This window comes from Magallana gigas, chromosome 1 (assembly GCF_963853765.1).
Source record: "Magallana gigas chromosome 1, xbMagGiga1.1, whole genome shotgun sequence".
NCBI classification, from domain to species: Eukaryota; Metazoa; Mollusca; class Bivalvia; order Ostreida; family Ostreidae; genus Magallana; species Magallana gigas.
Window position 1 is genome coordinate 61,834,332 of NC_088853.1, and position 72,089 is coordinate 61,906,420.

The following is a 72,089-nucleotide window of genomic DNA, read 5'->3' on the forward strand; positions in this document are numbered from 1 at the left end:
CGGAGATTATCAAAACTGGAGCTTTTTAAGAAAAATGTTCACCCGTCAAGGAAGACAATGCATGCAGGTGATAAAGCAGATCGACCACATAAAGATCACAGCCATGGAATATGCCTATATGAAACTAAAAGCACTGAATTATCAGGGCACAAGCGTGTGAAGTTTGACATGAATTTGACTGTGCATGAAATACCTTATGAAGACCGCGTAAGTGAATGGGTGACCCTGAGCCTTGATCGTCATCGATTTGAAAGACGAATTCAACAGACTGGTTTAATTATTGAACCTGTATTGAAACGACGTTTAAATTTGAAATAATTGGTTTTTTTGAAATAAAATGTTAATATAAATAAATTATAACGCGGGGGTGTTAAGGAAGCATATGGATTCTGAGTTACATGTAATTTTGTGAAATCACAAATCTTAGTTATTATGTACATATTCAATTATCTAAGCAACGAAACGTAGACAAAAAGCAAATAAAAATACTGAAGTCAATTTTTTTTTCAGAAATTAGTTTGTATTACGTAGATTTACACATTGATGACGTCATGACAAAAAATTGAATGTCATGTGAATTTGATCGGAAAGCATTGTAAACATATTCAAAATATAACTAATCTAAGAACTCTAATAAAATATTGTGGTGTGATTTATTGAGAATGGAACATAAGAATACTGGGAGAGATGATAGTTTTATCAATCATTCGCTAAAAGGTATGTAAATTTGCTTTTATTTCTCGGCCAGGCTTTCCTCTGTCGTTGTTTACGATATAAAAATCCGACTAGAACAACACTACCCCGCATATATTGAACTTGGAATTTTATATGTATCGTTAGTTTGATCAATGCTTAAATTGAAAAGTGCTGCTAGAATCCCATGTTGTGTGTTGTTTTGATGCAACTTGCCGTTTTCCGTACAAACTTTATAAAAGTTGGGAAGGTTTTACGAGAACCGGGTGAATAACTATTGAATTAAGAAAAACATAGGATTCTAGCAGCAGTTTTGATTAAACTGAGATGTTTTGCCTCCACTTAGTATGTTTATTTTATTTTGGAAACCACGGGGTAGTGTTGTTCTATCTCATTTTATGTTAAGGAATATACGTAAGCTATTTATAGTTGTCACGTGATAATGCACCAATGTGGCAGTAATGTACTACCCGATTTTATTGCACTGACATCTATTTCAAAGGATAATACTAAGTTTTTGAACGTATTCAAAATAGTTATTTAATTTCACGAATTTGAATATAACAGTCAAAATAAGACGCTAAATTGCCGATATGCTTCCTTAACACCCCCGCGAAGTTTTTTTATGTCTTACTGTCTTGCGGTCAATATTAGATTTATTATATTTTGGTAAATATCAATTGTAGATGTGCGGGAATAGTATCATTCGATAGAATACAATCTCTACTTTTTAAAAATATCTTATTTGTAAAAATATTCCTTTTGGAATGATTAGAAATAATTTTTTGACAGTGGTGTGAAACTCAGAATCGGGTTCGTTTCGACCTTTGTTTTCCTTATAAATAAATAATCTGATGTACCATCGCCATAAAATAAGTAGTAAATGATAGATTGAAAGTGGACAAATCAATCTCAATTAATCTTTTTTAAATATAATTAATCGTTTTTTAAAAAAAGATAGAAATATCAACTGGTAAAAGCACAAATTTAGCCATTTTACGCTCCGCCATGATATTTCTATCGAGGCGACATCCGGGTATTTAGGGTGCTTTCTTTTACGTCCGCTCTATTAGCATAAATAGTAGCGCGTTCTCAGTTGACTCTTCACTTGTCGGATAGATCTCTTATGATCGCAAGGAGACAAGTTTATTAGTAATGGAGAGTCAAAGAAGTAATTTAGAGAATTGGATCTACCAATGGAATGAAGACCAGCAGAGGTTTGTTAGAGCCCAGCGGAGGGATCCTCACCCAACAGAGGGGCCACAGCAGCAGTCCGCCGCTACCCAGACGGTGACGGAAATTGAATGGGTGCCTCAGCACCAGACTTCGACCACTCCAACCGTGAGTTTTGCAGGGACCAATTTCCGGTTGAGGCCCACCGTGCTCTTCCCCAGACGACCCATTGGAGTGACTAGCCCTAGCAGCGCTCCCGCTAGACCACCAGCTCCCGCGGTCACATCGCCAGTGATCGTGAGACCCAATACCAGCCTGGGTCAGGTGTACCACACAGATGGTACTGTGTCTGCTCCTGAGAGTTTAAGTGGACAGGGGGTCAACCGGAGCCAGAAGAGGACCAGGGACGGTGGAGAGGACGACGAGACAGAGGAGTCCCCCCGCAGCCGAGCCAGGTGGGTGTCACCATCCCGCCCCTCCAGGCCGCCATTGCCAGATGCCCCCGACAGCCCGGATCCCTCCCCGCCGGCCAGTCCGAGGAACTCCCCCACTCCCATCGTGATCCCGGATACGCCACCACCATCGCCACCACCATCGCCGCCACTTGGCAACATCCGGAGACGACTTGGTGCCAGACCCGCTCCGGACCGCCCCGCCCCTCCGGTGCCCACTAGACCCGCTCCGGACCGGACCGCTCCACCCCCTCCAGAGAGACCCCCACCTGTGAGGCCCGCACCCGATCGCCCAGCCCCTCCTCCTCCCATCAGACCAAGATCGCCCCAGGTGCCACCCCCCCTCCTCGCCCATGACGATAACCCTGATCAACGGAGAGAATCAGAGGACTTTTAGGGCCGAAAGGAATGCGGATGATACGGAGGTGCGTTGGACAAGGGTGAGGGATCCCTCCACAGTTTCCGTTCCCGAAAATCACACTACTATTATCAGAAATGGAGGTGCCAGCGGCAGCAGCAGGAGCAGCACCAGCAGCAGAGTGTTCCTGAATCCGAGCGTAGAGGCCAATCATAGTGAGACCGTTCGGCTGCTGGACAGACTGGAGAGGAGCATAAGAAGAGTGGTGACCAGAAACCACCAGAACCATCAACCCCTCCAGAACCAACACCCCTTCGAGTATTCTCACACCAGAAGGCCAGACAACCCCAGGGAGCACTACACCATTGTACCTTCCTGGGCCGTGAAAGCGGAGGACAAGAGGGGACCCTGCAACATTTGCCTGGAAGAAAATACTCACTTGCAAATAAAATGCATCAGGTGCAACAATCAGTGTGTTTGTTGCAAGTGTGTGATTGGGGTGTACAGACACATCAACCCCTGTCCAATGTGCCGTCATCGAGGGGAGCGTTAGAGAGGAGGTGGGGAAGAAATAGACCCAACGGCCCTTTTAAGGGCCACCCATATTTTACGAAAAGATGCTTTCAATTACATGCAGTAGAAAAAATAAAAAATGACTAACACCAGCATTTACATAAAAATGAATCATTTTTTATTTTCATGTCATAATTCGTCATGTATTCCTACGAGTCACTGTCCCCTTTTCAATTGAAACATGAATTTACCATGGTGGTAGCTGGCCCTTCTAAATCGGGGAAAACAGAATTTGTTAAAAAGTTAATACAAAATACCCAATGGATAAGTCCTCCCCCCTGAAAAAATAATATGGTGTTACCGTGAATGGCAACCTGCCTACGAATCTTTGCAAGATCGGGTTAAGTTTATTCAGAATATTCCTGAAGACGATGAAAAATTAGTTGCTGATACTACCAGCCGTCACCTGTTAGTATTTGACGATATGATGGGAGGGAAAGCAATTGAGTCTATTGTAGATTGGTTTACTCGCAAAGCTCACCATCGGAATACGAGTGTGATTTACATCACTCAGAATGTTTTTGATAGAGCTAATCAACATCGCACTATTAGTTTAAATGCTCATTATTTAGTTTTGTTTAAAAATCCTAGAGATAAATCTCAAATTGTAGTGTTGAGTCGGCAATTAGGGATGCCTCATTTATTGTCTGCTTATTCAGATGCTACTAGCATTCCTCATGGTTATCTACTTGTAGATCTCAGTCCACAAACTCCAGATGAACTGAGGTTAAGGAGTCAAATGTTTGATACCCTGAGTGTCTATATGCCTCGAGAATATAAATAATGAATACACTAAGAGTTACCTTCATTTGAGTTAAAATCATCATGGCAGGACAAAACAAAATTTTGAGACTGTTGAAACTGTTATATGGAGAGAAAAATCCAGAGAAAAGGCAGGAAATCATCGAATTAAGTCGTAAAACCTTAATGAAATGGTTTCTGATCGGGGCTAACAATTTACTGAAAGGATCCATTCCTGTCGACAAGCAGACTCAACGGTTTATTGAAAAACACCGGGAGGATTTGAAAGTGATTGCTGACAAAAAAGTCAACGAAGATAACAGATTGAAGGCCGTATTGAAAAGAGGTGGAGCTGGTTTTTTAGGAGGGGTCATCATTCGTAATTTATTGAAATGGAATATGAAGAAAGAAAAAATCGCAAAGCCTAGAAAGAGTAAATCCAAGAAAGCCATCACAAAGAAGTTAAGCAAGAAAGATTTCGTGAAGACCCCTTCCCTTAGAAAAGATTTGCCTGATTGGGTTCAGGAGCAAGTAGACTTGTATCGTCAAGATCGAAATCAGAAAAATCAAGGAGATTTAGATGCCACTCTTCCCTATGCTGAGGAAGATGCCCCAACCTTTCCCATACTCAGCGCTAAGGCTATCCAGAAGATGGATAGAGCCATGCAGGGCCCCATAGGAGCCGCCCGAACTTCAGATAATGTCATGACTTCTACTCCCATCAAAGCCACTCATCCTCCCCCTTTGTTTGATGATGTTATTGAGATTGATGATTCCCCTATTCAGTCACCCTCTACCCCCAGACTACCCTTGAAGTTAAAGAAACAGTCTAAAAAGTCTCCCATGGATTCACCAAATCTGAAATATTTCTGTCCTCATGATGGAGTTGGCTTTAGACTAAAAGAGAATTACGACCGTCACATGGCTACGGCTCATAACCCAGCTTGGATTGAAAGTCAATCCAAAAGTCTCACTAAAAGAAAAATAGTTCCTGTACCTGACATTTCCAACTTTACTTTAGGTTTCAAGAAACCTAAGTTAAACTATTATTGCCCCGACTGTCACATGGCTTTTAGACTTAAAAGTGAATTCGAAAAACATACACGAAGATATCACCCAGTAGCTGTACCGTGGGTCCAAAATAAGTGATAGAGTGAGGTTTTTTGATGGTCCTATAAAAGACAATCATCGATGGATTTTTTATCAGTTTTTGAGGATGGCTTCTGATATAAAGAATAGAAAGGAGATGAAAGGAAAGAAGGGGGTGAAAAAGGAGAAAAAGGAGAGAAAAAAGAATAATTCTTGTGAATGTAGACTGAAGCCCCACATGCCCGTATTAAAGCTGTTACTCTCTCCTGAAACTACTCCCGTATTGAAAAATCAAGTATTGAAACACTGCAGTAACAATTGTATTCACACCATTTGTGAAATTGTGTACAATCTATTAAAAGGAAACATTCCTCTATCCCCCTCTCAGAAGCAACAACTAGCTCCTAAGAAACACATCTTGAGAAAGCTAGTGAAGCCTCAGTCTACTAAGAAAAGAAGAGCTGCATTAGTGAAACAGAAGGGAGGATCTGTTCTTAAAATTGTATTAAATCAGCTCTTAGGAAAATGAGTCGTAAAATGGTGTTAGTTCCCGAGACAATGTTAATAGAATTGAAAGGTAAACTACCTAAGTTTCCTGAATTTCAATCGACCCTGGGATTAGGATATGACTTAGATAAAATTCAGACTCGAGAAGAAAAAGCTGCTCTTTATGCTCATCAATTATTCCGCTACAGAAAATTTCTGGGCCAAGCTCGTAATGAAGGTAAAACAATTTCTGCGCCTCCTTCCTCTATTGAACAAACTGCCGAATCAGAAACAGTACCAGATGCAAGTGAAACCTCTGAAGTAGAAGAAAATGTCGTAAAAAGTGTGAGTAACCGAATGCAAAAGAAAGCAGGTCTTATCCTAGACCATCTTAAGAAATCTAAAGTCATAAAATGGAATAAGGATGGAGAAATCAGTTACCGTGGAAAACCCATTCCTGAGTCTAACATTGTGGATCTAGTCTCTAATACTTTAAAAACTAAATCTCGTAAAGGCTTCCCCACACCTGCTGGAACAAACGAATTTGCCCAAGCCTTAAAAGAAACGAATGTTCCCAAAGATTATGTGCAGAATCCAAACATTATAAAAGCTATGGAAAAGCCAGGAAAAATCAGTACTCCCAGACCGATGTTGACTGAATATGATGATGACGACGATACCGGGTTTCAGGATGCCTCAAGTTTTAACACACCTCAAGGTTCTTCTTTTGCTTTAACTCCAAAGACAACCAAAAGGGCTAAAAACGCTATTCTAGATTGGTCTATATTAAAGAGATGAAGAAAAAGGTGTTACCAGAGATTTTAGCAGAATTTTATTACAATCCTAAAACTGGATATGGAGGAGTCCAGTCTTTATATCGTCAATTACGTGCAAAGGGACATTCCGTTTCACTATCTCAAATTAGAAATTGGCTGAAGGAACAAGACACTTATACTCTGCATAAACCCATTCAAATGAAATTTAAACGAGAAGGAACCAGAGTTACCGATATAGACGAGCAATGGCAATTAGATTTGGCAGATGTGTCCCCATTGAAAAAAGAGAATGATGGAAATACCTTTTTATTGTGTGCTATCGATGTTCTTTCTAAATATGCCTGGGTGGTGCCCTTAAAACAGAAAACAGGGAAGGAAATGATTAGAGGTCTGAAAGGGATTATCAAACTGGATGGTCGGCAACCCGTTCGGATTCAGTCCGACCAGGGAAAGGAATTTACAAATAAAGAATTTTTAGGGGCGTTCAAGCACATTCATTTCTTTACTACTCGAAATGCAGAAACCAAAGCTAGTATTGTGGAACGATTTCAACGTACTTTGAAAGCAAGAATGTGGAGATATTTCACTAAAAATAAAACCAGACGTTACGTGGACATTTTACCCGATTTAGTCTACGCCTACAATCACAGCTATCATCGCAGTATCAAACGAACCCCTGCAGAAGTGAATCCTTCTAATGTTTTAGAAGTGTGGAAGACTCTTTATCAAAAAAAGACGAATCTCATCAGTCCTAAATTTAAGGAAGGGGATAGAGTGAGGATTAGTAAAGCAAAACGTACTTTTGAAAAAGGCTATTTACCTAACTGGACAAGGGAGTTATTTACCATATCCCACTTAGTAAAAGGCTCTTCACCTTACCGATATAAGGTCGAGGATTATAACGGAGAAGAATTAGAAGGAACTTTTTACGAGTCTGAATTACAAAAAGTGATTAAAAGAGATGACGTCTATGAAGTGGAAGAAATTTTGGGATATAAAAAAAGACGTGTGGGGAAAAAGATCATTCAGGAGGTGAAAGTTTCCTGGAAAGGTTACCCTTCTACTTTCGATTCATGGATTCCCCGCTCGGATCTCATCATTCCTCCCACAAAATAGAACATTGGAATCTATGTGGGGAACGATTACCTAGAGCAGAAATTATTTTTTTTGCTCAATTACTCGTTTCTATTACTTTATTTATTGCTTCTATTGTCATGTTGTCTATTCACGATAATAATCGTGATTTTTGGATGGTCATTCTCAGCTCAATTGTGGGTTATATCATGCCTAGTCCCAGTCTTCCAAAATCCAAATCAGAGGGTGGATAAAAAAAATTTCCAAGTACACTGGGAAAACCCATGACGTCATAGGGATTTTCCAAAAGGGGGATTTTTTGGGGGGATTTTTTTCTGAAAATTACCAGTGACGTCATATTCTTTATAAAAAAGGAGATCATCAGGGGATGGACATTCAATTCTGACAATGGTAGAAAGCTGTGAATATCGTTGGAAGCTCGTAGATCCAAACTGCGATAAAAATCCAGGCCCTCCTTCACCAAAGGGGAATTGGATGACTTCTAGAAAAGCATGACTTAAACACTTCATGTACAAATATGAAAAAGACTTCAAATATGAAAAGGGAGATAACCCACCAACACCTTACCTCTACAAGAGAATCGAGGTACCAAAACGGTTTCTGATTTTGGGAAAATGCGGTTATGACGAATATAAATATAAAGTCAAAGCCTGTTTCTACCGGGATGAACATTTGTGGACCATGCATGAATCGAAATGGGGGAAAAGTCTGAGGAAGACCTTGACGAATTTTAGAGATTTTGAAAGGAAAGGGTACGACTATGTGGACTGTTGTTGCCCCATCAAATATCTCTACATGAGGAAGCGCATCGACATGAAAAAATTACCTCCTTTTGAGCTTAATGATTTCCTTGAAGGATTGAACCGAGATCATGACACATGGGAAATTGAAGAGGAGATGGAAAGACCGAGCAGCTCTAAGAAACCAATAATACGCACCGAGTTAGACGATGAATATCTTGAAGAGAGCAATCCTGAAAGCAAACAATCCAAGCTCATTCCAAAAGGAAATTGAAGATGAGGAAAAAATGCCACTGCTAAATTGATTACCTTTGTTGAATCGTAAAAAATTTGACTTTTTTCATTGAACTTGATGTATTTTGCACCTGTTTTTATTGTTCATTTTTTTGTTTCAAAAATAAAAATTGTTCACTTTATAAAAGCTCATGTCTTTTTTCGAAAGATTCATTTAAAGTCACGATGGCGCGGAGTGAAGGTTTTTACATGACTTTACCTAGTGATGGCTCAATCCAGTTTTTTCCTGACAATAAGTTGTCCGATTATAAAACCCTATTACCCAATCAGTTGAACTTAGACGATGGAGAATGGGAAGTGGCTCTTACTGAAATGATGTATGGAACGGATGTTCAAAACATTTCAGATGAGGAAGCCTATTTTGACATTTTAATCACTAAAGAATATAGCGATCATTTAGGTGATCCTAATCTTTTTAAAACCAATCGTTTTCAAAAGACTAAATTAGAAAGCACATTTCTTGCGGATTGTGAAACTTTGGTGTCCTGGAACTATTCCTACTATGCTTATAATTATAGACAAACAGAAGAGAACAAAGAAGTCCCGCCTACTTTAGAAATGGATATTTGGAGAATTCAGTTTCAACCGGGTCCTTACGTTCATCCCAAGGCCCTAATCTCTGAAATCAACGAGGGTCTCCGATTAACACTTGGGGCCCTCTGGACAGTCTTGAGTAAAAGCCCCAACGAGAAAAATAACATGCAATTAGTGTACCATGATAAATTCGATCGAATCGAATATCAATACAACGGAAATGTATTGCGTCGAAACCACCCCTTTTGCATCCGTTTTCCCATACCCCTAGCCTTAAAAATGGGGTTTGGGGAAAAAGCTTTTTTTTTACTAAAGGAGGAGGATATGACTAAATGGCTCTTAACCAAGGGCCTCCAATCGCTTGGGACAAAAGCTTCTTTTCAAGTCGACCAAAACATGACCAAATATATCAATGTTAATTATCTTGCTCCCAATAACATTGATTTGTTCGAGAATTTGAAACAGATGTACGTGTACTGTGACATCATAGAACCTCAGATGGTAGGTTCTAATGCTTTGAAATTGTTGAGAGTCGTCCCCGTGACTTCTGGCAGTCAGGATCAAACGCAGGCAAAATGGGAACCTGTGAGAGCCGAATATTTGAAATTGAGCAAAAAGCATTTTGACACGATTGGGATCCATATCAGAAATAATTTAGGAGAGTTGTATCCATTTTTAAGGGGAAAAACAGTGGCAAAACTTCATTTCCGAAAAGCCTACTAAAATGGAAATCTGGGTCATTATTTGCCTGAGTGTACTAGCAGCCGTTCTGATTTTCTCTTGGTGTATGGAATGTTTCAAGAAAATTTAGAACAAGCTATAAATACCCTACAAGTTACATTCTTTTTATCATTATTGACAATCATGGCCTACGGTCACATTCGACGACGACGACGCCGCAGGGGACAGAAAGGAGGAATTTTTCCTTTGCTTCCCTTAGCAGCAGCAGCTCTCGGACCCATCGTAGGCGGAATAGCCTCTCAGTTGGGAAGAGGAAGGAGAATTAGAGCAAGAAGGACTAGGAGATATAGAAGCAGACCTTAAAACATATAAAAACAAGATTCACTAAAACTTTTTGTCAGTTAGTCATGGCTTATCATCAGGGATTATTACGACAAAGGGGATTCGGGGGAGGTTACCATCAGGGGGTATTACGCCAAAAAGGATTTGGGATACCCGTCGGAGCCCTTCTAAAAATAGGGGGTCCCTTACTTAGCGGTGTTTTGGCCCCCGTTGTTGGAGATTTAGTGGGAGGATTAATCAAAAAACAAAGAGGAAGAGGGATACCCGTCGGAGCCCTTCTAAAAATAGGGGGTCCCTTACTTAGCGGTGCCTTAGGTCCCGTTTTTGGAGATTTATTAGGAGGATTAATCAATAAACAGAGAGGAAGAGGCATATTTACCGATGTAATGAAAGGAGGGTACGATGTGGTGAAAAAGGCTGCCCTAGATAGATATCATAATAGATTAGGCTTTATGGATTCATTGAGAAGAGGAACTAGTCAAAAACTTAAAGCCTTTGCAATTCCTCAAGTAGAAAGACAATTAATGAGAAACGTTCCGGCTTTCAGAGCCCCTATTGTTGGCGATATACTCAGAGGCAAAGTATTACCCATGATTAAGAATAAAGTAGCTACCGCTATTGATGCTAACGTGAACAAATATTTGGGAGCGCAAAGAGGAAGAGGAAGGAAAAGAAGGAAAAAACAAAGAGGAAGAGGGGTGGCCACTGACTTAATTAAATTGGGGGCTAAACAAGTCGTTGGTCCATTATTGAGAAGGGGGGGACGAGTTTTACTTAGAAGAGGAATTAAACAAGGACTTAAAAGAGGAGCTGAAGAATTAGTCAAAGAAGGAACAAGGCAGGCCATTCACAGTGCCACCAAAGTGGGTATAGATGCACTAAAGGGAAAATCCCTAAAAGAATCCGTAGTGAAGAGAGGTCAGGAAGGATTGCAGAAAACAGGAATGTCCATGGAAGAGAAACTTTTAGGAACCCCAACGGTGGCTAAAAGGACCCCCAAAAGGACCCCCCAAATTTTGGCTAGAGGAGGCCCCAAAACAGGGGGTATTAGTGGTAGTAGTAGTAGTAATATTAGAAAAAGAAAAAGAACTATTAAGTTGGGGACAGGTAAAAAAGCAAGGACCATTGACATCTTTGACTGATCCCTATAAAAAGCCAGTCAGTTCTCTCTTTCTTCTCAGTTTGATTTATTAATTCAAAAGCTACACATCAAAACAACATCAAAAATGATGCACCGAGAGTCATGCATGTGTGGGATGGAGAATTTGGAATTGTTTCAAGTTCCCCCCACCAATATAGCCCTAGAAGAATCCAAATGGATGGAATACTATCCCATCTCCAGTACTCTCCAATCGGAAACAGCACCCATTGAATTCGACATACAAGGACAAGGAGATGAATACATTGATCTTTCTCAGACTTATGTTCAGATTGTCTGCAAATTCACTAAAGATGATGGCACTGCCTTGACAGGAGCTAACACTAGTGTCACTCCGGTCAATAACATTATACACTCTTTATTCTCGAAAATCGATGTCACTCTGAATGGTAAAATCATCAGTCCAGGAACGGATACTTATCCTTACAAAGCTTACCTGGAGAAATTACTCTCCTATCGACCCAAAACTTTAGAAACTCAAATGAAAGCATGTAGTTTGTGGGAAAAAGACACAGCAGGTCATATGGATGATGCCTTAACCATTGCACCCACCCAGACCAAAACTCAATTTAATGTGGTAGATGACAAAGTAACAATAAATGCCGCTCAGCTGGGGTTTCCCCTACCCGCCGATGGCGAGAATGAAGGTCTGAGAAAACGCCGCGATGCGATAGAAAACAGTAAAAAGATTACTTTAATTGACCGACTTTACGTAGATCTCTTTGAACAGGACAGATTTATTCCCAATGGAGTAGACATTCGATTGAGATTCAATCGAGCCAAACCTGCCTTTCACCTGATGGCTCATGCAGGAAACACAGGGAAAATCAGCATTCTGAGCATGTTACTGTGGGTGAGAAAAGTCAAACCTACGGCTACGGTACTCAATGCCATCAACGAAAGATTAAATTCCGAAACGGCTAAATTTCCCTTGAGACGAGTGGAGGTCAAAACCTTTACCATTCCACAAGGAACTCAATCCAAAATCACCGATCACCTGTTTCAGGGTCAGATGCCGAAAAGAATCGTTTTGGGATTTGTAGAAAATGCTGCTTTCAATGGCGATCTCACTAAAAATCCCTTCAATTTCAAGAATGCCAATGTCAAAAAGTTAGACGTGAGCATTAACGGGGAAACCATAACTACCAGACCCTTCGAACCGGATTTCGCTAACGATTTGTATCTCCGATCCTATCTGAGTTTATATCAAGCTTTAGGTAAATTTGGAGAAGATTGGGCTCCTGACATCAGTTTCGAAGAATATAAAGACGGTTACACCCTGTGGTGCGTAGACTTCACCAAAGATCAGGAGGCGCAGCTGGACAAATTTCATCTCATTGAAACGGGAAATTTGAGAATCGAAGTTCAATTTTCACAAAACACGGCAACAACCCTCAATTGTTTGGTGTATGCTGAATTTGATAACTTGTTGGAAATCAACAAACAGAGAGAAGTCAGTGTTGACTATTAAAAAAAACAATGGACACAGATCAATTGAAAAACGTTTTATCCAGAGATTTAGGCTCCTCTTTTGGGGGTGTCTACCCTGTTGATCTAATACCAGATCATTTAATTTCTAACCAAAAAGCCATTGTGATCAATTTAGATCCCCACTATAAACCGGGATCTCATTGGGTTTGTCTGTATTTAAGTGGCAATAGGGTAGAATATTTCGATTCTTATGGGTTACCCCCCTTTTCTAAAAACATCAAAGTCTTTCTTGACAAGAACAGTAACGACATACATTATAATCAAAGACAATATCAGGATTTCAATACCGATGTGTGCGGACAATACTGTGTTTATTTTCTACATGAGAGACATAGGCGAGGGAGTGTGGCGTTAGACCGTTTATTTCCTGAAAATTGGAAACCCAAACAAACAGATCGTATTGTCTTTAATTGGTTTAATCAAACCTATCGTAAACCTAAAACCCGTAAGGGACAGTGCTGTAAGAAAATTGTATTTGCTGGGAAAAAAACCCAGAATTGAGTTAGGGTAAAAAACTTGGCAAGGGTTCAAAATTGATGACGTGATTGGAAAAACCCAGAGCTCTAGTGGAAAAACCCATGACGTCATTGGAAATACCCACAGAGGCTTTATAACAGAGGTCTCCTTGACAATTCATCATCACTTTTTTTTGACCGCTGATGGGAAACATATTTTCCAAACCAGTAAAGAAAATGAACACCTATGAAATGACTGAAGAGGATGAGTATGAATCGATGATGAATGCTAAAGAAGGAGGCAAAGACATCATTCCTGACGTTCGGAAATTCCCGCCACCCTTGTATGAGCCCCCGGAGGAGGTCGATGACGGTGGTGCTGATGATGAAATGAGCTCGGATATAACCTCTGACATAACCGCTGAGGAAGAGGATCAATTGGAAGAGGAAAGAGAAAAAAAGAGAAGGAAGGAGATGAGAGAAAAAGAGGAGGAGGAAGAGGAGGAGGAGGAGGAGGAAAAGAAAGAAGAAATGGAGGAATTGCAGGAGATGGGAACAACAGTCCAGGAGATGGGAGCAACAGCAATGGAGCCCCCAGTTGACAAACTAAGTTTAGTGTACAACGAGTGCAGAGTCTACAGAGAACAGGAAAAAAAGAGAAAAAGGGCTGAGAAATGGGAACTAGACCAAGAAAAAAGAAAAGCCCTTAGAGAACTAAAATTTAAACTGCTGAATGAAAGTTACAGAAAATTGACGAAAATCGAGGGAAATGACCTGGAACTTTTGAAGATGCTTCAAATCTGTCAGGTGATTGAAAAACTTAAGAAACTATGAACTGTCTTTTTTTGTAAAAGAATATTCATTGATGTTATTCATTGTAAATATTCATTGTAAATATCGTTTTTTGTAAAAAGAAAAAAGATGGTGCTAAGGACGACGACGAATATTACTGGGAATTAAAAGTATCAGTTGAAAGATCTGAAATGGTTGGAAGAAGTTTTCATTTCCTTGGAGGTCAATTAGTGAAAAAGAGACACTGTTCAATCTAAAAAAACATGTTCATTATATCTGTGATTGTTATTTGTTCTTATCATTCATTGTTTGAATAAAAAATGTTACTGTTCAATTATGGAAGTTATTCTTTTTTTTCAAAAAAGGACCCTGGTCCAAAAAAATAACAACTCTTAAAATTTTTTTAAAATACATTTTTATTTCAATCAATAACCAAATGGAAGTGTGTTAAAATGTTCAATGATCTGGCGTTTATCATAAACAATTTGATATTTCTTAGTGAATGGCTTTGTCAATAATTCATGTCTCTTGGTCCTCTGAATCTTATGAGGATAGTTCACGGTAACATCAGGTAATTGATTAAAAATCATTTTCTCAAGAGCATCCATTGTTACAATTTGAGAAGCTCGATGATTTAAAGTCAGTCCTTTCACTTTTTGTACGGTCTTTCCAGTATCGGTTTCGAAGGCATAGTTTTTGGGTCCTCCGGACATGAATTTGGTAATGTGTCCTCCTTCCAATTCATCGGTCCACCCTCCTAAGCTATTGACAATGGTGGGGTTGTAGAGTCCATCGACGTGTTGATAAATGATACTGTCTGTATCGAAATAAAGAACACGCTCTCCTAATTTTTCTAAAGTGTCATACAAATGTAGTCGAGCATGAGCGGTAGTAAAAGCAGCCAAGACCACATTCCCAAAAGGACAGTCTTCGATGAAATCTTTTTTTTCCACGTAATTAATTAATATCATATCAGAATCAGGTTTTTTCAAGTTATTCAACAATTCAATTCCTTTGACTTCCAAAGTAGTGTCCTGCAACATTTTAGTAAGTTGTTCTTGTTGAGTCAAATATTCAATCTTAGGCAACTGCAAACGCTGAGCAAATTTTCCCCACAAACAATTTAGAAATAACTTTGCAATAGTTCGTCTTACTGGATTTTTTTCAATTTCTATGGGGTTCAAGACTAATTTCTCCCGCTGATAAATTTCATTCCGATAGATCCGTTGTTGTTCTTCGGTCTCGCATTCAGGGGGATACCCCGAGGCCTCCTGCTTGATTTTTAAACATAGGTAATCACAGATTACAAAGCTCACCGAGACGAGGCATCACCCCTATGAGACCACTTTTATCATATTGTATGCAAATCATACTTTATGATCTTGGATATTCATGGATTCTATTTTGACACAAAATCATATATCATCTGTTAAAAAATTGTATGATAATCATATGTTCATATATTAATCAATATAATAATATAAAATTAAATATTGCATCCTATCATACTAACAATATATATCATATAATACAATAAAATACTGCAATAAACAAAGATGATATTGTAAATATGAAATGACATTGTATTGTGTTAAACCTTATTGTATTTGATCACATAATACAAAATTATTATATATAATACAATATTGTATTATATGATACAATATCATATTACATAATACATCATAACATTGAAACATATGATATTATATTGTATAATATAGTATGATATATTGTATTGTATGATATTTATATAATATGTATAATATTTGATACATAATATGATATTGTATTATATGATACAATATAATTTGATATAACATTGTATCATATCAAATGATACAATATTATGTGATAAAGTAAAATATTATATAATACAATATTATATAATACAATATCATACATACATATTGTATCATATGATACAATAATATATCATATAAACTAATATCATATTATACAATATCGTATGATACGATATAATATATAATATTACAATATGATATAATACAGTTTCGTGTGATATAATTGTAAATTACAGAATCCAATATCATATTATACAATATCGTATGATACAATATAATATTGTATCATAATATACAATACTATACAAAACAGTATCATGATACAATATCATATCATAAAATATCAAAAAAATTGATACAATATCATATCGCATTATATAAGTTTTTACAATATAACATATGATATTATATTGTATCATATTAAACAAAAGTGTTTCATATCATACAATACCCTATCATAGGAATCATGTTATATCATTTAACAACAACCTCATCTTTCTATCAAGCAGGTTTAAGTGAGGTAGGAGATTTCTTTAGCATCCTTGATAATGGAGATCAGGCTCTGCATCTGAAGCAACCTCTGCGTTTCATTTATAATATAGTTAAATCAACTATGCAAGCTATCATCTATAAAACATGTGACCTGTTCAAAAAAATCTAAACCTCATCCAGCATCCGAAACCTTTAACTCAGATTCAGCATTCAAGCCTGTCAGGTGCATCAGTATACATAAGACGCATCTCCATGCAAGTTTGGTGAAGTTCAGACCAGTAATAACTAAGATATCATCATCAGAGGGCACTAGCAATTAAAACTTAACCTGCTCCAGCATCCGCAACCTATGGCTTAGATTCAACATCCATGCCTGTCAGGTGCATCTGTATCATAAGACACACCATCCATTCAAGTTTGGTGAAGTTAGGACCTGTAATAACTAAGATATATTTTTTAGCATCCTTGATAATGGAGATCAAGCTCTGCATCTGAAGCTTCCTCTGTGATTCATTCATATTACAGTTTAGTCAACTATGCAAGTTGAAATAGTACTATCATCTATTAAACATGTGACATGTTCCAAAAAACTTAACCATATCCAGCATCTGAAACCTATGGCTCAGACTCAGCATTCAAGCCTGTCAGGTGCATCAGTATCATAAGACGCACCATCCATTGAAGTCTGGTGAAGTTAGGACAAGCAATAACTAAGATATAATCATCAGAGGGCACCTGTTTCAAAAACTTTAAGCAGCTCTAAAAACCTTAACCTCCTCCAGCATCCGAAACCTATGGCTCAGATTCAGCATTCAAGCCTGTCTGGTGCATCAGTATCATAAGACGCACCATCCATAGCAGTCTGGTGAAGTTAGGACCAGTAGTAACTAAGATATCATCATCAGAGGGCACCTGCAACAAAAACTTTAACCAGCTCTAAAAACCTTAACCTCCTTCAGCATCTGTAACCTATAGCTCAGATTCAGCACCCAAGCCTGCCTGGTGCATCAGTATCATAAGACACACCATCCATGCAAGTTTGGTGAAGTACGGACAAGCAGTAACTTAGATATTGCTATCAAAGGGTACCTGCAACAAAAACTTTAACCTGCTCCAAAAACCTTAACCTCCTCCAGCATCCGAAACCTATAGCTCAGATTCAGCACTCAAGCCTGTCTGGTGCATCAGTATCATAAGACACACCATCCATGCAAGTTTGGTGAAGTACGGACCTGCAGTAACTTAGATATTGCTATCAAAGGGCACCTGCAACAAAAACTTTAACCTGGTCCAACAACCTAAACCTCCTCCAGCATCTGAAATTTAGGACTCAGATTCAGCATCCTAGTCTTTCAAGTCCATAAGTAGGTCCAGATGCATCATCCATGCAAGTTTGGTGAAGATAGGACAAGTAATAGCTTAGATACAGGACATGCAACAAAAACTTTAACCAGGTCCGGACGCCGACGCCGAGGGTATAGCATAAGCTCCCCCTGACTTCGTCTCGGTGAGCTAAAAAGGTGTCGATATAAGTTCTAAATAAATCCTGACTTTTTTGAGGAAAATGCCACACTTCGTAGATTTTTTGAATCTCATATCCACATTCCAAGGCTTTTTGAAGTTCCGTAGTCACCCAGGTTCCAATCAATGAGCGTTCACAAGCAGAATGCTGGCAGCGATAAGAAGGATCTTGAAAACCCTCTTGAGCACAGGTACGACATAATGGAAAGAGCAGCTTTCCACCAGTACGATAAGGCAACACAGGATGATACAATCCTCGAGGGGGTAATACCTGGCATTGAATCAGTCCGAAATAACTATGAACGTCCTGAAAATCCTTCGTGATGATTTCTGGATGCCCCATGGGAAAGGGTCTATACTTTAAAACAAAGGGATATAAAGAACAGACATCCACGTATCTCATATGGCCCTCAGTACAATACAATCGCGTAGCATTTGTTCGCCCTCCGTACAAAGCTTGACGAGGATTCAAGGGGTCTTGAAAGTCCAAATTTTCCATAAAGCGCTGCATGTCAATGTTGTTTTTCATTTCCTTATCGAAATCATGCTCCCATATGCTCACTACGTGATATCCTTTTTCCTTTAGAAAATGTTCTCGCCTTAGGGTCTCTTCGTACAGCCCGCCGTAGGTGCAATCCACCCGATGGGGATGATAATTAGCTTCAAGTTCAGGATGGCATATGGGGCACCCATGCCAATAGCACCCGTAAAATTCGTACACGGTGTTAGTATTATCATCGTAACCGTCTACGGTATAGGAACCCACTTGAATCTCTCCCCCATTCTTTGCATGCTGAATAAATTTACCCTCTCGACTCATCCAGGCTACCCATCGACAGGCTTTCATGGAAAATTGTCGAGCCGGATCGTACCCCATGTTAGGAATAATGGCAATACTGTCTTGGGGCATAAAGCCTCTACGGTAGGCCAAATTTGCAGTGCTAGCAAATGTAATGGCTTCCTGAAAGGGGTTCACCTGTACCAAATTTTCTATAGTCTTTCTAAAATGAGCACAACATCGCTGTAAAATATCAACATCGGATATGCAATAGGCCAAAAATTCCTTTTGAAAATCAAACAGTTTCCCTTCCTTTTGCTGGTACCATTGATAAAATGCTTTACGCCCAGAAGAGCTCATGTCGTCAGGATTATAGAAGGAAGCAGAAGGGTAGGGACCCACATAATTTTCATTCCGTTCAGTATTGAAAAAATGAGGAAAATATCCTTTTTTAAGTTCTTCAAATCCAAAGGCAGAGGGCATTTTAGATAAGGCAAAAGGTAAATAGTTGTAAGAATCTATAAACTTTAATCCCAAAACTTGCATGGATAAAATCTTAGTTCCATTCATGATCACCGTGGGAGTGACACAAGAAGTGTGTACCAAGTAATTCAAAATGAACTGTCCGTCGTATCCCTTAAAATTGTGAGCAATCACGATAGCATCCTTATGCAAAAGCAGACATTGGTTTTTTTGAGTGGGGTGAGTTTGAGACTGAAAAAGCCATTCCATAAACTGAGTTAAGGTGTCAGAACCCCTAAACAGATGTCTTCGACCCCCCAAGAAATCACAATGAGAACAAGTTTGGTCCACAGGTAGGTGATCGCAATGTTGACAGACTCGATGAGCCACACAGAGATTAGGAACATGGATTCCATTTTCTTGAGTACACTCGAAATCGAAATAAATATACAGCTGAAGTTGCTTTCTTTCTTTAGGAACAGATTTCACTTGAACAAAACATTGATGTTCTCTGTCTACCATTTTCCTACAAATCCTGCACCATTTATTTTGCCCACATTTATGATGTGCTAACAATTTTTTACTCATCCAAGTCTGACAATCAGGGCATCGATCCATTAAGCTACATACATTCGCATCTGTTTTATTACTGTAGGGTTGCAAATGTCTCTGATAACAATTCCTACTTTTAAAATATCCATTACATTGAGAACAATGTATGCTACTACCATCAGCAGGACAAGGACAATCGGCCAAACAAAAAGAACAAAGGTGGGGACATTTCACTCTATGATCTTCGATGTGAGCATATCCAACATCGCAATAGTTGCAATAATAAGGGTTTTCAGTCAAGCCGGGCATGGACAAGATGGTGTCGTAATGATCTTTATCCAGCAAAATGTTCAAACAAACTCCATCTCCCTTTCCTCTGTACATGACCTCCAACTTCAATCCAGAACATGCTTTAAATTGAAATATTTTAAGGCGATATTCAGGAGCTAGTATATTTTGTAACTTGTCCCATTCTGCGGGTCCACAAGGTAAATCAGGATCACAGTTGGCTAATTTCATCAATTCCAAAGCTTCCTTTTTCTGCTGAGGAGAAAGTACATCAATTCGTTTAATGCGATCCCACTTTTTTTTCCATTCTCCCAACTTCATATTATCCTGAGGTTTTTGACTGTGTAACCGAGCTACGACAATAGCTCTTGGGAGACAAAGAGAATCATTTCCATTTTCAATTTTTAATAAAGATCTCTTCCTTCTTTTGAACATGACTTTGTTGGAATGTAAATGTTTTGCAGATTGCCCACCACTCCCTTGAGGATATTTCACATGAAACAATTCAAATTCAGCAGACCCATCCGTAATGGTAAATTCTTTCTTAGACTGTTGAACACCTTCAATCTTAGTTAAAATTGTACTTTCATTTAAATTCTTGGACTGGGTAAATTCGTACCAAACATCAGAATCGAGAGAGGGGTGTCGAATATTCAACCGCAAATAATCGTTAGGATTACACTGCATCCTTTCTTTTACTTCTTTCAACATTTGACTTAATAATCTCCGAACAAAATTACTGTCTGAAGGCAAAGCACGAAAATTAACAGTGTAAACATTTTGTTTTACTTTAAATTTTCTAGACTTGCGTCCCCTATCTAACCTGATCTTATAAAAATCAGATACAACTTTTCTTTTGCCATTTTTAACAACTTCTTTTTTATTAGGTTTTAATTCTTTTCTACTTCTTTTCTCTTTCAATTCTTTTAATTGTTGTTGAATTCTTCTTCTTTTGTGCCTTAAAAGAAGCAATTGATTTTTTAAAATACTTTCTTTTACATTCATCCCACTCATCTCCTTTTCTCCTGATAAACAGAAATGATCAATTCTTAGAAAGCCTATGGTATATATCTTCTATAACAGATTAATTGGTAAAAAGGAAAAACCAATGACGTCATTGGAAAAACCAAAACTCTATTCCCCATTTGACGTCATTGGAAAAACCCAAAGCTCTTACTCCCTAGTGGAAATCCCCATGACGTCATTGGAATTTCCAGAAATAAGGTCATAAAAGAGAGCATCTACCAACGGTCAGGCATTCACAATCGAAATGGCTTCAGGCGATGAAGACACAAAAATGGACGTCACAGAAGAAAAAGCAGAGAGCATTCCGCCAAAAGAGGTTAGCAACGATTTAAAAAATTTTGAAAATACCTGCTGGGAGAACTACCGATTAAAACAAAACGACCTATGGGATCAGTACGTAGAAGCAGCATGGAAAGTGTACCAAGAAAAATACGCAGAAAAAGCAAAACAAACGCACGAAGAATTGCAGGAAAAACTAAAGGATGAATACAGAAAAAAGGGATACAATGTCAGAAGTGTGGGACCCCCAATACCATTTGAGGACTACAAAAAAGACATGAGAAAACTCGGATACAAATTGGTACACACCTGCAAACATGACAAAAATAGATGGCAGAGAATTGAATTGAGTCCAGAAGAAAGAGAAGCAGACAAAAAAGAAGAAGAAATGGAGGCAGCTCAAAAAGCAGAGGAAATAGAAGAAGCTCTAAAAGCAGAAGAAATGGAAATAGCTAGAAAAGCAGAAGAAATCAAAGCTGCTAGATTTCCAACTCGCCCATGTTCAAACCCTCCCAAGCCAATAGGATTCTCCAAGCCATTAGGATTCACTACACTAATGCCTCAAAACGACAGTGGATTCTTTCCCTTCAAAATCGGAGAATTACCTAAACGTCCGAAATACTCCATTCCCACTCCATGGGGAGAATGGGAAACAGGAAAAGAAAGAGTGGAACGTCTAAAAAAGGAAAAAAAGGAAGACGAAAATTTCAATAAACAACTGAATATCCAATTTCGTAGAAGAGTAAGAGACAACCCTCATATCAATTTCTCAACCGACAACTTTGGAAGTGGGAAACACATCAAATCCATAGATGAAAAAGTAAAAGACCTGCTTGAGGATCCACATTATCCAGAGGCCAAATTCAACAGTCTGAAATGCGAGACACTCTTAGTATCCAATGAACTAGACGATACGAGAAAAGAACTGGAAGACACCAAAAAAGAACTGGAGGACAGCAAAAAGAAACTGACTGAATTGTCTGAATTTAAAGAACAAGGTAAAATGATACTTGAAGGATACAAAAAAGAACTAGAAGACATCAGTAAAGAACTAGAGGACATCAAAAAAGAAATTCAGAAAGCCAAAGAAGAGGAAGAAAAAAAAAGAAGAAAAAGAAAACCTGAAATCAAAAATGAAAGAATTTCTGTCAAATATCAAACTAGATCCAGCAGAATACATCGTTCCATTATTTGAAAAACCACCGGGAAACAGAATGGATTGGATGAAATCAGATGCCAGTAGAGCAACATGGAGCTTCTACATCAAACCAGAAAAGGCCAAAAATGACAAATTCAAGGCCATGAGACTTCTGCTATCAGAATACTGTCACAAATTCTGCTTAGTGGAAAACGGAGTAACTCATAACATCAACGGAGAATTCCAATTAAAAAAACCAATGAACATCAAGGGACTAACAGACCTACTTGGGCCCAACATCTATATCAACGGGGGCCCTAAAGAACTAGACACTGAAAATTGGTCTATGGCTGCAAAATTCGACCAGAAAGACTACTTCAACATCTCTTTCACAGATGAAACAAAAGGAACCATTTCAAAATTCAACATTGGTAATAAACCCAAACCTGTGGTGTGTAGACTGAAGCAAAGATCAAAAGCCACAGCTGGAGAAATGTCATCTGATAAACCCAAAAAAGAGGAAGAAAAACCCCAAACAGAGGAAGAAAAACCCCAAACAGAGGAAGAAAAACCCCAAACAGAGGTAAAAATGGAAGAAGATGAAGCTGAAATTCACATGGAAGAAAATGAAGAGGAAGTGATATCTGAATTTCATATCAAATGACTAGTTATTATCATCAAATTCCTGTATTTTCTTGTCATAGGACTCCTAGTATTCATTCATATCATTTGTGCTTTACCATTCTTGTTATTTATCATTGTTCATCTTCTCTTCACCAATTTCACATTGTTTTTCTTTTCTTCTCCATGATTTTCCTCATTAGGCTCAAACAATCAGGGATGTTCAATAGTTCTTGATATTTGTTGTTTGTTGTTTGTCATTTTGAATTTCAAGTAAGATTCCCATTGCTGTTGTTTGTTTGTTGTTGTTTATCCTCAATAAAACTATTTTTAACCTTTATGACGTCATTTTTCGATTTGACCTTTGACCCCCCTATATAGACGGATGTAAAGTGCACTCATTTGACCCCCCTATCTAGACGCCTTATACTACTGATATTATCGAAAAAGTATCAATAACTGATATTGGGAAAAAAACCTTCCCATTACCAAGAATACTGGAATGGTTATGAGCGGTATTTTTTCTGATGTTGAAAAAGTGATTTAGAAAGAGTTATCTCGCTTTGCTCAATGAACGTAGCGCATTAATAATCTAGGCATACCACGTTTTCTATTTCAGAGAGGAATACTTACTTTTTTGTGATTTTTTTTTAAATATTGTTTTAGAAATTAAAAGTTTATTTACTTTTAAAGATGTGAAGTTATCTTTCTTTGACATTGCATTATTTTTAACGTTTTATTTCTAATAGGCAACTGATTATACCAAGGCGTTTAAAGAATTTTTAAATACAAAATAGATACGATTTTACCCGACATTTTCAATCAAAAAAGGGAAATGGGATGTCTAAAAGCCCTTACTTTTTGTTAAAGACAAAAAAAGTTCTAGTTTTTATTGCTATTCCTATGAAACCATAAAAGTTTTCAAATATCAAAATATATTTACATTTAACTTTTTAGCTCTGTTTTTTTACATTTATAATGGAAGATATCAAGAAGTCACTTAATTACTTAGAGACAATTAAGCTTCAGATACTTGGGGGGGGGGGCTTCACAAACTAGAACAAGGCAATAAAAATGAAGGGAAACATGATATAAAAAAAAAGTTGCTAGAAAATACAAGGCAAACTGCAAATCAATGCAAATTAAATTAGAATCTGTATAAAAATAGATGAAGTCTTAAAATATGAGAATGAAAAATTCAAGGAGGAAAATCAACAAGTCTGAAAAAAATTAAACTAGAAGAATTACTAACACTGAAAGAGGGAAAAACATAAAAAAAAGTTGACTTTAACAAGGTCCAGACTATTATGACATCTTTCTTTTCAAATTGTTTGGAGGATGAACACTTTGCCAAAGATCTATCTATCACAGTGCAGATGAATCTGATGCTTGTGAGGCAAACGGCGGCGAAGATATTTTTCAAACCCCATCAAAGAAAGTCAGAAAAAAATTAAAATTAGCTATATGCAGTTCAATACACCTTTGACATAAGCTTACCACAGTATATTTTCTCTTTCTTTTATTAAAAAAAAAATTCAAAAACATTTTTTAAGAGAATAAATTTATAACAAAGCTATCTTATTGTCTATATTGAGTAGGTAGAATATATTTTAAACATTTGAAAATATACATTAGAATATTGTTCATATTGGATCTCTACAATTTATTTGTTCACTCACGTGTCTCAAAAGCTGGAGTGAGCATTTAAATAACCTTAATATAGAATTTCAATATTTTCTTGCTTACAAATTAATTTAAGTAAAAGTTACAATTGCTTTTTCATTTTTTTTTATGGAGGGGGGGGGGGTGTTATATTGCCAGAATTACACATGTTCAAAATACACGTATATTAGTTAATTGTTTACAGAGCGAACCTCACTTCAGACACAATTTATTCATTGCATGATATCATATTTATTTTTGTTTATAATACATGAAGTTCCACTGCTGTATTGATCAATCACATTTTTTCTTCCTTACTTTTTTAATATATATGTACATCAAGTACTTAGGAACATAATCATTATCAAATGTCTAAACACATCCTCACTCAAGAAATTTTATTATATTGTTCATTCACGTGTCTCAAAAGAGGTGGAGTGAACATTTAAATTTTTACAATTAAAAAAAAAAATTTTTACAGCCAATCTATTTTTAAATAAGCTGTAAATAATTAAACATACCAATATAGAATGGATATCTTATTTTTTGCTACTTAAAAGTAAAATTAAATGTTATTTATATAATATATACATTATCATCACATATAAAATGTACAATGTCATAATATTAAGGAAAAAACAACATAAAAACCCCCAAAAAACATTCGCTTGGTGAACCACATTCTATGTGTGTTAGAGGTTCAATTCCTCTCGAATGTATATTTTCTAACAACATAAAGAAATGTCCGGTAAGTGATAGAGAGATAATAGCAAACTACTGTAGGAGAGCCAATGACCATAATCAGTGTAGTACATGTACCTAAAAGGCTGCTATTGGCAAATAATGGGGTCTCTGTTTCTATTCAAACATTATACGGGTATTAGCTTAAAAAAGATGGTCAAAAAAGTTACTATTCTCTTTGCACAGTGAGCATAATGCTCATTTATTCAAATATTTCAGCTGTTAGTAATGTAGTTGACAACCTCCAGTGATGAACAAGAAGTTCACCGTACTGTAACCTACAGAAAACTATTACAAAAACAAAGAATTTGTATCAAAGTTACGCTGATTTATTTTCCACGATTTGGAAATCGTCGCGAACAAAGTAGAAATTGGATACACGCGGACAAAACCTGATCTACGGTATACCAGAAGCAAAATAAAATCTTTGTTTATTCATTGAAAGAATTGTATTCAATCTACCTGTACAAAGGTCACCATCAATTGTGAACTGTTCATGTGAAACTTAAAAAGATAGCTAAATGAAAGGACCACTCTATATAGCAATCAATTAGACCAAAAAATGTCTCATGAAATTAAAAAAAACCACCAAGATAACAAAAGTGGACAATAGCTGGATTTTTCATTGTAAAGATGAAAATGAAGTTTTCATTGTAAAGATAAAAATGAAGAACTATTGAAATGAATATTTAAAGACGCATCCGAGTGGGGATCATCAGCAGAATCTGATGATGAAGTTAGCGGTAGAAGGTTGCCAAGTCCCCAAACAGTTGGAAGGTCTCCAAGGATACCCCAGGGACGAGAACAATCTCCTTTTTAATAACGTCACAAAAAGCAAACAAAATCAAATGAATTAATAGCAAGTTATTATTTTTTGTGCATTTTTAGTTATTCTATAAATATGTTTGATATAAATCGTTTTCATACATCCCACTTTGAACATATCCAGAAAGAATAGCAACAAGATTTGAGTCTGAAGAAGGAGGATGACAGCACTTCTCTGGAGTTTGATGATACAGTTGATGGGAAAAGTCACAGCACAGCAACTGTTTCTGACTATCCAATGCCAACTGAAAGTGGATTTTAGTAGTAAAGTTATTGATTTGTTTCTGCTGATGATAAACGATGATACCAACACGTTTGTTAACCTAGTGGTTTGAATCAAACTTCATCAAATAATTGTTTTAAAATATTAAGGATATCATTAGAGTTATACCGCTGTTGGTTGAAATAAGAGACAACCTAAGGAATGGAATCCATGGACGGAAGGTGGAAAGAGGGTCAAGGAGAGAGGACATGCCCGCTGGGAGGATCGTGCCCCGGTTTTTTTTCCATTAGTTTAATTTTCCAGTAAAAGTTATTTTTCAAGCTGATATTTTTCTGTTCTATTTCGTTTGAAGTATACAAAAATAATTTCTTGTGGTAATCACCTTTGAGGTCTAAAATTGAAATTTCTATTTCATCACTCAAAACGTAAAAGCAGCTTTGTTTAAATGACATTAATTGTGAGCTCCCTATTTTGCCTATAACACGACCACCGACACTCATATTTTGGTTGACCAGGTTTATGCAGGTGTGCTTGTAACACATGTACTGTTTCTGAAACGTTTAAAAGTTTTTTCGTTGTATATCGTGGGTAGCACATGACCTATATATGGATGTATAAAATGGAACCAAAGTTTCGTGATACTTAGGATGACTTCGGTATTTCCATTTTGAGTTTTGCGCCTTGCCACCAAGAATGTGTGGAACAAAGAAAATTACACCTAAAGAAAAGGCCAACATTTGTTTCTTCTTTCAAAACGTTTTACCAGTGAAAACAATTCTGACGAACATCAACTATATTATTGCGCGTGTCCAATTAAAACAAGATATGATTCGCACGGTTGCTTGATTTGATGTAGGAAAACTCTCGTCGTTAATGGAGCCGGCAACGCAAGAACCCATTCTTAAACGCGGACGTGCAGATAGTACCAAGCCAATTAAAGCTGAACACTGCTCGTAAAAAGGCACCGTCACACAGGTACCTGTATATAAACCGTACGATTTCGTTACACTCGATTGCACATCTGAAACTCGTGGCCGACGTGTAGAGTTTCTTTCGTTTTCTTCAGATTTTTTAGCATTTAATTCTTTTATACGTGATAATTATGTTCGTAAATAATGCATTGACCAGTTTATTTGATGTTAGTACTCTACTGGTTTGAAAAAAATGCATAAAACTTGAAAAGTGCTTACAACTTGATAATTGACTGAGTAACACGGCGAGGCAAGATGTATACGTCCACACAGGTGAGACCTCTGCAAAGATATTCTTTGAACAGTAAGGAGGTCTGTGTCTTATATAGGGGTATAGGGAGAGCTGTGCTGAAAGAGAAATATGGCGGACAGTGCCTATTTACGAGCGGTGTTCGACTTTAATGCGTTTAAACCAGTTAATTGATTGAAATGATGGTTAATTATGCATAACTGTGCATAATTTTGTCTTATCAAAAATTGATCAACGGATGAATGGAAAACAATTTAGTCTACGCACGAGTACAACAAGGTATTTTTTTGTGTAGGTTTAGATTTTTTACTAATAATGCTCTGACATCACTGATAAACTTAGACAAATACTGACGTTAATACTGACGGTACTGATAAATTAGAGACGTACTGAAGAGTACTGATAGTACTGAACGTTTTATATTTGCTCTAACAGTACACAATGGAAATTCCACTACTGTGAATTAAAAAAGAATTATGGGAGAAGAGAGAATTTTTTTTAAAGATTAATACATTTTAATATCAGGCTATATTGGCCCAAGAACCATGAATTTCAAAATTCCTGGACATCATACCTATGCATTTAGGTTTTTTCCCTTACATGTGTTAAAGTAGAAAAGGAGAAATTTTATATATATGCTTTTTTGAAGATATTACCCCGCTTTGGCGCCCCGGGGGTGATAATGCCATTAATTTCACAATTTTGATTCCTCATTGGTAATCTCATTGGTATCCTCATTGGTAATCTAGTACCAATGATGTTTAAAATATATAAAACAAAAGACAGTACTCTTCTGATTTCTCGGTATTAAAGCCCAAAAATTCGAGTTTATTATTTTATTATAGTAGTATAGATGAAACCGCTTTGGTGCCCCAGGGGTTTTAATGCCATGAATTTCACAATTTTGAGTCATCTTACCATAGAAATGCTTTATGCCAGTCATCACTCTTTCCGTATTCTCCAGAGAAATAAAGAAGGTATGAAAATTCTGTTTTGGCACATGAATAGACAAATCTTGATTGATATCGAGTCATCAGTGTTATTTATTTGACAAGTCTTATGCCTTTTCATCCGTTGCAATGGCTGTCCCACCTCAGTCTTAAGTTGTGAAAAATCTAGTTAGTATAACCATTTATATAAATATATATTGGTCTCTTCCAAGTGTAACGCTAGAGGATGATATTCTTACCACCTAATTGGCATTTGAAGCAACATTGAGCCTTGAAAATGGACAAATTGTCAACTTGGAGTAATTTTGCACACAATTTCATATGATCTCAATATCTGCGTTGGTTAAGTATTCTGAAGAACTATTTAATAACTGAACTAAACTTTTATAATTTAAAAATGCTAAGGATCATGTCTTTGGAATAGACCAGATTTAATCTAGAGTGACTCGAGCTAAGGCCATTGCTGCCATCAATGAAGCAAGGGAGATGTGCCGGAGAGAAAAACAGAAAGAATATTTGAAGATTCCCAATGACAACGACAGTAAACCTGTAAGATAATATCGTATCTATACCCCTAAATTACGTACACATTTGTTTGTGATTAAAATACCCGTATATTGGCTGGAATTCACGTCAATTTTGTTATGGACATTTCAAACATAGTAACAAGCTAAATTATTAAAATCAGGGCTTATTTGTTCTCTATTAACATGGACCACATCATCTATCACTGTATCTGTGTACTCGTTGTGAACAAGATATCTGCGAGGCAATGCTCACAGTGATACCACCGCTCTAATGTGAATTTGCAATTTCTGTCGGACGAAGTCAAAAGATTTCAACCTCGACATTATCCTACTTGAATTGATAGATTGGACAAATTTCTATCGCATTCTTGTACAGCACGCTAGAGAACAACAGAATCGTTCAAGTAAGGCAGAAAAACGCGACTGACAAACTAGGAAGAAAATACTGCTCAGGGATCAAGTGACTTAACATTGTTTTTTGTTTTTGTTTTGATGGAGGCCCTATTGCTTGGTGCCTAATGGTGGCTTTATCCTGTTAGGTAGCAGAGAGCCCTATTGTTTGTAGCATTATAACTGTTTAAAGCTGAACACCGCTCGCAAATAGGCACCGTCACACAGGTACCTGATGTATAATCCCACGTTTAGTGTTCTTTTTGTTGTTTATTGAAAGTGCATATTATGTTTTTAAAAAAAGCATTGACCAGGTTATTAGATGTTAGTTCTCTCCTGTTTTAAAAAGAAAGTGCGTAAAACTTATTTTATAGCGACCGAGAAACATGGCGAGGCACGATGTACGCCCACACAGGTAAGACCTTTACAGCGAAATACTTTGAACAGTTACATGTAAAAGATCTGTGGCTTATATAGATGTTGTAGGGACAGCGGTGCTGAAAGAGAAATATGGCGGACAGTGCTATTTACGAGCGGTGTTTAGCTTTAATAGAATCCTAACATAGTTAGGCTGTTACTTAGTGTTTTATATAAAGTAATAATTATTGGTGTACAATGCTATTATACAAAAGGCGTTGTTCTTCATTGATCAATAAAGATCTCAAATCCGACGCATGTGTTATGGATAGAACAGAACCCAAGTATTTTGGTTAAAGTTTGACATAATCGTAAACAGTATTGACCCCTTCCCCAGTCTCGTTACATATTTAAGCGAGTTAAGACATCGTGAATGAGTTGTATTATTTATCAACAAGTGTATTCAGTAATTAATATGTATTAAACAGTTTGTGAAACTTTAGAGTATGTGACGACAAACTTGGGCACAAGCTGTTCAACTGTAACTAAGCACGAACTATCAAATCATTAGTGAATTTATAGAAGGTAGGCCATCCTTAAACTTATTCGCGAACAAGGGAAATTAGGTACTTTAATTTATTTAAGCTTTTAAGTTGATTTGTTTGTCATGAACGTGTGAACAGAAACTATTTTCGTACAATACATGCAATACATCAATAGCATGCTGGTTGAAATTATATATATACAATGTATTCGTAAGAATTTTAAAACTTTTCCCCATAGTGCCCCGACAATAAATTATTTCTCATACTGACACTTGGCAATAAAAACAGACACCGCAACCAAAAATTGCCAGTTATTTGGATTACTCGTAAGTCAAGAACTCGTATGTAAAAAAGGTGCGCCCGCTGAAATGTGGAGATTACTAACAATATTTTGTTAAAAATTAGATGTCCATTTTGTGGAGTTGATTCCAACTGCCAATGAAAATAGAAGCTTCATTTGATTTAAAATGAACCACTGCATTTCACTTTTTTCTACTAATGATGGTCAATTTTTTTTTTTTTTTTGCTATGAGAATTAAAAAATTGGTTTGTTCTTGCCCAAAACTTCTAGGAACCCGCGTCAATCGCTGAATTTATAAATAATCGGTAAAAATGTATCATCACCTTATTATAGTGTCTTCATAGGATCGTTTGCCATTTAAATTTGGACTAACTAGCATTGTTTGAAAGAGAATGAGGTTAATTTTCGATATATGTGCATATTAAAAAGTTTGTGTGTTTTGAAGCGATAAAGTTTCTGCTTTGCCGCGCGTAGTACCCAATCAGGAGATTCACGTGAACTGAATAACCATATTTTTAGAAGTATGCATGAAATTTTCCAACTAATCGTATTTAAGATTTTCCTTTAAGCCAGAAGTGAAATGTTTACTTAAGTCCTATTATTACAAACGGTATAATGCACCCACTTTTCTGCAATTTTGCAGGAAAAGTAATCGGTAATTGCTATATATTATCCTCAACAAACCAGCAATCAAAAACTGTATTCTTGAACTCTCTACTGAAGTTCAAAACTCAAGGTCAAATCTATAAATCTCGAGAATTGAATTGTTGAGCTTGAATAGTACTCCAGAAAGTCATGTCCCAAATTTTCCGGTATACCGAAAAATGTAAATGAAATTACTGGTTAGACATAATATATATTAGAGCATATCTATTTCATAAGAAAATTTTCTAAAGTTTATTTAATATATCTTTCGTTTGTGTACGACTTTGTTAAGGCATCCGCACTTTGAATTACAGTTAAATTTCATGGAGAAATGTCTAGACTTTTTTTGTAGTCAGAATATCAAGTGTAATGAAAATTTGACGAGAAGTGAAGAGAGAATCAACATACTCAAGTTTTAGTACTCACCTGATCCATCTACAGGCACTCTGAACTTTGTCATCATCAAAGCAACAAAATCAAGAAAAGGAGAGAAAATGCTTAATTTATGTTCCAAAAAAGATATCATTATTAAAAAAATGTTTTGTGATGTATTAGACAAGCTCTTTTGAGTAACATGGAGCCGGAGAGAATTATTATCCACTGTTATGTGTACTCCGTTTCAGAACTCGTCATAGATAGTACAAAGCTAACCGATGTTCTTCGTAGTCCCCTGTTGCAGAGCTGTTCCTGACCTAAAGGACCTTCTTTTCTTAGACTGATTTTTGTTGTAACACTTCGTATTCTGTTTTTAAATGAATGCAATGGCTAAGTTCTGATGGAGGAAGCATATGAGACATTGTATATGATAAATAACAGCCCATTTCATTTTAAAAGATCCTTAAAAAATAATTGAGTAAAAACATCTCCAGCTTATTCACGAGTTGAACACAATAAACATACTCTCTGATGCTGATCACAAACATCTTGTCATTCTTCCAACTAACGTCATACTGCTTGCCCCGCCATCTGTACGTGCGTTGTAAAGAGTTTGTGTAAAGAGGTGAAGGTATATAAATTCTGAAGGTTTTTAGTGGAATGTTCAAATGCCACTTAACATGGGACGTTCTGAATTCGTGCAGCGGTTTCTGCTACGAGTCAGGTCGTGCGTTTAACTATTCCATAAACTGGGAGCCAGTGCCACATACAGCTGGGATCACCGATCTTCTAGGGGGCGCAGCCACGCCCATCCCTGTCACAGCCGGGATCACATGAAGAGAACCGACTCCCACTTCATCTCTCAGGCAATTTTCAGTTATTCTCTCTTCGTGTTTAGGCATAGATGCAGTATATGGACAGATGTGAACGCTTCCTCCTTTTTGTGTTCATTATGTTCCCCTGGATGTAAGCACGACATGCAACTAAACTGGCCGTTAAATTGGTTACAATTTAAAATTTCACTTTTGGCTGGTAGATCAGCTGTTCCACAGATTAGAAAGCCTTTAGTGCAAATCTTCTCGTTCTCCACTTCATACTGAATTCCAACACTTACACGTACTAAAATTTTGAGAGATTTCATAAGCAGTTTTGTAAAAATACTCATAAATGGCTTTTGACTCACCAAACCAGAGTCCGAAAGGATCATATTTTCTTTCAAAAATCTGTTTAAATGAATGATCATTAATGACTAGATAGAGGGGCCAAAGGGAAAACTTTGAACTTTTGAAAACAGGAAGTATATCAGTGTTCCATGTAAATGATATATTTGTAGGGTTTTTGAAGATAAGGGACCTCCAAATTCAGAAAACCTTTCGTATACAGCACCACATATATGTCTTCAATTCCATTGAACTGCCTTTTTTCTGTTTTTTTCTTGATTGAATTAAATTCAAAATTCCAGGCCTCTTTATTATTTTCTTTAACTGTTGTTCCAAAGGTAATTCGATGAAATAGTCTTTGTTTTTAACTCCTAATTGTATTCCACATTTTAAAGAAAGGCAACTGGTGTCATTTTCTTTCACACTTGTCATGCACTGCTTCACTCGTGTAGAATGCATATTGCAAAATACTTTTGGAAAATGCATATTGCAAAATACTTTTTAAAGTATAGATGCTCTTTTAACCTGGATGTGAATGTAAGCAGTATAGACTAACAAAAGTTAGTGTATCTGCCAATTGAGCTCCACTGATAGTATGGCAAATAGCGTAAAGAAGAATTAAAAACATACTATGATGTACACTCATAAAATGACCTGGATACATTGGCCTGATTTTCCTCATCTTGTCCCATTAAAGGATCTTCATTACTGTACTCAATAACGTAAATTTCATTAACTGGAATCAAGTTTTCAAATGAAAAATCATCCCCTTCACAGATTTCTGTAACTACAGTTCTCCATTAATTCAGTAACAATTTCATAAAACTCTTTTCTTATGGCTGATTGTAGATTGGAACCACAGTCATCATGTTTTTCAGTCTGTGTTGAATTGAACACTTGAGTGAGAGTCTGTAGCTGGTAAAGAGACGGTTTCAGAACTTTCCAGTACATGAGGCTGTTGCTTTGTTGATTTTGGTTTTCTTGCATCACTTTTAGCATATGAAATGTGCCGAACTCTTCCAAGATTGTCAAGTTTCATTTGCTTTTTTGGTGTAGGGACTACAAAAAAAATTGATCCAAATATAACAACTACTAAATTTATCATTCTGACTGAAACTAGTGAACAAATGTGACTCTATCAATTTAACATGTACATTACTACATCTGTCACACTATTTTAATACACAGTTGTGTGTAGGAAAACTCTTGTTTTCAAAATCTTTCTTAAACACCAGTACTCTAAACTATTCTTAACTCAATTGAACATTTTTTCCCCGCCGCAACGCGGAGCGGGGACATAGAAATGCCGGGCGTCCGTCCGTGGGTCCGTGCGTCCGTGCGTCTGTCCGTCACACTTTTTTGTAAGCCCTCTCATGCCTACAAATTTTGACAGATTTTCATTAAATTTATACCAAATGTTCATACCACTATTGCCTTGGTCAAGTTCGAAAATCAGCGTTAGTCGATACTTTTTGTTGGCGTTATGGGACTTTGACCACAATCATGACTCCGTTTTATCCAAAAATTGACCTTGTCAGCGCTCTCATGCCTACAAATTTTGACGGATTTTCATTTAATTTATACCAAATGTTTATACCACTATTACCTTGGTCAAGTTCGAAAATCAGCGTTAGTCGATACTTTTTGTTGGGACTTTGACCACAATCATGACTCCGTTTTATCCAAAAATTGACCTTGTCAGCGCTCTCATGCCTACAAATTTTGACGGATTTTCATTAAATTTATACCAAATGTTTATACCACTATTACCTTGGTCAAGTTCGAAAATCAGCGTTAGTCGATACTTTTTGTTAGCGTTATGGGACTTTGACCACAATCATGACTCCGTTTTTTTTCCAAAAATTGACCTTGTAAGCGCGCTCATGCCTACAAATTTTGACGGATTTTCATTAAATTTATACCAAAGGTTTATACCACTAATACTTTGGTCAAGTTCCTAAATCAGCCTTGGTCGATAGACTCGATACTAGTATACTGCTTGACCGGCGGGGGACCCTGGAATTCTATTCTTGTTAACAATACAAGTTCACATCTGACATTTGTTCATTTTTAAGGATAAAAAATACAGGTATCTTAAATAAGAAAATGACCATAAATATTAGTTTGGACTAAAAGGAATTTATGATTATTGAAATATTAAGCAAAATGTGATAGAAGCAGAAATTTGGGACTGATAAAACATGTTTTACTCCTGTTTGGTATATGAAATGAACAAAGTACATGCAAAGCAGATCTCTGGAAAAAGCACCAGTATCTTTCAAACTGATCACTCAAGAAGACCTGTAAAATAATAAGTTTACAAGTATTTATTTCTTTCGATTTAACAATGAAAAACAAATGTCCCATTATATAGGCAATACACTTTGCAGGGCACCTTTAAATAACTCTATAATAAAATGCATAGCGTATTTAAATTATTTGAAACTTGTTAAAATGTAATTAAATAAAGGTGCTAGCACCTTTGCATGTTCAATAACAATCTCTGATGTAAAAATATTATCAATTTATAAGAAGAAAGTTACGGGTGATTAGCCTTATATCGTTAAATATTGTTCAGCATGAAACCGTCAGAACAGCAGTTTTCGTTTTTGTCAACAATCTGAAACGTGCTAGGGGGTAGCTATGTATCGGTAAGAACATACACACTTACAATGTTAAACTAGATAAATACATTTTTTTAAAAACCTGCAATGCAATAATTCCACTGCATTTGTTACCAAATTGTTAATAAATAATGGTCGTTGTGAAAAGTGACGCTGTGAAGGTAGCATTGTAAAACATCTATATTATTTCTGTTATTAAAGTCCTAAGCTTGAGTATACATTTGAATCCCTCTTTCAACATTAATCCAAGTGTTGGTATTTGCAATGTTTTCATTTAACTCGGCGAGACAACGGTCACTCGCTGTATTTGATATGTGATAGAAGCAGAAATTTTGTACTAATAAAACATGTTTTGCTCCTTTTTGGTGTATGAAATGAACATGCAAATCAGATCTTTGGAAAAGGCACCAGTATCTTTCAACTAATCACTCGGGAAGACCTGTAAAATAATAAGTTTACAAGTATTTCTTTCTTTCTTTTAAACAATGAAAAACAAATATATAGGCAATACACTTTGCAGGGTACCTTTAAATAACTCTATAATTAAATGCATAGAGTATTTAAATGATTTGAACCTTGTTAAATGTAATTGAATAGAGGTGCTAGCACCTTTGCATGTTCAATAACAATCTCTGATGTATAAATATGAACAATTTATAAGAAGAAAGTTACCTCTGGATTTTCATTTTCATTTGTAAGCAGTCTCTGTAAATCTTCATGGACAGCAGAATGGTTTTCCATGTGGATTATATTTGGGAATCTTGGGTAGGTACCAAATTGCTCTTTTCCTTTAATAACCATTTGTATTTGCTTGACTTTGATCCAACAATAAAGTGAACGACATCATCTTTGACCAAAATGACAAGCTCTTCTTAATATTTTGGATATCGATCTTATCAAATGATGGCAACATCAAAGTTGGTGCAGTGTTGGCATTATTATGGATCCGTCAACCCTTTGTTTAAAGAAACTACCGTCCAAAGTCTTCCATGAATGGTCCATATTCTTTATGTAGTAGATGTGGACATCGTCTGTCATTTCAATGAGTTTATACCTTCTCAAATATAAGATATGTTAAGCATTTGTTTCTCAATTTTCAAATTATTAAGGTATCTCACTACACCCAGACTGTTTTGATGACACAACGTCACAAGATTGCGATTTATATATTTTGTTAAACTGTTTACATCGTTCGATGCGGTTGTATATCGTCATAGCTCAGTGGCTAAAGTTTTGGACTTCTGAACCGCAGATCGTGAGTTCGAATGCGCCTGGAGATTTTGTTAATGATTACTGAATTAAATTTTCGAAAATATAATTTTTATCCAAATTTCAACATTTTTTGCCTATTTGACTTAAATACTTCTATCCACTATGATATTTATCATAATCAAGTTATTTACTGCTGATTTGAGAAAATATTTCAAGGTATAGTAAGCCACCTTAAGAACAATATCATTCCATTACATTCACCATATTGAATCTAATATACACAGTAAACAACAGGCAATTAAGGCTCACAAAAGAAGTGGCTAGGACATATGAATATAAACCCACCATGTGTATATGTAATATGGTAATGATTGTTAAAGTGATATATCTACGAACGACCCAAAAATTTGATAATATTTACCGTATATAAAATTTTAATACTGGTGGGTAATGTTTTACAATGTATTATCATCAATGATGTTAACAAGACGTAAAGAAGGATCAATTCTTTAAACTAACATTTTGTGGAACAATACTTGTTTAATTCATGACCAATCTCACTGCTATTGTAATTATTTTGCTGCTGAAATGTCCCTTGAGATGAAGATAACACTCTGCTTGATCAGAGTTGCTATATCAAAAATGATTGAGGCAGTCTTCTTAAAATAGAATCATTAGTCACTTTCTAGTTTGACAGTTCTAATTTGTTTCTTATCCTTGAATCGCCACTACTTGATAATTAATCTCACAGGACAATTGTAATTTTTTTTTATTCTGGGTGGGTTACTGTAATTCATTTAATTTTACACTGTCGAGTTTGTTAATTAAGAACAATTGTTGTTGTTTTATTTTCATATTATGTAAAGTTATATAGGGTGCAGGAAATTAGCTAAACGATCAAGGTATAAATATTTATAATACTAATAGTATATACTTTCTAAAGATTTCCATTGACACGACATTTTCAGAAAGCACTGTTGATAATATTGTGTCTGAAGTCTTTGATGACAATAAATTCTATAGAAGAATAACTCTTACAGACTGAACGGTACCTTGAAGAGGAGACTAAGTTAGGTTTGTTTTATGTGGACTGGGTAGGCTGAGTAGTATCAACATGGAAGCACATAAACAATCATTTTATAACTCACATTTTAAGTCAATTATGAATGATGTTATAAAGTCCACAGATCATTACTGCAGTTATAAAATCAGAAGGACTCCTCAAAATTCTACTGAATTATCCAGATACCTTAATATTTACACTAGAGCTAAAAAACTGGTCTACTACATGTTTGACCTTGACCTTTGGATCCCATGAATTTGTTGCTGTAAGGATAGTTGCTGTTCGTTCCTCGGTTTCGGTTGATGTGGTCTCTGCGATTGGGAAATAGGTTTGTTCCACTGCAGCAATTACCTGTCTTGTCTTTATGGTGTTATTATTTGGCCTGTCCTTTTTCATCTGGGATCTTCGGATTCAGTCCACCACCCTATCACCGTGTTTTGGGTGATATTTTAAACTTTGATAAGTGACGTAATAAGTTGAACCTGAAAACAGGACAGGAGACGTTGAATATAAGTTAAGATGTCTATTTCTTGCCGTCCGAGGAAAAAGGGAAGTAAAAGACAATCAATAATAATCACAAAAAAAAATAATGCTAGCAATGCCAGTTTAAATAGGTTTATTACAAACATGGGGTGGCTTGCAGTAACATGTGCACGGATCACCATTAAGACAATTCTTACATATTTGATTAAATAAAATGAACATTGCCTAAGACGCATTATGCAGTCACTGTAATAAAAGAATATGGGGTGACACTGTAATTTCAAGAGTATGGGCACCTTAAAAAAACTAGCCATACTCAACATCGCAGGACTGACGTGAAAATAGATGAAAGTATATCACAATCACTGGATGAAATATCTGGTTTCAGCGCTGCGGAAACCCTTTGGAAACTCTGCGGAAACTTAAGGTTAAAATTACTTTAAGTTTCCGACAGGTTTCAGCACGGAAACGTCAAGTTTCATTAAGTTTCCGCAGTGCTGAAACTTAGGCTGTCCATGAATGAAATGGTTTCCGCAAGGGAAACGTACTGAAACTTGAAGTTTCTGCATAGTTTCAATCTCAATATACGTTTGGGATACATATTGTTTACAAATGGTTTCCGCGACGGAAACTTACTGAAACTTGAAGTTTCTGCATAGTTTCAACCTCAATTTACAATTGGGATACATATTGTTTACAAAGGGTTTCCGCGACTGAAACTTACTGAAACTTGTTATATTTTTGCTTTCACAAAATCTGAGCAAGGTTTCTACTTTATGTAAAAACAAAACAATTTCAAACAGTTCCAAATTTATTTTGTTCAAAAATCTGAAATTGTTTCCAATAATAAATAAAATACAGCCAATTCCCTTATTAGGGACTTTTATTTAAAATGATAAAATTGCACAAGATAAAAAAACTCCCATACAAATCTTTACATTTGTTTTTTTTTCATCTCGATTAAATGCCTATCAAATATCCCTTTTAATATAACAAAGATCTTACTTTTTAAAAAAAAATATGAATGCAATTTACAAAATAAATGTATGTACATGAATAAACAAAGAAAACGTCACTGTTACATGAACATGATACACTTGTCTCAATTTGTTTTGAACTGCAATGAATATGTACACCATAAAATATTTTTAAAAGTCTAAAGTATCCATCTTTAGTATATAAAAAAATACACTACAAGATAGTAGTTGACTATAGATGTAGGACCCAGATTTGATTTGAATATGTATGTCAATAAATTCCAAAGTGACCCACTTACAAGTTGGGATAAATCTTTTCTTTGTTAGTAATATAATATAATGTTTTACAATAGAACAGGATTTGATATCATTTATTTGATAATCCATTAAGTCTAAAGTGAACTTCTCATTTCCACCCATGATGTACCAACAGATCAGATTTTAATATCATAAGCCTGTCAGTATTTGATAGATGACCCAGAGGGAGATATGAAAAGCTTGTTGGCCAATAAAAAGCTAACAATGGAGCAGTCTGTCATATCATGTGCAAAAATATGATGTACACATTTACGGTAATTAATTATGCTGATTGCAACACACTTCATTACTGATAAATATTCTTCTTTACACATGGTTTACCTTCCTACATTTCACTACTTTACCTACATTAATATTTTTAAATCCAAGACATGAAGTAAACTATACATTGTTAATATATGTCAAGTATTACTACATGTACATGTACTTGCTTTTTGTAGCATGAATGTATAAAATACAAAGTATCACACAGATCACTCACCTTACAATTCTCATCAATTCCAAAATTAGTTACATAACACAGATTAAAATAAAACCCACATGGAAACAACTTTCCATGCAAGTAATTCTGTTGTATAAAAATTGTAATACATGGGGTATATGTTGTCGTTATATATTTTCAAATACGACATAATTGAATATTGTTTGGTGTATTTTATCATTTCTGTGACCCATGCATTAATCTCCTAATGCAGTGTTTTTACATTTAAGATTGGTTTCTTAATTATTCATATTGCTGCAAATAAAAACTAAGTTATCAATAAATGTATAAACAAAGAAAATGGAAAAAAAGTAGTTGACACTTATCAACTTGGAGGTGTGAGGATATATGTTACATGGAGTCTAATATTTTATGCAATATTTGCAAATATAACAAATTATTTAAGAAAATGATAGTCGGAGGAGATGAAAAAAGAAGTCTGGAAAACGTGGAGCGAAGTTAAAACTAACGGATTCCGTTAGGTAGAGGAATGAAAAGAAAGCAAATGCCAGACTTAACAAAAACAAAATCTATATCGGAGATCAGTATGATCGATGGAAGGAATTACGGACGAATTTGTGTTTGAAAACAAATGTCGAACTTGCAAAGATGCTACTTGATAAGTAAGTGTAAACATTGTTTATACATAATGTATATAAGCCCATTGTCTTCAAGATTGTTGCATGAAATATTTTTAATCACTTCAGTTCGTCATGTCCCCCATGATTATTAACCCGATTTCAGTGATTGTTACTGTAGATGAACATAGGAATAAGTCAAAAATATTCGTCAGTCATTCGGTAAACTTCGTGAGGTACGGAAGGGGGAATTTTATCGGGGGAAAATAGCCTACATGCATTTCACTATTTTTTTTTAGTTACAAAGATGTTCAAAGAGACCAGAGTAAGTAGTGAGGGTAGTAGTCTGAAGTCAGTATAGGGTCACTAATGACCTTGATACCTATAAATGAGGTCAAGGTCGGGTCACCTGGGTCAGGGTCAAGGACAGGGTCATGTCAACTGAGGTCAGGTCACCTGGGTCACTAGGCCAGGGTCAAAGACAGGGTCATGTCAACTGAGGTCGAGTTCAGGTCACCTGCTAAGGTCAGGTCACCTTGAGGTTACCTTGATAAATGAGTTAAGGGTAAAGTCCGCCTGGATAACTTTTGAGGTCACTAACAGTCTGGAGTCATCCTGATAATTAGAACAGGCTTATGTCACCTTCACAAGGTCACCTTGATAATTTCCTATATAAATATGTACGGTTTATACCACAATGTGTTTTAAAACAGCAATGAATGAATTTAAGAACTTTATATGCCTAAATCAATGTTTACGGTATATATACCAGAATGTACTACAAGTGAAACATTGATGGAAGAGTAACTGAAGATTTTTCTCCTTCTGAAGGTACGTTTTATTTTTATCTAGATTTTACGCCAAGTCCAATAAGAGTTTATGATTATACGATGCTCCAGGAACATGAAACATTCTGGGCCGTGGTCAAAATCTGTCTTTGGTAATTACTTTATTTGGAGAAACACACAGTCTTACATCTTTAAGCTGCTATTTTCAGTGTATGTTACTTCATAAGTCAGAAGTAATAAAAAAAAATAACAAAATTAAAAAATTAAGACTGGAGTCTTTGTCGTGTCATAATCCAAGGACAATGGATCCATTAGAAATATGATTTATGACAAAAAATTCGCACTGTTTGTAATTATATTTTAATAGTGAATCAATACAGGCATAAACAGAATTGTATATATGGTAAAACATCTCTAGACTTTAAGTACATAAAAAATAAAGGTCAATACCTTTTTGTTCATTTCACAAGCAATATTTACAACAAATTTCATACTTATATAAACACTTTTCGATCTCATATCCATACTTGCCGGTGAGATCTCCTGATTATTATTTCAAGCTGTTCTATATCCAGAAACATTCGTTTCTGGAGATCCATTTAAACTTCGAATAGTAATTTTATATGTTTCACTGTATAAAAATTGATAATTGTTTTTTTCATGTCGCAAGCGATTGGGCTTATCGAAGGGAAATAAACTTAGCCCGCTTCTTCTCTGGTTCATCTGCGCCATATTTATCGGTGAGATAATTAACTATTATCTCACTTTGTTCCATGTCCTGCATTATTCTCTTCTGTAGAGCCTTTAAAACTTTAAATTCCCGCGTGGCAGTGACCCGTGGCTCTGTAAACCTCCGGTTAAGAGCTTCGTATTTCTTTGGACTCTTTCTCCTAAACAAATACAAAAAGTATGTTAAAATTAATGTTATTTATCAGATAGAATATATATTTATTCATTTATATACCTTATTGTTCATTTAGTCATATGTGTAAGAGAGAGAGAGAGAGAGAGAGAGAGAGAGAGAGAGAGAGAGAGAGAGAGAGAGTTAACAATATATATATATGTATAGTCATATCAATTTAATTACCTGAAAGTCGTCAGGATAGAATCCTCAACGTTGGTAAATGGTGCAGAACTGGCGGGTGGCCAGTTCTCATCCAGAGGCGGGGAGTATGTACAACTAGTGGTAGTGGTACTACTGGGGCTACTGGATGTGTATCTATTTAATATAAAAACGATGAAAAAAAATAATGCGTCAGAATTTTTCCAAGGATTTTGGTATTGGCTTACAAAATAATCATAAATATTTTTTTCAAATAGTGAATATCATTACCTTTTGAAAGGTATTTCTGTTTTCACTTCTCTGTCCTTTTTAATTTTTATTTCGCTAGCTGGTTGTGTATTGTTAAGCAGAGTTCTTAATACGGAAGTCTCCTCCGTCTTAGCTTCAGATTTGGGAGTTGGACTTTCAAGACAAGGAGGCCTTTTAAAGAAATTGACCAAATTAAATAACCTACCTTAATATATACAGATTTAAAATGCATATATCAACATCTGAGTCACGGACTTTTCTTAATTACGGAAATACAATGATGGCGTAATTATAAAACTTTTAAATTTATACTTATAAATCAATAATCATCGTAAAAATAAATAAACCCTTCTTTAAGAAGTTGTTCCCTTGAAGAGGGAGGAACTTGTTTATCGATCTGTTCCCAGAGATCATCAAAGTCTGTGGATGTTGCAAAATCACTGTATAATCAAAGAAAAATAATGAAGAGAAATTTAAGACGTGCGTTTGCAAGACCATTAATTCCTTAGAACCATGGAAATGACAGACGTTGCATTCAGTAAGTTTTGAATTAAAAATGAATAAATTTAAATAAATAAAATAATGGATTATTTAAATTACTATTGAAGTTGTTTCTTCAGCAACCCTTTTATTTAGACAAACCTTTGATATATGTTATCCTGGGAGGGACGGGTGTGGTGGTTTTGATTTTTTCGGTGATGATTGTTTGTGCGATCAAGAGAAGGTGTTTGATGAGACGGGTGGACATCGAGATCGAGTCCCAGTCACCCGCCGAGTATGACGCAGTTGTCATGAGGGACTTTAAAAATGATTAACTTTTTTTTAGTGATAAATCTGACGCTATGTGTGAGATGAAGAGTCCATTATGTACCTATTCAAGTTCGACACCCCACACCCCCACCGGTCATGCCAGCTCCTCAACCAAGACCACTCCTCCGTCAACAAGGCAGAGGCGCCAACCCAACAGACTGACTTATTGCTTTCTCCAACCTCCTTTTGTAATGATAAACTTTTTAACATATTGACTTTTCTGAAATTCTTTCTGTATTTAATAAACGAAATATAAATCTTTGAATTATTTGTAATCTTTGAATTATTGTGTCAGTGGTTATTTTGTAAATGTTGAGTACATTGCTACAGACTGTTTCAACAGTTAATATAATTGAAAAAAAAACATGTTGAATTTGTTTTTACATTTCAATTTTTGCAAAAATTGCATACATTTAATTTCCGGAGGATATTCCTCCCTTGCAGCTCCTGTCTCAGAGCTTCCAAGCTCTCTTCAAGCTTCAGCACGCGCTGCTGAATGCTTTCTTCTGCGCTTGTATGAAAAAAGATAAATTACCTAAATACCCTGAGCAAGTGTTTTACAGTTCCACACATTACATATAGTAAATTAAATGTGAATTTGCATATATACCGGTTTGAGTCAACAATCATTACACAAAAGTAGTTTAGTAGTATAAATGCATAACAGATGTCACCACACAAGAGAATATATTTCTTAAATATACATTGAGTGAGTAACATGTAATTTCGCAAACAGTAATTACGGATTAATAAAGCACATTCGATATATTTAGCAAGACCAAACAAGCAGATATGTGATCTGAGCCCAAAAAGTGATGTAATTTAATTGGAGACTTATAATAATACTCGCTTAAATATATTTTTTCTTTTTTTATATTAGTTTGAACACAATGTTAAAAAATATACAGAAATTTTTATTTCAGATATGCAAGTCAGTGCCAAGCATTTGTATTTAATATCAATTATTATATCGAACAATTGTAAACAACCTTCCATTTTTTTTTAACAAAACGTATCAATGCATTTGTCAATAGTTTATGGAGCATGAACAATACATTTTTTTGTATTGATTCATTAAAAATGCGTTTCCATTGAAAAAATCAATAAATTTATTGAAAAAAATATGTCAAAGTATCCCAGTACAAAAACAGCATCAAGGATAAGAATTGCAGTGATGAAAATTCGTTTGAAATTTTTTGTAAAAAATAAACAGTCGTCATTTAACAGGAAGTTGACGTCTGATTGGTACAAAAATATATCCCACGATATGGCATGCCTATACAAATATTGTGTAAAAATTTCAAGCATCTGCGATAAATAGTTGCTGAGAAAAATCTTTGACGAAAATTTTGGTTAAAAATAAGTTAAGTCATCATTTAACAGGAAGTTGACGTCCGATTGGTACAAAAATATATCATACGATAAAGCATGCTTTAACAAACGCTGTGTAAAAATTTCAAGCATCTGCGATAAATAGTTGCTGAGACAAATGCGACAGAAATTTTTGTTACGGACGGACGGACGGACAGACAGACACAGAATGGTAAAACAGTATACCCCCTCTCCTTCGAAGCGGGGATATAACAGTAGGCTGAATACATTCACTGAGATCTATTGTTTTGAGCTTTTTAAAAATTTAAGGTACATATATTTACACTCATCCCACCTTGAATGTTTGTGGCAGTACATTTACTTCTACCAAAAAGTACCAAGCACTTGTATCTATGAATAAATATATCAACCGAAGATAACGATTTATTACCAGTACATTTAAGTTCGATAAAAGAAATGAAGAATTCGTTTTTTACTTTTTAACATCAGCATGACTTAGCTAAAACATTGCCAAGTTTGCTTTATGTTACGGTATAAGACATACTTTAATATGACTTATGTAGGTCCTAAGATTCCGCGTAAGTCCTGTTTTAGACCCTACTAAGTCAAAATCTTAGCATCCTTTATGTTACGAGCTCCTGTTTTCAATGAACATCGTTATGAACATTGTCTTTTATAGGGACTTGGACACGATTTGAGATCAAATTTTTTATTTTTCCTTTTTATGTATAAAATGATTAACTGGAGCATTTTAAATGATTGACCAAAATACTGAATGTTAAATTCAAGTTACAAGCGAGATACAGAGGTAAGAATTGGTTGTTATGTAAACAAAGCTCGAGTTTATAGTTGTTTACAAAAATGTAATGTAGAAAATTGCCATTTCTTAGACAATTTAAACACTAACTCAATACCTTAATAAATACTATTATCAACAAAAGAAAAATGCATTGATCGAAACTTACACCAATACAACACATATGAAAAAATGACAATATTAGAGCTTTGTTTACAAAACAAAGAACTATGAACTCTGTATCCTGCTTATAACTTGATATTTGACTTTCAAATTTTGACATAGCATTATAAACTTCTAGTATAAACATTGAAAATGGAAAAACAAAATTTGAACATTTTAAGTCAAATCGTGTCCAAGTCCCTTTAAATAAATAATTTTCCATTTCAACTATAGTTTGTATCGAAATAAAAAATAGATTCAAAACAATCATACGCAGAAAGATCGTGTAAATAAATAAAAGGCTGAGTACTTGTGCAAACTTTCAACAGAAACAGTAATTCATGCATTATATATGACTGTGTAAAATTATAAAAGATACAGAGGGAGAAGAGGTGACAATGGTGATTTGCAAGATTCTATGTGAAATCAATAAGGCAAAAATGAATATTTTATTATTGTGTTTCACAACAATGAAAAAACATGACTTTCTTGTTTATGCTCTTTTTCACGTGTTAAAGTTCCAGATATATCATACATAATTTCTTACGATGAAACGATACTTTTGATTGTGTATGTTACTTGTAGCAAAACCCATTGTTAAATGTATTGGTATGGCAATTTTGAAATCAAGAAGGTTTTAAGAGTATTGACAATGAACCTACTACTTTAAATTTTAATTTGAAAAAAAAATATCTAACATGGAAGATGATTTGTACAACGTGTTTGGGCGACGCATTTTAGATACAAATCTAAAGGATGAAACCGCCGAAGAAAAACTCTCTACAAAATGAGAGTTAATGCACATCATTTATTTTCTTTGCACCTTACAAAGTCAATCCCTGTAATACCCGTTTACGTGTTTATTTTAAAAATGATCAATTTAAAGCAACAACTGTTTGCACATACATTGTAATTATGTTGTAAATGTGTTCTTGCATTCTTGCAATTGCCTTTCCCACTAATAATAATATTGCATTTATTTAAAAAGATAAAAAGTTGAAGATACAGAAATAATTACAGTGGAGCCTCAGTTATCCGGACGCTTTCGTTTACGAGTCCAATTGTCCGGATAGGTGAAGCGTCCGGATATTTGAAATGTGTCTATTGTTGTCATGAATGATAATGTATACAATGGCTCCCAGTGTTGATACTGAGTTTTTCGCCTTTCATACTAAATAGCAACACATGTATAACAAACAAAAATACGCTAAATGATTTCCTTTTTTAGCTCACCTGAGCTGAAAGCTCAAGTGAGCTATTCTGATCACTTTTTGTCCGTCGTCCGTCTGTCCGTCCGTCCGTCTGTCCGTCTGTCTGTCCGTCTGTAAACTTTTTACATTTTGAACTTCTTCTCTAAAACCGCTTATCCAATTTCAACCAAATTTGGCACAAAGCATCCTTATGGGACGGCGAATATAAATTGCAGAAATAAAAGTCCGATCTGTATTCAAAGCTGAGAAAACCTTGAAACTGTAGAAAAAGGGGGGTGCATTTTAAAAAATCTTCTTCTCAAGAACTACTGATTCCAATTCAACGTAGTTTAGCATAAATTATCCTTATGGGAAGGAAAATATAAATTGCAAAAATTAAGGTCTAATTCTGTTTCAAATCTGAGTTATTACGAAAATAATAATAAAGGAAAGGCGTGTTTCAATCAGTTTAATAGCTTCGGATTCGGCATCCGGTAAAATGGGTAGACAAGACTTGGCCTGGGCAAAACAAAAGATTGGCAGTTATTAATCTGCCAATCTCATTAAAATTTCAGGATATATGATGGACCAGTATGTTTGTATTTGCTGTAAATATTGCTGCAAAATAATGCGTATTTGGAATTGACGATTGCCGATCTGCCCCGGCTTTTATTTTGCCACGGCCCGGGTTTGCGTACCCATTTTACCAAGTCTCGTATTCCATACATCTAAAACGAGGTTCTTTGTTTAAAGCAGCCATGACATTATACGAAAAAGGGTCGATCTGACTATGATGAATTTGCTTGTTGTGCAACAGTTCGCGAATGATGGGAAATTTTTGAAACATGCAAAATATATTGGTGCCGATTTTGTGTAGTAAATTGAGGCTAAATATTTCAACGCGTTGAAAGTTTTCACACATGACGTTGGTGTTAGCTTGTTCTGATTTTCGTTTCGTTTTCATTATTTATGCTTTGTAACCTGGGAACTATCGTCTGTATTTCGTGATTTTTACGTATCAAATCAAACAGAGACTTCGGTAAATCAAACAGTTAACTGTTTACCTGCGCAAATTAAGCAAAATCTGATGTATCAAAAAAGTACTGAAATACAATTTATTCTATCGGTAATTCGGCATTATATTTTGCGTAATGGTAGATTAATGCAATAGGTTTTGTTGAGATGCTCGGCATTTTCTCGAGTTTATTCAGTTTAAATAGAGTTTGATATCGCTGTCGGAAATATGTAGGTATATACATGTATATATATGATTCATTTCGAAAAAATAAATTGTGTTCTTTATTTGTTATAGTGCATGTTTCTTGTGTTTTAATTGTGTACAATTTCTATTTACTAACCATATTTGAGTGTTAAGCTTCGAATTATAAGCAAGATACAGAGATTTGCTCACAATTCTATGTTTGTACACAGATCTTAAAAACTAAAGATTAAAAAAGTAAAAAAATTGTCAATATTTATTAAGAAAATTTTCAAAGTCTCTTCTTCCAGAAACTAATTGTATTGTAAACTTAACCTTTTTTAGCTCACCTGAGCCAGTCTTCTTCTCAAAAACTATTAGGCCAGGAAAGCTCAAATTTGAGTGGAAGCATCCTCAGAAAGTGTAGATTCAAGTTTGTTCAAATCATGGTCACCGGGGGTAGGGTGGGGCCACAAAAGGGGGATCATGTTTTACATAAGAATATATATAGAGAAAATCTTTAAAAATCTTCTCAAAAACTATTAGGCCAGAAAAGCTCAAATTGAAATGGAAGCATCCTCAGGGAGTGTAGATTCAAGTTTGTTCAAATCATGATTCCCGGGGGTAGGGTGGGGCCACAATTGGGAGATCAAGTTCTACATAGGAATATATAGAGAAAATCTTTAAAAATCTTCTTCTCAAAAACTATTAGGCCAGGAAAGCTCAAATTAAAATGGAAACATCCTCAGGTAGTGTAGATTCAAGTTTGTCAAATCATAGTTCCCATGGGTAGGGTGGGGCCACAATTGGGGGATCAAGTTTTACATAGGAATATATTGAGAAAATCTTTAAAAATCTTCTTCTCAAAAACTATTAGGCCAGAAAAGCTCAAATTTGAGTGGAAGCATCCTCAGATAGTATAGATTCAAGGTTGTTCAAATCATGGTCCCCGGGGGTAGGGTGGGGCCACAATTGGCGGATCAAGTTTTATATAGGAATATATAGAGGAAATCTTTTAAAAATCTTCTTCTCAAAAATATTTGGCCAAGAAATCTCAAATTGGCATGTAACCATCCTTAGGAAGTGTAGATTCAAGTTTGTTCAAATCATGGTCCCTGGGGGTAGGGCGGGTCACAATGGGGGATGAATTTTTATAGATAGAGAAAATCTTTAAAAGTCTTCTCCTCAAAACTATTAGGCCTGGAAAGGCCATATTTGAGTGGAAGCATCCCCAGATCATATAGATTCAAGTTTGTTCAAATCATGATTCCCGGGGGTAGGGTGGGGCCACAATTGGGAGATCAAGTTCTACATAGGAATATATAGAGAAAATCTTTAAAAATCTTCTTTTTAAAGAATTTTTGGCCAGAAAGGGTTTAAACATGTGTAGAGGCATCCTTGGGTAGTGTAAATTCAAGTTTGCAAAATCACAGTCATTAGTGGTAGGGCGGGACCGTGATGGCGGTTTGAATTTTTACATAGGAATATAAAGAGAAAATCTTTAAAACTATTCTGGGAAAGTGTTCAGTTCAAAACTCAGTACTTAGTGTGAAAGCAAAGGTTATGCAGATTTAAGTCTGATGAAACCATGATTCACTAGAGAAAAATGGGGCCATGAAATGGGGGGGGGGGGGTATATAGGAATAGAGAAAAATCTTCTTACAGGTACAACAACAAAAGGGGCTTGGTATTTACCAAAAAATAAGAGGTTGATAAAAATTGGCAGATTTTCAATTTTTTTTTAGCAAGATCTACTGTACTCAGTTGTCAATATATTTTGATACTGTAATGCTAATTTGATCAGAATTAAGGCAATTGTTGCTCAGGTGAGCGATGTGGCCCCTGGGCCTCTTGTTTAAATAAAATTTTCCCGTAATACACATACCTGTAACATTTAGTCAAATGATAATTGATAATTGTATTTGCTATCGATTTTAGTACCGTTTATATTTTGCATTTACTATATTTTAAATTAACAATTCGTTTTTACTTTGAACATAAATTTGACCTAGCCTACTAAGTTTGCTTTATGTTACGGTATAAGACATACTTAAGTGGGACTTATGCATGACCTAAGATACCGCATAAATACTACCTATGGCCCTACCTAAGTCAAAATCTTAGCACGCTTTATGTTAAGAGCCCCAGGTAAATATGTTACCTTGTTCCTAAGAACTTCCATTACTGTTTCATTTCCATTGCTTACAGATATGATTTACATGTAAGGTTAATTTGGGTATAAAAAAATTAAGAAATTGGTATCATGATTGTATGCTTGATAGGATTCTACAATTCTGGTTCCATAAATTTTCGTATACTGCGCACTGAACGACTTGCAACTTTGAAATAAATTTACTTGCTTATGAAAAGGCACGAAATGATTAACACGATAGGATAAACGGAAAAACTTTTAACATTGAACGATAAACCTTAAAGGATTAACGCACGATATGTTAGGATTAACGCACGATAGGTCAATAAGCACGCACGATAAGAAAGGATTTATACACGATAGGATAGGATAGGATTGTAAAAAATGACTTTGCGGGTACAGTACCTATCAGTCACATTTCAGTTAACTGAATGGCAGAGATTCATCTTGTGTAAATAACAACGTCGACGGTATAAGCTTGTCTTTTTTGCTAGAATTTGTAATTCACATTAAGGACGTTGTTTACGCAGGGGTTGAGTTCTCAAACGCGGATTGTACAGTTATAAAGTTCAGTGTCATGAGTACATTTTTTTCTAAACACTAAAAGTATTTATGAAAAATTATTATTGACAAACCATTTCGTATGTTACTTAGTTATGGAATTAGGCTCAAACAAAAATGAACTTTTAGCAAAACAGTGGAAAATGGGACTAACATTTTCAGATTTTGTTTTCACTGAAACTTTTCTGATAGTATTGTAATATTCAAAGTTAACATTTTATTTGTTAGTCAACTTAATTTTGCATATTTTTTTTGGTTTTATCTCACTTTTTTGTTTAGATATTCGAATGGCACACACTACAAAAATTTTGAACAAAAAGATAGAAGACACTATATCTCAAAATTTTGATCATTGACCTCACATAACTTTTATGCCTGCAGATTAAGGTCAATATACCTAGTTTAATGCTATAAATGTTTAAGTATAATCATCATTCAGTTTTTTGTAAAATTGAATAAAAAAATGTTAGGAATTTGAAAACTGATAGAGAAAATTCAGACTTGACTTTTAAATGAAAACGTAATGTTCTGTGTCCGTTTAGTGGCACTGCCATTCATATAGTGCATTTCATTTTTAAAAGAGTCAAACAATGTTTACTATTTTCACAATTAAGAAAATTCAAATCATAGTGTAAAATTTTTAGGGACTTTTCTTAAATTTTTTAAAAATAAAAAAAATATGCAATGGCCATTATCTCAAAAAGTAGGTAACTGACCTACTTTTTTGAAAGTGAATAATAGCCCTACCGGGATAGGTCTTAAACACACAATAGATGGGTTTTTTATTAACATCAGTGGATTTTTTTTCATTCTGAGTAAACGTTTACCTTAATTCACATTCTGAATTTATATCCTAATGGGTAATCAATATGCATAGGATTACTAAAGTGAATATTTGATAAGTTAATTATGTTATAAAAATCGAAAAGATACATTTCCAATAATTTAATCAATATGCATTTACTAAGCTTAAACAGAAGTCCTTGAAGGGAAATCACTCACCTCTAATTGAGTGTTTTTTTTGCATATAACAGATAATCAATATGTATTATATGTAAATTTCCAATTATTTTAATCAATATACATTTGCTTACGTAAATCAAAGACTCTCAAAGGACAATCACCTCAAATCAAATACTGTGCTCATATTTGCATAACATATATATTTTTCTACATTTACATAATGAAACTCACTTTACTTCATGTAGAACTTAGTGTGTAACATCATAATTTGTTTAAAAAGTTTAACAATTCGGCTTACATGTTAAGGTTTTTTTTTAAATCTACACATATAACATGACCAAAATTTTCAAAAAATGTTGTGCCCACCCACTTAGCATGGACTAAACGCCTAGCATGCTGCACAATGGAAATTAACGGGACAATAAACAAAACATTTAGCGAAGCAATGCCCGAGACGGGAAGTGGAGACTGGGGCCCACCCATATACCCGGGGAAGTGAGTTGACTCGAACCTTAGAGAAGATTCCACGTCAACTGCCGGACGAAGGCAAATTGGGTATGTGTTTATCGTTTTAAACCGAGTTTTCCAACGGAAAATTCCGGTTATTAAAATGGTGAAAATGTCGGTCGGGCGGGCGGCTGCCAAAATTGTACCCTCATTGTACATATAACTCCTCCTACAGTTTTCAAGATAGCAAATTGCTCTTTTGCATATCAATTGTACATATATCAGAGGTGTGCATATTGCTAGGAGTTTGATTTCTGATAAGTAATGAAAAAAAAATACCATCTTTTGAACTTAGTCACTTTTTGGCAAATATTGCATAGAGGGTACTCCATTTCACTTGATACGGTAGGTAGTGATTATCAATTCAGGGTTGACATGGATTATGGATACAGTTCACATAAAAGAAAACCCAGTTTACTGCCACATTGACAGCTTTTTACTTGTTTTGGTTTTATATTAGAATCAATATTAAAAAGCAGTAAATTATTCATATATAAAATCAACTTTACATCTGAAATAAAAAAAATAGATCGACTATCGATTTAATTAAATGAATATTTAAAATACATTCATATAAAAAAAGATAACGATCCAACTATTGTTTTAATTCTGGGAATTATGACATACTCGTTTTAAAAATTAATAATTATCCATGGAGTATCTGCAGATGAGGAAAAAAATGGAATTGAAATTATTGGCAGCGATTTTGAATAGGGCAAATGTTTACTGATTGGTTGATCCTTAAGAATGAATGTCTGAACTGTTGTATAAATTCTAAGTTCATGTCAAATACCTTCACAATATGTGAGTATCCATTAAGTGACTAGATGACGAGGACCTAAAATGAAATTGTTGGCAGTCATTTCATGTATTCATTGTTTTACATTGATATATTCTTCTGGACAATATATACTTTCTTCTTCGTACTTCACCAAACAAGGGTATGTTTCCGATACCACGGATCTAGGTGTTTTCGCGGTTCACAAACTCGAAATTCAGTCTCTTGTAGAGTGTGCATTGCAGTGTGGAACGAAATTACTTTGTAATGCTTTTGACCTTTGTTTTCGTGACGGTTTGTACACTTGTCGATTTCGCAGTGGACAGGCAAACCTTTCCAATACCACTACACAATGTGAACTTTATGAAAATACAACTGTAAGTACAGTTTTTAACGAACTTTAAACCTTGTACATGTAGCATAGCGTTTTGATATAAAACGTAGCCGAATCCTGCTTCAATTTTTGACCAAGAAATTTTATTTCAGTGTAAAGTTACGAAATAAATTGTTTTTGATCATTTTCAGAATAGTCATTGACAGGTAGATTTCCATATTTTAAACAAAAAAAGATATCATAGGTTAAAATTGTGTCTACTCCCTATTTTGAAAAAAAAATTTACTCTAGAAATCTAAAATTCAATCATTTTCCCTTTATAATGGACGTTTAAATATAATGGTATTTGAATATACAAAGCTTTTAATGTGGAATAACACATTAGCACAAAATGGCTGACCGTTGATCGAAACGACATTTCGTTTTATTAAAAGGAGGTTATGGACTGAAACATGTAACCTACTCCATAGTTGAGTGGATAAAGTGTCGGACTTGTAATCCGTACATCCCGAGTTTGAATCCCACAAGGGCATTTGTTGTTACTTTCTGGAATAATTATTTTAGATATTCATTTTTTATCCCCTAACTGCAAATTGTTCACTTATTTGACATTTGTACAGTTTATTTATCATTACATCTGTTATTATTAAAAAAAATTCCTGTTAATTTGAGTGACTTTTTCCAGGTGCGTTATTCCACCCTAAAAGGTTTTACTTACAAGTTTGCCAAACCTTTTTCAAAGAAGGGGGGGGGGGCAAGTGAAACGACATTTCTTGTAAATTTCTTTATAACTTTAAACAATTTTTTACCAAATACAGTATGTAACATTTTAGAAATTATAACGTGTGCTAAATTATAAATCAAACATTAGTTAATCTTTTCCAAATGACGATAAATAAGTGTATTTTTTACCTCCAGATATAAGACATTCAAATCATATTTTGTTTAAAGCAAATGTAAATATGCACGTCATATTATTGTGTTAAAAGCAAGTGTAAATCTGCATGAAATAATCAAGTGTTTTCAACTTATTAAGATTTTATTTCTACTGTTTCAAAAAGGGAATTTCTATATTCAGTTAAACAAACACTCCTTGATTTTCATTGAATTGCTCGAAGGAAAGCAATAAAGTTCAATAGCACTTCCCTGAGCTTATTACAGAGCTCGGAAAAGGGTCTTATATTTATTTGAATATTAGGGCAGTTTATCATACATGTATGTTGTATCTGAACTACAACTATACTCAGTGGTTAAAACTAAAATATGCCATAAGTGAGACATTCAAGGTTGCCTATCGAATTCTTTAACAATGAAAAGATACTCCATTTTAAATTGGATGCGTTTTCTGAGCTCTGTTGGACAGTGTTCGACTGAATCCATTCATAAATATGTCGTTCAAATTCAATACGTGATGTTGACGCACGAAAAAAAATACCTTTTAATGGACTGCTCCTAATATATTTTTTAATAAAATTTCACAGCTACATTGTTTTAGCTTGTGTATTAAATACAAAGGTCTTTGCATTATTTACGATTAAATAAATATAAATCACTACCGCACTTGAGCTGTTATGTATATCTTATGGATGTGTAGCCCTCTCACAAAAAGGGAATAATCGCAGCTTAGATGATTTATTATAAAGATATCTATGGTTGTTTTTTCTGCCTTTTACAGTTGAAGAATATTCCACTAAATTGTATTCTTTTTGTACTTTTACTCGACTAATTTTTTCTTTAGACATTTTACTCCTTTTTAATTTATCACATTTAGAAATCATTAGATTTGATTTGTGTTATATTGTTTATTGTATGTATGTAATTTGTATTAGAATAGCAGTAAATCTCTTGAAATTAATCCGTTCGATTTCACTTGTTAAAAGCTTCTGCTTAAAGTTTATCCCTTAATATGGTCACCACATCATCAATGTATAATATTCTAGTTGTCATGAACTCATTTATTCATGTTGTTATGTTCTTCTGTACATTATTATGTTTTTTTTTCTTATTTGCAGAACAAAAACTGCCACAATGGAGCACTCTTAAGAGCTCAAGGACCGTGTGAGATCAGTAAGTTGATGTGACAAGGTAACGGCATCATAATAAAACTATGTGTCTGTATTCTTTATTGTGAAGATATATTTTAACTCAATAAAAACGACGTGTCTGTATTTTATATGGTGAAAATATATCTTTACTCAATAATAAACTTTATTATACCTCAATATGATTATTCTATATAACGCAACATCTGATTGGTTATAGACAATCACGTGACCGGGCGACAAAACGTCGTGTCTCCCGGGGAAAAAATATCATGTCTCACCTTTTCGGAAATCTCGGGGTTTTTCATCCCAAAGGTAAGAAAAAGCCAATATGAGCATACGATGTTAACAAATATGATAAAATCAAAAATATTTAATCATTTATTTAAATTTTCTTTATGCTACAAAAATCAATTTTACTATTTTTGATTTGAATCTATAAAAACAAAGATAGAAAATCAGAAAAAAAACAAAAAATCACAACGTTTTTAATTTTGAGACGTCGAAAAACTATCAAAAATCGACGTTTGTTGTATAATCATTTGTTGTTCGGTATAATAAAACTTTTATTGCATGATGGTGAGGAAAATATGAAGATTTATTCCCCCAGAAAAATTATATTTCCCTCGGGCATAGCCCTCGGGGAATCTTATTTTTCTTGGGGGAATAAATCTTCATATTTTCCTCACCATCATGCAAAAAATGTATATTGTGTCTGTATTTTATATGGTTGAAACTTATCTTAACTCATTACTAAACTGTCGTGTTTCCGACGACTTAATGGTTTTGAGGTTTTAGGTGTACTTATAGTTTATAGTTCACCTCTCTCTAATTTTGATATACCGCTTTTATTGAAACAATCTCGTGTTGATCAATTCAAAATCCTTTGAAAGTGAAAGGATTTTTCATTTATTGTACAAAAATAACTTGTCTGGAAAAAAATCCAGTTACAGTCTAAGAACATCATATTCTGTGTGTTGAAAAGCCAAAGGTGTGAGATATTACCCTGGTTCAGACATTTTATTTTTTGTCTATATGCAAATGGCTTAATTTTTTGATTTACCAGCCATACTTTTTTCAGGGTTTCCTTTTCTTTAAAACGAGACAAATTAAAATGGTTACAATAAATCTCCCTCAGTTTTTTGTTTTACCTTTTATACATTTCAAGATACTGATGAGTGCCAGAATGATCCATGTCTTAACGGAGCCACATGTACAAACACACCCGGCTCATTCAATTGTACATGTGACGCCGGATGGACCGGGATAATTTGTAATGAAGGTAAAAGACAATGACATGCGTCAATTTTTATGTTTATTTTCATCAAATGCAAAATGAGCTTGTTTATAGTTGTGGAGGTTGTCAATGTTAAAATGTTACTTCCGTTAAAATAAGTATAAGTTATAACAGTAATTACACAGGAAAACGGCTTCAGTGCCTTGTTCTCAGTGTATTTTGTTTCGTCTTTTATTTGTTATACCTTGCCGGTTTATTGGTTGTCATATTATTTTTGTTCAACCCGCGTTTGTACCCGTCTTTTCGTCCAAGGCAACGTGTTCTGGTGTATTAAATACCTGAAAGCGTTTAAACATGAATAGAGCGAGCTCGGCCTTATATAGGGGGTGTGTAGCGATAAGCAAAAAATCCATAACTAATATGGCGGTAGTCGGAGAAAAAGGGAAGTAATGCGTATTGATGAAATTACGTCAGCTTTAAGAACGAGGACTATTACATGGATTTTTAGACGGAGTCACGTGACCCCGTCTATTGGTTTACTGTCAGCCGAAGTCTCAAACCGGAAGGCACGCGTAGAAAACATGAATTGAGTCTACGCGTAAGAAAATAGTGCAGAAAGTTTTCATGCATTTCAATAAATATGTATTATAAAACACGCATTAAATCTTTTTTAGTCCTCTGTGAATAAACAGAATTCTATTTAGAAAATAAACAAATAGTTTTATTGATCAAAATATTCTTGCTCGGGTTCATATGTGGAATGAAATAAGTAACTGAATGCACAGCGCCGTTGACGATTCAGATGGTGTACGAGCTCATTAAAGCTGACATGAATTCATAAAAGCATTTGGTGGCCATATTAGTTTCGATCGCTCCTTTACTGCCACTGGGGTATATATACCGGTTGAGAAAGTTACGGTCGGTTGCTTTCCGATCGAGGCATTCACGTTGCACGGACTTCTAAATGCATGAACTACACATTGTAGTAATAAAGAATAAACTAGAGCAAAGCTCGTTGCAACGAGTGGGTCTTCCGTTAATGTCGGAAGTAAGGCCGGAAGTTCCTGTAAGAAGCAGAGCCCTTAAACCAATAACAAGAGTAACTAAAATAAAAAGATGAAAAAATCGAATTATTCCTGGTACGACTTAACAAAATCCGAATGATTTTTAGTACGAATCAACAAAAACCTTTCTGATTTCAAGAACGACTTGACCAAAAAAATCCGAATGTGTTCAAGCACGACTTAACAATTATTTTTGGTACGAATTAATTTTACTTTGAACATAAAGCTATTTTTAAAACCAAGGACGCGGAATCAAAATTTCCGGAAAAATCAATTTTTAAACCCCGATATCTCTGTAATGCATCGTTTGATTTTCAAATGGATTTCAGATTTGAATTCACCATGGCAAGTTTTATAAGACTGTAGATTGTCTTATTATTTTCAAAAAAATGAAAATTTTAAAAAATTGGAACTGCTTCCAGTTTTGAGCAAAATTGATGAACCAAATTTTAAACCCCCCAGTACATTATAGAATTGATACATCTATCATCAGTAAAAATTTCAAAGCGATATCTTTAAAGTTTAAGGAGATTTCTTCCGGACAAAATCACTTACATTATCTTACCATTATTATGTATTAAATGTTCAAAATATCGTTCTTTTTCTGCTGACACTAACTAGAAACCGACATTATATCAAGAAGGACTATACAGCAATCATAATAATTATAAACTTGATTATCCTCGGGATAGGGATTCTAATTCCGGGGCAGGGCTAATATGAAGATAAGGTTAATGTAAACAATGCTTATTTTTTTACATTACGTTTGCGTTAAATATACTTTATAATTAGAAATACCACAAAGCCCTTAACCTTAATTGTCAAAATCATTACCCTCTGTCAAATGGTTCTGAATGCGATGCCAAAATAATCTTTCAGTAAAATGTTAAATAATATTAATAAACTAGACACGATCTCGTTGCGAGCAACGAGGAGGTCTTCCGTCTGATTTTTGAATTTGAGATATATGTTCGATCTTGATTTTGCTATTTAACAGCTAAACATGATATAGAATAGAAAAACGGGGTATACATTCTAAGGGCCAGATACTATTTTGTTTTAGGGATAAGAGCTTTGTTCAACAAGTGTTTATAAATTCGTCACCGTTCTTGAGATATCTGAGAAAAAAAGTTTTAGGGGCCAGTCCCTTACCTCCTTTTTGAAGCCGCTGAACCAAATATTGAATGTTGCATTTTGTAAAGTACATCATTTTGATCATCTTTTCTTGTACACTGCATTTCAAAATATATTCCTTTTTGAGATATAGGTGGTCATAGTTTATGGACTCTTGACCCCTAAAAAATCCTTATTCCATAACACATGAATAAATCATAACATTACTTGGATACATAACTGTAAGATAAACATATTTGATGCTATAGCCTTTCATTAAATTTCCCTCAGTAAAGAGCTACAGATGAAAATTTTTAGAGCCCATTAGTTCCCTAATTTTAGGGCCAGCCCCTTTTTTAATATCAAATAAAAGGTCATTTAAATCTCAACACATTTTGTTCAACAACTGTTTAGAAATTCGTTACCGTTCTTGAGATATATGGGAAAGAACGTTTAAGGGGCCGATTCCTTAACTCCTTATGGGGGCTGTTAAAAGAAATTTTGAAAATTGCATATTATTTCGTACATCAGTCTGAGTATCTTTTCTTCTTTACTGCATTTCAAAATATTTTTCCTTTCTGAGATATTGGTGATCAAAATTCTATAATTTTGGCCCCTTAAAACCCCTTATTATGTAACACATGATGAAATCATTACATTGCTTGGATACATAACTGTAAGATAAACATATTTGCTTCTATAACCGTTCACAAAATATCCCTCAGTAAAGGGCTGCAGATAAAAAACTTTAGAGCCCTTTGGTCCCCTAATTTGAGGGGCCAGCCCCTTTTTCTTGTTATCAAATTAAAGGTCATTTGAATTTAAACCCATTTTGTTCAACAACTGTTTAGAAATTCGTTACCGTTTTTGAGATATATGGGAAAGAATATTTTAGGGGCCGATCCCTTAACTCCTTATAGGGGCCGTTAAAAGAAATTTTGAAAATTCCATATAATTTAATACATCCTTTTGAGCATCTTTTCTTCTATACTGCATTTCAAAATATGTTTCCTTTCGGAGATAAATGTGATCAACATTCTGGACTTTTGGCCCCTAAAAACCCCTAATTACGTAACACATGATAAAATCATTACATTGCTTGGATACGTAACTGTAAGATTAAACATATTTGCTTCTATTACCATTCACAAAATATCCCTCAGTAAAGGGCTACAGATAAAAGACTTTAGAGCCCTTTGGTCCCCTAATATGAGGGGCCAGCCCCTTTTTCTTGTTATCAAATTAAAGGTCATTTAAATCTAAACCCATTTTGATCAACAACTGTTTAGAAATTCGTTACCGTTCTTGAGATATTTGGGAAAGAATATTTTAGGGGCCGATCCCTTAACTCCTTATAGGGGCCGTTAAAAGAAATTTTGAAAATTGCATATGATTAAATACATCATTCTGAGTATCTTTTCTTCTATACTGCATTTCAAAATATTTTTCCTTTCGGAGATAAATGTGATCAAAATTCTGGACTTTTGGCCCCTTAAAACCCCTAATTACGTAACAGATGATAAAATCATTACATTGCTTGGATACATAACTGTAAGATCAACATATTTGATTCTATAACTGTTCACAAAATATCTTTCAGGAAAGGGCTACAGATGAAAGACTTTAGAGCCTTTTGGTCCCCTAATTTGAGGGGCCAGCCCCTTTTTCTTGATATCAAATAAAAGGTCTTGTAAAAATAAACCTTTTTTGCATTACATGTGTTAACAAAATATTTTTCAGAAAAAAGATAAACTAAGAAAACAATGAAAAATTACGACGTTTTTTTAGTCTCAATTTTCGGGAGCAGGCGAGCTTTAACGCCGTTTGAGCAAGACAAATATGAATGCCAAATAGCACATCTATAATCTCTTGTCTACAATCCCTGAAAGTTTGAACTCAATATCTTTTACCATTTAGGAGGAGATCCCTGGACAAGCGGACCCTCTGAAAACCGCTAAAACGTCATTATCTCAAGAACGGAAGTGACGTCATCAAAATAAAAAAATATGTATTTAGATCAAATAAATATCTATCGGATCTGAAAGTTTCATGAAAATCGATTGAGCCATCTCCGAGAAATCGCCTGCACAAAAATGCGTAAGAAAAAAAAACAAGAATAACTAGAGCAAAGCTCGTTGCAAAGCAACGAGTGGGTCTTCCGTTAAAGTCGGAAGTAAAGCTGGAGGTTCCTGTTAGAAGCAGAGCTCTTAAACCAATAACAAGAGTAACCAAAATATAAAATATAAAAAAAAATCGAATTATTCCTGGTACGACTTAACAAAATACGAATGATTTTAAGTACGACTTAAAAAACACCTTTCCGATTTCAAGAACGACTTAACAAAAAAATCCGAATGTGTTCAAGTACGACTTAACAATTATTTTTGGTACGAGTTAATTTTACTTTAAACATTACGCTATTTTTTAAACCAAGGCCGCGGAATCAAAATTTCCGGAAAAATCAATTTTTAAACCCCAATATCTCTGTAATGCATCGCCCAATTTTAAAACGGGTTTCGGTTTTAAATTAAGCTTAATAAAAGCTTCTTTGCTGCTTTATGATTAATATGAAATTATTGGTCAGAAAAGAGTTATAATGAAAAGACTTAGTAGCCCTTCTGGCCCCTAATTTGAGGGGTCAGCCCCTTTTTCTTGATATCAAATAAAAGGTCTCGCTAATATAAACATATTTTGTTCTACAAGTGATCATGAATTGTAAACCGTTCTCGTGATATCTGTACAAATGCGTTTTAGGGGCCGACCCTTTAACCCCTTACCGGGGCCACAAACAACAACATTTTTGGTATCATATTGTTAAGAACATTATTTTGAAGAACTTTTGTTCTACATTGTTTTTAAAAATATTTCTCCTTTTTCAGTTATTAATGATCAGAGTTTTGAGTTTTGGTCCCTTGAAACCCCTAATTACTTAATATATGACTTAAGTATGGTAATGTATAGATGAACAGCTGTACAATGAACATTTTTGCTTCAATAATTAATAACAAAATATTGTTCAGTAAACAGTTATTGTAAGAAGATTTAAGACCCCTCTTGACCCCTAATTTGAGGGGCCAGCCCCTTTTTCTTGACATCAAATGAAAGGTCTTGTAAATATAAACATATTTTGTTTAGCAAGTGTTCACAAAATGTTTACCGTTCTTGAGATATCTGTACAAATGTGTTTTAGGGGCCGGCCCTTTAACTCCTAAATGGGGTCATAAACAAAAACATTTAAGGAAGCATATTGTACAAAACATTATTTTGAACAACTTTTGTTCTACATTGCTTTTCAAAATATTTCTCCTTTCTCAGATATTAATGATCAAAGTTTTGAACTTCTGGCCCCTTGAAACCCCTAATTACTTAATATATGACTTAAGTATGGTACTGTATAGATAAACAGCTGTACAATGAACATTTTTGCTTCTATACTTGATAACAAATTATTGTTCACTAAAAGGTTATTGCAAAAAGACTTTAGAGCCCTCTTGGCCCCTAATTTGAGGGGCCAGCCCCTTTTTCTTGATATCAAATAAAAGCCCGTGCAAATTGAAACAGCTTTTGCATTACATGTTTTAACAAAATATTTATACGTCAAAAGATATTATGGAAAATGTGCGAAAATTTTGTGAACAAAATTGGTGCTAATTTTCAGGTTCAGGCGAGCTTCTAGGCCTTGCGCATTTTTCGCAATTGGAAGCATGGAGGGAAATCTACAGACATTCATCTACAATCCCTGAAAATTTCAAGCTTTTATCATGATTAGTTTCAGAGGAGATGCGTGGACAAAATGACCCTCAAAAATTTACAAAATCGTCCATATCTGAAACCGGAAGTGACGTAATCATTTGAAATTTTAATAATCAGTAGCGACATTGATGCTTTATAACTCCTAAAAATTTGGGGTTAATCTGTTGAATAGTTTCTGAGAAATAACGCTCCAAAAAAGTCAGAAAAAGAAAAAAAAGTATAACTAGAGCAAAGCTCGTTGCAAAGCAACGAGTGGGTCTTCCGTTAATGTCAGAAGTAAAGCTGGAAGTTCCTGTCAGAAGCAGAGCTCTTAAACTAACAACAAGAGTAACGAAAATAAAAAGATGAAAAAATCGAATTATTCCTGGTACGACTTAACAAAATACGAATGATTTTAAGTACGACTTAACAAAAACATTTCCGATTTCAAGAACGACTTAACAAAAAAAATCCGAATGTGTTCAAGTACGACTTAACAATTTTTTTTGGTACAAGTTAATTTTACTTTGAATATTACGCTATTTTTAAAACCAAGGAAGCGGAATCAAAATTTCCGAAAAAATCAATTTTTAAACTCCAATATCTCTGTTATGCATCGCCCGATTTTGAAACGGCTTTCAGTGTTAGATTCAGCTTAATAAGCTCTACAAAACACATATTCGTTTTTGATTTGATCAGAAAATTCATTTTTTCGAAAAATTTGTTTCACTTCCGGTTTCGACCGGAAGTGACAAAATAATTTTTTCTGTACATTTGCCATAAGTCAATCCGCAGATTTACAATCACAGAAAATTTCAAGTCTTTATAAACAACCGTTTACGAGAAAAGTGCTGGACAAAATCACTTTTTGAAAATTTTTAAAATGACGTAACTAGAAACCGGAAGTGACTTAATGTCCAAAAATTTGAAGGCTTCAAGGGACAAGAAATTAAAATAATCCCTGAAAATTTCTTGCAAATTGGTTGAATAGTTTTTGAGATATAAAGCAAAAAAGAAGTCAGAAGGAAAAACAAGAAGAATAATAATAATAAACTAGAGCAAAGCTCGTTGCAAAGCAACGAGTGGGTCTTCCGTTAATGTCAGAAGTAAAGCTGGAAGTTCCTGTAAGAAGCAGAGCTCTTAAACCAATAACAAGAGTAATAAAAAGAAAAAGATGAAAAAAATCGAATTATTCCTGGTACGACTTAACAAAATCCGAATGATTTTAAGTACGAATTAACAAAAACCTTTTTGATTTTAAGAACGACTTAACAAAAAAATCCGAATGTGTTTAAGTACGACTTAACAATTATTTTTGGTACGAGTTAACCTTACGATTAACATTATGCTATTTTTTAAACCAAGGACGCGGAATCAAAATTTCCGGAAAAATCAATTTTTAAACCCCGATATCTCTGTAATGCATCGTCCGATGTTAAAACGGCTTTCAGTGTTAGATTCAGTTTAATAAGCTCTACAAAATACATATTCATTTTTGATTTGATCAGAAAATTCATTTTTTCGAAAAATTTGTTTCACTTCCGGTTTCGACCGGAAGTGACAGATTTTCATTTCGAGCCTTATTACAGAGGTAAATCGACCAAATCATAACCATTGAAAATTTCAAGCCTCTATCTTAAAGCGTTTTTGAGAAAAGTCCGGGACAAAATGACTTTTTGAAATTTTTAAAAATGACGTCACGTCAAAACTGAGGTGACGTTCTCTTTAAAACTTTTACATTTTTGAGGGACGCCAACTTGCAAACATCTCTGAAAATTTCATCAAAATCGGTTAAAAACTTTTTGAGTTATGAAGCAAAAAAGGAGTCAGAAGAAAAGAAAAAGAATAATAATAATAACTAGAGCAAAGCTCGTTGCAAAGCAACGAGTGGGTCTTCCGTTAATGTTGGAAGTAAAGCTGGAAGTTCCTGTAAGAAGCAAAGCTCTTAAACCAATAACAAAAGTAACTAAAATAAAAAGATGAAAAAAATCGAATATTCCTGGTACGACTTAACAAAATACGAATGATTTTAAGTACGACTTAACAAAAACCTTTCCGATTTTAAGAACGACTTAACCAAAAAAATCCGAATGTGTTACAGTACGACTTAACAATTATTTATAGTACGAGTTAATTTTACTTTTAACATTACGCTATTTTTTAAACCAAGGACGCGGAATCAAAATTTCCGAAAAAATCAATTTTTAAACCCCAATATCTCTGTAATGCATCGTCCGATTTTAAAACGGCTTTCAGTGTTAGATTCAGCTAAGTAAGCTCTACAAAACACATATTCATTTTTGATTTGATCTGAAAATTCATTTTTTCGAAAAATTTGTTTCACTTCCGGTTTCGACCGGAAGTGACCGATTTTCATTTCGAGCCTTATTACAGAGGTAAATCGATAAAATCATAACCATTCAAAATTTCAAGCCTCTATCTTAAAGCGTTTTTGAGAAAAGTCCGGGACAAAATGACTTTTTGAAATTTTTAAAAATGACGTCACGTCAAAACGGAAGTGACGTTCTCTTTAAAACTTTTACATTTTTGAGGGACGCTAACTTGCAAAAATCTCTGAAAATTTCATTAAAATCGGTTTAAAACCTTTTGAGTTATGAGGCAAAAAAGGAGTCAGAAGAAAAGAAAAAGAATAATAATAATAATAAAAAGAAACAATAGAATAACAAGAGGGTCTTCCGTTGGAAACGGAAGACCCTAATAAAAAGAAACAATAGAATAACAAGAGGGTCTTCCGTTGGAAACGGAAGACCCTAAAAAAAACAATAGAATAACAAGAGGGTCTTCCGTTGAAAACGGAAGACCCTAATAATAAAGAAAAAGAAACCATAGAATAACAGAAGGGTTTTCCGTTGAAAACGGAAAACCCTAATAATAGGGAAAAAGAAACAAAGCAATAACAATAAGGTCTTCCGTTGGAAACGGAAGACCTTAATAATCGTTTTTACCTCTTCTGTCACTACATTGATAGATCCTTAGCCACAGTATCTTTTCATCTTAATGTTTTTTTATTTTTCCTTCACACTTTATAACTGAATTTGAAATAAAAAGTATATATATATAAATGGTACATAAGCATTTTAGAAAGTGTTTGCAATTTTCTCAATTGATATAATGCCATCATATAAATAAATAAAGACATAGTACATAAATGCATCGGCGGCTCGGATACCTTTATCATTTTGTAGTAGATCTCCGATCTGGAACAACTGCCAATCATTTCGTTGAATAACTAATCGTATTATTAACACTAGAATACTAACAAAGTCAGTTTATATAAAAGGCAGATTTATGGCACAAATAAAAAAATCTGGATAATTAAGGGTTTTCGAACAATGGTAAAATCAAAGACCGTTACAGTCCCTGAAACCTTCTACTTTCACACTTGAACGGTGGATGAACAGTTAGCTCACTCTGAGCGAACGGTAAGCGCACGGTAAACGGAATTTGGTGAGCACTAATAACGGTGAACAATGAGCGAACGCAAAGTGCAAACGGAGCGCAAGGGAACGGTGAACGTTATGTTATTAACGCTTTGTGAAAGCAAGATGAACTATTTTTTCGGAGTGCCTCGTGGGTATCCTTATATTGAATCTCGTCGGTAATCAGGAAAACTATGAGTACAGTGCTGCTCATGTTACATCTTGTTGACAAAACAATCCTACCATATCCTATATCCTGTATCTTACATCTTATCCTGCAAATAATATCTATCCTTCTTTATCTTATACCATGATACCATTTATGTTTAGGAATAAAATAGTTAAATAAAACCAAATTTAAGACAATAATAATTTAATCAACGAATAATCGAGTAATGTAATAATAGAAATGTTTAATTACTACTATTTTGAACGAGGTAACTTAAATGCCTGTACATCTGAAATATTAAATCGTACGCGGAGTGTAAACCATTACGTAAATTAACAAAAAAGCGATTACATAATACATATGTATTATAACAAATAACGCAGTTAAAGAAATTTTCTTTATATTTTAAACAAACATTTACATCATTTTTTCATTAATTTATAGTAATTAAATGAGTTTAATGGTAATCGACTGATTCGTTCGGCGAAATATGTAAACACGATTCGAGGAAATTATAATTACCTTATAAATCATTTTAAACACATTGCATTTACAGAAAAATCGTTGGGATTTATTGCTAATCTATAAATTACACGCATCTTTAGATCAACATTTGTTAAGTTGATCTGTCCAGTTCATTGACAAGAATGGATTCGTTTATATTATTATATTATATGAATCGTGAAAAGTACACAAAATACGCCTGTTTATTATTTATAATTTTGTCTATTTATATATGTATCGAATCGTTCGTTGATTGAATTCTTCTGTTTTAAACGACTGAAGTCTTGAAATGGATCAATAAATATATTTGTGTAGGAATTTGTCAATGTATTGTGTAACCTAAAATTTTCCCAGTAACTGCCTATATACATGTACATACGCCATTTTCAAATCGACAAAAATCATGAAAATAATGCCTGTTTGGAAAGGTTGAAGTTGACACCCCGAGAAAACCATTGTAAAGGAATGTATTAATTAAAGAAAACGTTCCTCTCTGTCTTTGTATCATTTATTATTAATTCTTGAAGTCATAAAAAACAACAACTAAAAACGGACAGAATGTGAATGTGTACTTGAAATTCTACGGACTAAATTCTTATTAAAATGATATTTTATATCTAATGTAAGTTTCCTTCGCTCGGATTCTTTTCTCATTTTGTTGTGACTAGCAAAGACCGATCCTTTCATTTTGGAGTTCCGATTGAGAATAAATGAATAAAAAACTGAACTATATGTGAACGCTGAACGAACGGTGAACGCACAGTAAGCGCTTTGTGAACGGTGAGCGCGAACGGAGCGGAGCGCTAGTGAACGCACGGTGAGCGCACTGTGAACGCACAAAAAAAAGTGGAAAGTAGTACGTTTCAGGGACTGTATTTAACAACACAGAAGGCATTTTATTGTTTAAACACAAATCTTGTCAACACATGAATCTAATTACTTGGAATTACTTGAGACTAATTTGACCCTCACTTTGACCCCTACGAAGATTATTGGCTCTACATTATTTAAATCATTTTATCTAAAACTTCAAACTTTATATCAATTATGTTCCATTGTTTCCTTAATTAACAGCCATGTATAATTTCTATAATAGATACACATGTATTTAAACTTACCACATTTCATTATAACCCGGGCTTCGTTTAAAAAACAGATTCATAAATTTTTCACTCTAATGCCAGTAAATTATATAATAGATGTTGACATACTTTGGATGCAAAATAATTTTGTCTGTATTTTTTGTGTGTGTATTTTAATAATATCTAAAGCCATACTTAATATGAAGTCATTTAAGAAAGACTCTATAGTCTATAGCTTATTATTTCCAAAGAAATTAAATGAAACAAAATTTTGCAGATTGGCTTCATTCATGATTAACAACCATTAACGTCAATACTATTTTTTCATTTTATATTTAAATTGCATTGTATTTTCAGTACGTAATCACTAGACATCGACATTTTTCTCTGTATTATTGTCGATAATTCTGCAGACCTTCGCATTAGGTAAACATACCGAACAGTGGTCATCGTACTATTCAATATATGGGTCCATTGCGGCAGTAAATGGCTTCAATATTACATTTACAGTTCAGTTAAAAATCAACTGTCACAGCTATTTCCTTATTGTATTTAATGGTATCATCATATCTTTATCATGCAAATATTATTATTTATTGTAATTTCGTTGACAGTTATGCCGAACATCGCATTACGTAAACCTGCCGAACAGTCATCAACGAGACTTGACTATAACGCCGCGTATGCAGTGGATGGCAACAGAGGAACAAATCATCTTGTAGACAAGTGTACATTCACAGGTGATGGCGACAAATCTCCATGGTGGAGTGTGGATCTGCAGGCTGTGTATTACATTACATCTGTAAGAATACTCAACAGAGGAATAGATCAATACGGAGGTAAGTGTAAAAAGTAATAACATTGCAAGTTTTGATTTTGCTTTTTATATCCAAACTTTATATATGTATAACATCACAACTGTCAGAATACTTAACAAAGAAATAGACAGTTAAACACAGGTAAGCGTAACTAACAACAACATTACAGAATCGAAGTAAATGTAGAGGAAACTGTTGTTTAAATTCTAGTCAATTGGTTCATAGCTTCGATCGAATGGAGTCCCAAATATATTGATTTACTATTTTGTTTTATCCGAAACTCTTTAAATTCCTCTCTTTTTTTACACAGTATCTAAATCATCATTAGGGTGTCCTTAAGATGTGCAATAAGGTTTCGAAATTTGATTTTAATCCAATGGGTCAATAAGATGCTGAAAAGTACGTTTATTTTGTTTTACATAAAAATGTGGTTCCAATAAATTAACTAGTTACATGTATGCATAAGCCAAGCCAACTCTGGCATAAAATTGGAGGCGTCCTGTTGATGTATAAGGTCTTAGAAATTTTATTTCAACCCTGAGGGTCAAAAAGGTGCTTTTTTTTTTTTTTTACAAAAGAAATGGTTCCAAAAACTCCAAAAAGAATTTTCACAATAGCTGAATTTTCTCTGGAATTATGAAATGGGGTATCGGTTAGATGCACAAAAACCTTTTGAAAAATTGCCATTCTGGTGGGTAAATAGTAGCTAAACTGACATTAGTTCCCCCAGCAAAAATGTTCTTGAGTTTAAATAGATGGGCAAAAAGGTTTTAGATGTTATTAAATTGGATTACTTAAGTAGTTATAACCCCCCCCCCCCCCCCCCAACACACACAAACACACACAAATAAAAAAACAACAAAAACAACAACACCAAATCCTAACATTCATATTTAACGTGATGGTCAAAAATCTAAGAAAATGATAATAGTGGTCTTAAAATAATATTAGCTGATAAAAACGGCACCTTTTTCTTATAAAAAATACATAAACAATATCATTTTTGTAACTGTAAATAATTTATAAACGATTTACCCAGATATGATCGCTGGTGTCTGTTAGAGTTCCAGATTTTTTAAGGGGGATCAGTAACATATACTCAAGTTATATTTATTGTCTATATACGGTTAGAATGATACTATGTTATTCCCATCCTACAGTATCGATCAGACACAACCTAATGAAAAGTAAACCCCAACTAAACGCTGGGTTTACTTTCTGGGATTACTCCGGGTTTACTAGAGTGGACCCAGAGTAAACCCAAAGCAAACTCATAGTAGACACAGAAACTAAACCCCGATCAGAAGTATACCCCTGAAAGCAGACGGTGTTTTCAAAATATATATATACAAGGGGTGGGAATTACAAGCAGTAGGATAGTAAGATAAAAAAACGGGTCCGCTTCACACTTCAGTGCGTTCAATTGACCTCAAACGCAAATCCCGAGTAAACCCAAAGTGGACACAAATTCTTAAGAAGTAAACCGTAAACCCAAGGTACATGTAAACCTCAAATGTAAACCCGGGGTACAGATTAGGTTTACGCTGGTGTTAGGTTGGATCTGATCAATACTGTAGGTTTTTTTTCTTCTAAAAAATATTTCAGTTGCAAAACCATCTCTTGGAATATGATTGGTATTTTCATACCCCCGTTTCAAATGATATTAAGAGTAAACTCCATATACTCCTCTGTCTGTATGTTTGAATATATTTGTGTCTGTCTGTCTGTCTATATCACATTAATGTTCCACTTTTTTCCGTAAGTTGATGCTTGAAATTTGAAGTCTTTGATTAGGTATGCCATACTGTGGGATTAATTTTTGTCATTGTGTAACAACCAGACGTCAACTTCCTGTCAAATGATAACGTTGCTCATTTTTAGTTTAGGCAACATTTTTTTAAAAAAATCCTTCAAAGATTTCTCAGCAACTAATTCAAAAATCATACATGGTTGAAAATGTAACACACTCATTATTAAGGAAGACCATATTTGGGGGGGGGGGGGGTGTACCAGTCAGACGCCAACTTCCTGTTAAATGCCGAATTTGTGTGTAGTATAGACTAATTTTTTAACAAATTTTCGATCAATATTTCTCAGATTGTTGAAATTTAAAACACTCTTTGTTAAGCATGCCATATTGTTGGATTTATTTTTCAACAAGTTCAATATCGACTTCCTGCTTATATCGATTTTGCTTATCAGTGGCGTCGGAAGCAAATTGAAAGTGGTGAAGGGGGGGGGGGGGAGGGCTAGCCAATCCTCAGAAATCTTAACAAGCAAAAAAAAACTTAATCCTAAACTCATGAAAATCCTAATTCATCCCCCCCCCCGGCCGGTTCCGACGCCTATGCGTATTATGTTTACTTACATCTGTGCTGGGGTATCACAGTGAGCATTGGCTCAAAGATATCTTGTTCTCTGTTGTTTATTTATAGGATAAACAAAACAGAATATATATATATATATATATATATATATATATATATATATATATATATATATATATATATATATATATATATCATCGGGGTAAGTATTAACAAAGCAGGATCCTCGTTGAAGTAGGACTCATTTATAGCCCACATTGGTCAAACTGTATATATCAATAAAATAAAATAGGTCTGAAGAATCCATATTCAGATATGAGTAAAAATAGATTAATAGAGATGTGGATCTTCATAATAATTCATATATTTTATCATTTTCTATTCCTCCCCAGGGTCATATACTTTACAACATATGATGCCCCCTGACATTAACACACGAATATATATGGCTACAGTGTAGGTGGTAAGATGAATATCAACATTATTCAAGATAGTTAGCCTTTATCCGTTTCATGGGGGTCAGAACCATCCACAGAATCATGATCTACATAGCAATTGATCTGTCATGGATGAAGAATGCATGTTTTTTCAATATATTAAGTCTTTTTTAGTTTGTTGGGGGTGGGGTGGAGGGTGGTGTGATGTCTCCAGGTTAAGGGGCTAGGTCTGAATTGCTTCTTGACATGATCAGCAGGAATATATATATATATATATATATATATATATATATATATATATATATATATATATATATATATATATATATATATATATATATATATATATTTATATATAAATACATACATTAAACCATTTAAAAGAATTTAAATAATTCTTAAATAATTGATAAATATGCGGTGGAAGTAATCCCCGATCTACAATAAATGTTACAATTATAAATCAATATCAAGTCACCTTTTATTTGGTGATAGTGGATAGAGAGTTTTATCTCATACGTGTGGTGTATATTACCCGTGTGATAAACCTTTGCTATATCACACGGGTGATGCTATATCAAATACTTCCGGTCGGAACTACTTTTGACACAGCCCCTTGCTTCAACGCTTTAGTAACCTATTTTCGAAGATTTGCTAGTACTTTCAACATAACTATATCTACTACAAAAATTAATAT

The 72,089-nt window shown here is 34.7% G+C and overlaps 3 protein-coding genes and 2 long non-coding RNA genes across 5 annotated transcripts; 4 read left to right on the plus strand and 1 right to left on the minus strand.

Annotated features, from left to right (window-relative positions):
- The first annotated feature begins 1,848 nt into the window (after positions 1-1,848).
- Positions 1,849-2,715, plus strand: LOC117685950 (uncharacterized). The gene has a single exon (XM_066087189.1). The coding sequence runs from the start codon at positions 1,849-1,851 to the stop codon at positions 2,713-2,715; it is 867 nt and encodes a 288-aa protein (XP_065943261.1).
- Positions 2,716-11,253: 8,538 nt separating this feature from the next.
- Positions 11,254-12,657, plus strand: LOC136276130 (uncharacterized protein F54H12.2-like). Its single transcript, XM_066087201.1, has one exon. The coding sequence runs from the start codon at positions 11,254-11,256 to the stop codon at positions 12,655-12,657; it is 1,404 nt and encodes a 467-aa protein (XP_065943273.1).
- Positions 12,658-21,092: 8,435 nt separating this feature from the next.
- Positions 21,093-22,322, plus strand: LOC136276135 (DNA ligase 1-like). The gene has a single exon (XM_066087204.1). The coding sequence runs from the start codon at positions 21,093-21,095 to the stop codon at positions 22,320-22,322; it is 1,230 nt and encodes a 409-aa protein (XP_065943276.1).
- A 19,544-nt stretch (positions 22,323-41,866) lies between these two features.
- On the minus strand, positions 41,867-43,306 carry LOC117686432 (uncharacterized). The gene is made up of 3 exons (XR_010712304.1): positions 42,666-43,306; positions 42,420-42,551; positions 41,867-42,222 (listed from the first exon to the last, which is right to left on the minus strand). It is a non-coding gene; the product is annotated as an uncharacterized lncRNA (long non-coding RNA).
- Positions 43,307-53,034: 9,728 nt separating this feature from the next.
- On the plus strand, positions 53,035-56,729 carry LOC136274039 (uncharacterized). The gene is made up of 3 exons (XR_010712305.1): positions 53,035-53,470; positions 55,440-55,494; positions 56,638-56,729. It is a non-coding gene; the product is annotated as an uncharacterized lncRNA (long non-coding RNA).
- Positions 56,730-72,089: the final 15,360 nt, after the last annotated feature.

Excerpts from the sequence above, each read along its gene's own strand:
- LOC117685950 (XM_066087189.1), top strand. The coding sequence starts at position 1,849 with ATGGAGAGTCAAAGAAGTAATTTAGAGAATTGGATCTACCAATGGAAT.
- LOC136276130 (XM_066087201.1), top strand. The coding sequence starts at position 11,254 with ATGATGCACCGAGAGTCATGCATGTGTGGGATGGAGAATTTGGAATTG.
- LOC136276135 (XM_066087204.1), top strand. The coding sequence starts at position 21,093 with ATGGCTTCAGGCGATGAAGACACAAAAATGGACGTCACAGAAGAAAAA.